At 40.9% G+C, this 68,568-nt stretch overlaps 1 protein-coding gene across 1 annotated transcript; it reads right to left on the bottom strand.

The window, feature by feature from the left end:
• Positions 1-42,874: 42,874 nt before the first annotated feature.
• On the bottom strand, positions 42,875-61,837 carry LOC125878834 (SWI/SNF-related matrix-associated actin-dependent regulator of chromatin subfamily E member 1-like). Its single transcript, XM_049560251.1, has 11 exons — positions 61,747-61,837; positions 61,118-61,175; positions 57,260-57,303; positions 56,487-56,585; positions 54,381-54,473; positions 53,627-53,758; positions 47,682-47,853; positions 47,191-47,363; positions 46,923-47,024; positions 45,609-45,873; positions 42,875-45,107 (listed from the first exon to the last, which is right to left on the bottom strand). Exons 2-11 carry the CDS (start codon positions 61,122-61,124, stop codon positions 44,749-44,751), a joined length of 1,446 nt encoding a protein of 481 aa, XP_049416208.1. The 5' UTR covers positions 61,125-61,175; positions 61,747-61,837; the 3' UTR covers positions 42,875-44,748.
• Positions 61,838-68,568: the final 6,731 nt, after the last annotated feature.

Below are 68,568 nucleotides of genomic sequence, written 5' to 3'. Positions count from 1 at the left end.
TGACTCTTTTCTTCTCTTATTGTGCACTTTTGTCTCTTTAAATACTCTTAATACTCTTAATACTTTAAATACTTTACTCTTACTACATTCCTCACTACATTTGTTACCGTACATTCAGCACACACACATTCACTCTTTCTTTTGCCTGCTTGGTTTCTCTAGCTCACTCCCCCACATTCCACACACACATACACACACTCACTCACTCCCTCCCACATTCACTCTCCATGTTTATCTTTCTAACTTCCACACACACACACACACACACACACACACACACACACACACACTGTGCTGCACTAGATTCAGTTGTCTCCAGCAATATATCAGCTATGTTCCAATGTTGTGTTATTAGTTCGTAATTTTTACATCACATTTTAGGTTCTTTAGGAGAGGAATTTGTCAAATACCTCCGACCTGGGCGGCTCCCAACTGCACTTCAGACGCACCCAGTTTAGGCAGAAAAAAGGCTCTGCTTACCTTATCTGGTGGCCACCTGTACGTCTGATGCGCAGCCAAGGGCTCCCGGTCTCAGGATCCGACCTTCCTTCTCTCCTGGCTGCGCTTGCCAAATAATGTCGAGGCAAAAAAGTCAAGGTCCCGAGCCGTGCCAGAAAGCTCGCGACCTCGCTCTTCTCTTCTCAAACGGACTTTCTTTGTCTTCTATTAGATATCAAAAACTCAAATACTCAGAGGTCAAAAAATCACTGGAGACACGTAGAATCAGATGCAACTGAGTTTAATGTGCTCGCAGGCAACAAACACATCACAACTCAAGGAGTCAAGCTCCGGAGCAAGACTGAAATTTCTTTGTTTGCGCTCGCTCTTTTATCGTAGAATTTCTGCTGAGTCATCTCTTTTCTTTAAACTTTTCCACTGGGCACTGATCATAAAGGTGTCACATTTCTGCTGAGTTTTAGTCCTTCCCACCATATCAGTGTCACATTTCTGCTGACTCAGCACTTTTTAGTCTTTCCCCCTCTAGTGGCAGGCCTTTTTGCCTTTGTTCAGACACATCTGGACATGCCCAGACATGCCCAGGCATGTCCTAATGGTGTAATCTTTTTCTCCCAGCCTACTACTACTGTCTACTATTACACTTCCAGGCAATACATGGTATGGTATGTGTGTGTTTTCAATATATGAATACGCAAACTTGTGTAAAAGTGCTTTGCCATACATGGATACATAAAACATGGTTACATGAACTCCAACCTTAATCAACTTATGCAAAATGAAACATTTACCTGATTAGTGGTTAAATCTTACACTATAGTTACCGAGTTGATATCCAGCGTCGTGATACCGATTATCCTGATTGCCATTGTTATGGGTTAGTCAACCCAGGATAGGTCTGGGTAACCCAGGAAAGGTTGATCTCGCTTCGTGATACAGGCCCCGGGACTTCCTCCTTATTTACACATGGCTTTCTCAGCCCAAACAGCACTGCCATCTTCAACCAAACCCAGGCTCCGTACATGCGAGCTCCAGGTAGAAACAGGGCTGATACTACCTTTCCTAGCACATTCATCATACTCTATTTCACACGCTACACAGCATAACTACAATATAAGCTAAAGTTAATGGAGCTAAATGAACTTACAGGATCAGCAAACACACTCACCTTGCCGCATGGCCTCAAACAAAATGAAATATCTCTTGATGTGAAATTGAAACCTCGTCTAGCAACATTAGATGCTTATTATACCAATCTTGGTTATAATGTTAGAGAAGTCACCATTATGATCCATTTTCTGGCATAGACATCTTTGTCTTACAGTATTGATGCTGCAAATAGTATACAAAAACATGACATTACCTAACATTATGTCCACCAAAGATTTTAGAAATCCAAAAATAACCCTTTCTTTCTGTCACTCAACCACATCCAACATAAAGATGCAAACAAAGTATTAACAATGCATTGGTTAACAATATGTTTGCATTGTGTTGATTTAATAGGCTTCTTTCAATGTTATTATTTTCCATAATTCAACCTAGTCCATTGTGCTCAATTACAGGTTGAATGAGGGCAGAATGTTTTCCACCTATCCATTGAAGCTGATATTTGGTATTAGATGTTAGATATTAGGACGGCACGATATTGGAAAAAACTGACATTGCGATTTATTTATTTTTTTTACAATATATATTGCGATATTAAAAAATACAAGAATTTTCACCAAATGACTTAAACTAAGAAAATGATAAAATAGTGGCGGGGTTTTTACTCACCACAACTGCAGAGGCTACCAGCTTCATTTGAAACAGTCTACATTATAAAGGGGTTTCACATTAAAAGCCCCTTATAACTGCAGCTGAGAGAATCCCTCCATTTTCTAAATAGGCTTTTATTGTGAAACATTTGTAGGAATTTGTTTTGCCAAGGATTCGGTGACTTGTATGTTTGTGCATGGTACTTCAAATGTAGCTCCTGAGCTGGCACTTTTTAGGTGACTAAAAGTGTGTGCATGAGAGGGGGAGGGGCTGCTGAGTGGCGAGTGGAGCGGAGTGAGGATCTTTCTTCAGAGCTGCTTTTCTGAAGCAAAAGAAAAGTTTACATGTTCTAAAAAAGAGAAAACATCGCATGTCCTGAAATGTGACTATCGCACATGCGCACATCGCGATGGCGATGTTCAAACGATATATTATGCAGACCTATTACACATTATATTATATTATATTATATTATATTATATTATATTATATTATAGTAGGCTATATTATAAACAATGCACTGCATTTACTTTGACACACAGATGAATCAAGAGAAGTCAGGGAAGAGAAGGAAGATGATTCACAGCAAGGGGCAGCAGGTTGATTATACAGTAACTTGAATCTATTGTGAGTCAGTCTCATATTTTAAGTCTAAATTTTGCCATTATAATTCCCTTAAAAGTCACCTGAAGCCACCATTTAAGGGGCTGTTTTTTAAATTAAATTTTGGGGGAAGTATGCCCCCAGACCCCCCTAGTTAGACTGGGCTTAAGCCCCGGATGTCTACAATGTCTGGCACCGCCCCTGCATATACAGTAAGTCACCAATTCAATGGATACCCCTTTAGCTCCAAGTATGGAAGGCTCCATTTAGGTTGAAGGGGACAAAGGTGGGGTTTCTGGTAATGGGCAGTACGAGGGATAGTGGTTTAAGATGAACATTAGACCTAATTTACTTCCAGGTACGAATCATATTATATATAATAGGGTTGTAGTTGGGGCTAGTAGGATTGTGCCTATGGAATACGGTTGGCAGTCTTCCTGCTCCAGCTTTTCCCCAATTAGACGGTGGTGTTGAGGTGTCCAGCCAGAGGGTAAAGGTCTGAATCAATGATGCCCAATAACAGAGCAAAAAGTTTGGGAGTGCTAATCCTCCTTCAAGTTTAGACCTACAGAGATATTTTTTACTTATTCTGTGGGCTTTGTATTCCCACAGAAAGAGAACTATTACGAGTGTTACTACCACTGTCCTTTACAGCAGACAATGTGAGGTTGGAGCTCAGGAGACTGTGTACAGGGAAGGCTGCAGGCCCAGATGGAGTGTGTCCAAGGCTCCTGAAAGACTGTGCAGCCCAGCTAGCGGAGCCCCTTCAGTGGATCTTCAACAGGAGTCTTGAAACAGGCAAAGTCCCGGTGCGGTGGAAAACATCTTGTCTCGTACTGGTGCGAAAGTGGGATGCCCGGGCCGCGTTAAATGACTACCAACCAGTGGCCTTAACATCACACATTATGAAGACCCTGGAGCACCTGATCCTCTGTTTCCTGAGATCAGAGGTCACTGATGCTTTGGACCCCTTCCAGTTTGTCTATCAGGAGCACATGGGAGTGGAAGATGCAGTTCTTTACATACTGCATCGTGCCTACACCTACTTGGAGGAGCCGGGATGTTGTGTGAGGATCCATTTCCTTGACTTTTCAAATGCTTTCGATACTATCCAGCCCCCCATACTGAGAGACCAGTTGGAGAGGATGGGAGTAGATCACTTCCTGACCTCCTGGATAACAGACTACCTGACAGAGCGGCCTCAGTATGTCAGGTTTCAAAGCTGTGTCTCCGGGATGGTCAGGACAGCACTGGTGCAGGAAACTGTTTTAGCACCATTCCTGTTCACACTCTACACAGCAGACTTTAAGTCCAACTCAGAGTCCTGCCACATACAAAAATACTCTGACAATACAGCTATTGTGGCTTGTATCAGGAGCGGTCAGGAGCAGGAGCACAGGGACCTTGTGAGTGCCTTCAGGGACTGGTGCAGTAAGTGCTATCTCCACCTGAACACAGCCAAAACCAAGGAGATGGTGGTGGATTTTAGAAGAAAGAGGTCACACCATCAACCAGTCTCCATACAGGGGGAGAACATTGAGATGGTGCACACCTACAAATATCTGGGGGTCCTCTTGGATGATAAGCTGGACTGGTCCTCAAATACTGACGCCCTCTAGAGGAGGGGGCAGAGCCGCCTGTTTTTCCCAAGAGTACCCAGCTGCAGACAAGATGGTGGACAAGGGCACCACCATATATCCAATCCATAACGAAGTCCATACCGGAAGTTAATCTTCTTCGTGTCTACAATACAGGAAGTCCATACTGGAAGTTGCATACATACCGGAAGTCAGTTTTTTGTTTTGTTTTTTCCCCAGAAGTCGTTTTTTAAGTCTGTCTTTTTTATATTATTTATTTTAGCAATACATTTACAAACTTTGAAGCAGTCAATAATTATAAATATATATATAAAATAATTTTAGTTGGATTAATTTTTAACAAAGATTAAATAAGGTGAGCACTTTCATTTATTGGGGTACAGTTGCAACATGCAGATTACTATCAGATCATTCAAAACAACTGAAAACCATGGACACAACAAATGTCATACTTACTGTAGCACTGGTATCACACCACTTACTGCGCCACTGGACCAGTTCTAGGCTCTAAGGAGTGGGGAGCAAAAATAAAAGACCCAGAGACCGTTGCTTTAAATACAAAAGGCCGGCAATTTACTGAATGTAATATAAACATGAAAAACACAGTACACAAAACAAAAAAAAAATTACCCTGCAGGTTCTTACATTGGGGTAAGTATAATAAATGGAAAAGGTATTTCACTCTCTTCTTTTTTGTTCTTTTGTTTGCCTAGGTTATTTTGGTAAAGCTAATTTAAGTTAAGTTAAACTTTTTTCCTAGGTTATACCTATTTTAGAATTCCTATTTTACTTCCTGAGTTAACTCTATTTTTCCCTTTCTTTCACAGGTAAAAGAATAATTTCAGTTTCAGAATCAAATCAAAGTGGACCACAATCATTCAAAATCACATTCAAAATCATGAACCCGAGATACAAACAAAAGTATGAAACTTTAAATCAGTTCAAGTCCAAATGTGAGTTCAATTGTTCAGTTCAATGAAAAGTTTCAGTCCGATTCAGTCCACAAATAATAATTCCATCAGTTCTCCGTTCAGTTCAAATCAAATCCTGATACTCCTACCACTCCGGCAGCGAGTCACCATGCGCAGAAGATTTCCTCACTGATGTGATGGAGAAGATGAGATGAAGGTCTGGGTCTGGCTCGCCATCTTGAATCCCGTCTGTGAATGTGCACGCTCGCACACTGCAGATCAATCTCCGCTCCGACCGAGCTTCCAACCAAGCAAAAAAACCTGACCTGTCACAGTCATCATAAACCCAAAATATTAACTAGTGAACAGTTTAAGACGGAGCATTTCCTTGTAAACAGCTATGTTTTTAGCGTTGGCTCTTCGCCAGAAAAAGAAGGCACAACACGGTAAAAATATATGAAAGTAAACACAAAACTCACTAAAACCGGTGTTGCTTAATTTTCACATAATTCCCGTCAGTTTCCGACCAGGTACGTTATTGTTTTCCAACTGCAAAATCAACTTTTTCACTCTCCTTTCTGCTTATTAACCACCTCTCGTTCTCTCCGATCTCTTCTCTGCTCTCTCCCTCAGGTCTCTGCTGCAGCGTCACTGAGGTGCTGCGCCTAGCGTCACTGGTCCTTAAAGGGACAGTGACACGAATTCTCTATCACCATATTTTGGATCTTCAATATTAAATTATTGTTGCATTAACATTTTTTATTAACTCTGATGAATTAACTTACATTAAATGAATCATTTTTAACCTTCAAACTTATTTATGCATTTTTAAATTACTTATTCCTATTTATGTCATATTTTAACGTGGGTTACATTACTCTTAGTACCTCATCAGTATGGTTAATTGTAACTATTTAACTATTAAATGAACATAATAATTAGATTGTCATATTGTCAGATGTATTCTATTATATTTTAGGAACACACGTAAACACAATATTACACTATTGTACTGGCAACATAAAGAAGTACACTTGGAGTTCTCTTTTTTTTATTCCAGATATCCATATCAATCTCAAAAGTAGAAAAAAATAAAGAATTTTTTTTTTTTTGGAAAAACAGTAAAATAATTTATTTGTTTGGTCTATAAAATGTAAGAAAATTGTATAAAATGTCAACCATTGTTCCACAAATCACAAGATCCCAAGATGCAGCCTAAAATGTCTTGTTTTGTCCCAAACAAATATCATTAAACATTACTGTTAAATGTAGAAGTATATGATCTCAAACAGATACTTCTCATCAACATACCATGGAAATGAACTACATTTTCCGTATGGTTTTTCAGGTGCCTCTGGATCGCGCTCTCATTTTTGTTTTAAATTTGGGGCAGAGGGACACCCAAACTTGGATGGTGAAAGGGTTGTCTGTCCCAGACTGGCTTCGTGACTCAAAATAGAGGGGTGCATCTGAAAAAAGGAGAAGTCAATCAACACTGATAGCTGGAAAACATATTGAACATCAACCATATTTTACCGATCTAAAGGACTCATGGTGGAGGAGGCACTACAGCTATTTATGTATCCACATGTGTATGTGTATTAGTGCTCTGCATTACTAAAACATAATACAAATATATTTTTTGCAGACACCCGGGGCTATGTATATGTTATTTATCTGACCCGGTTAACCCTCCGGGATTGCTCATGTCGGTTTTAGAATACCTCCGGGAAAAAAAAAAGATGTATAGAACTTGATTGAGCAGTGCAGGGTTGAGGTTATACAAGCATTAATACACAAGAAGACCAGGCGAACCAAAAATTGGGGGGAAAAAAATTGCTTGTGTGCAGTGAGTGTGTGCACAGATGTTTTACACTACAACACACCAAAAAGCAGAGGAACACATATTAACCCCGCTGCACACTACATCTACTAAACTAAATCTAAATTAACACATCAAGCGAGGGCAGTAATAGTCTCTGACCAACATTAACACTGTTTACATTGATGAAAGGGAGCTAATGTTAATAGTTAATACCAATCATGCCCTCGTTTTTACACAAGAAATGTAGCTAAACCCACCATCCGGTGGTAGTAATTTGTGCATGCCGAGATTCCCCACATAGACGTCCCCCTAATGATTTGATACATTACGTAGAATTGCATCTTAGAGAACATAACACACGTGTTTAAATATAATGAAGATGATGGCTCGTATAAACGCAGCGGCTTGGTACTCTATGCTAGTGCTAGCTACTAGCTAATACTTAAAGTGCTAAGTGCCGAACAGAATTTCATTGTACAATGTACAATGACAATAAAGTTGTCTAATTCTAATAATTAAAAGACTCGTTCCCTTACCGCTCTTTCTCTTAGTCGTGCGTGTATTGTTTGCATTCTTCTTTTCGTCTTCTCCGTTGTCTTTTTCCTCTTCTTCTTTGGCGAATAATACACCCACAGACCAACTTCCGGTATGTATTGGATATATGGCGGTGCCCATGTCCGCCATGATGTCTGCAGCTGGGTCCCTCTTGTTTTTCTTGCAGACACTGAGGTCCTTTGATGTGTGTGTGGAGATGTTGACCATGTTCTATCACACGGTGGTGGCCAGTGCACCCTTCATTGCTGCAGTGTGCTGGGGAGGCAGCTTGATGGACAAAAACGCCAAGCAATTGCACAACCTAGTTAAAAAAGCTGGCTCAGTGCTTGGCAGGAAACTGGACCCACTAAGAACTGTTGGTGGGGGGGAACTGCCCATTGGTCCGACATCCTATTGTTCTGACCATATTAAACCCATTGTTCCGAAGTCCGTTCCAAAATCGTCATGATGCCCTGTGGTTAAGGTCTGATTAGGCTTAGGCACAAAAACCACTTGGTTAGGGTCAGGAAAAGATCATGGTGTGGGTTAAAATTAAAAAGAAAGTGACAAACACATTTGTGAGCTGAGCCTGCTTTGCCTCAAGCCTTTCCCAGCTGACCCAGAGCCGGTTGCGGCACACCATCAAGGTAGAAATACGCCCGCCGGAAGCCATTCAGCACCACGGACCGTCGGACTAATGGGATGTCGGACCAATGACATGGACCCTGGTGGAGAGGGGCACATTGAACAAACTGAAAGCTATAATGGACAATAGCAGACACCCGAAGCGTTTCAAGAGATCCTTCATCCCCGTGGCAATAAGACTGTTTAACACCTCCTGAATCCAGTCACACACACTCACACACATCACATTAGCCACAGCTGGACTGGACTTTGGACTGAGCAATTTTAATTTTATTTAATTTCTAATTTCTATTTATGCACTTATTTTAACTTATTTTATTTTTTAAGATATTTTTTGGGGGCATTGTTTGCCTTTAATGGACAGGACAGTCAAGTGTGAAAGGGGGGAGAGGGAGGGGATGACATGCAGCAAAGGGCCACAGGCCGCCGTGGCAACAGCCCTGCACACGGGGCGGTTGCTCCACCACCAAGCCACTGACGCCCCTAACTTATTTTATTTTATGTCTATTTTAATACCACTGTGTTGCTGTTGATGAGGGGAAATGTGGTTGTTGTTTTTTATATGCTGCTGGACAGTTGAATTCCCCTTCAGGGATGATTAAAGTTCTTTCTATTCTATTCTATTCTATTCTATTCTATTCTATTCTCCCAATTAAAAGAACTGCCAGTGTCCCAAAATGTTATTCTAGTCCATAATCTGTTGATTAGAGGGGGTAAGTTTGCCTGAAAGAGAGAGGAGTATTGCTGTCACTTCTATCCCCAAGTAGGTAAATTTTTCTTAAAAGATTTAAAATGGGGAAATTATCCATCTGTTCCAAATCATTCATATGAACTGGCATTAGAACACTTTTAGCCCAGCTGATTCTGTAACCTGAAAGGGTTCTGAATAGATTCATTTAGTCTAAAAGCTTTGGAATAGTAATTTGTGGTTGAGTTATATGAAGAAGGATGTCACCTGCGTATAGCGATATTTTATTGATCTGTGTCTTTGGTGTTGTATCCATGTATCTGAGGGTCTAGTCTGATACACTGAGCTAGAGGTTCAATAGCCAAAGCAAAAAATTAAAGGGGATAACAGACAACCCGTCTTGTTCCTCTATGCAAACTGCTTTCACACCTACCTCGTTTGGTCCGGACTTTAGGACCAAATTTACAGGTGTGAAAGCTCCCTCGGACCATGGTCCGGACCAAAGACCCGAAATTTGGTTCGACCAAAATAGGTGCTCTCAGTCCAGACCAAACAAAATCATGGTTCGGACTTTTGCAGTGTGAAAGCTTATTTTTCGATAGTTAGTTTAAAACCTTTAACCCTATGGGCCCGAACGACACATAGTGCGTCCAAATTCACACCTGTTCTTCTCTGTAGATTTTCTCCACCACTGTGTGCCATAGCAAGAAGCCACGCATATGACGTGGAACAGCGGAACAGTAGCTTTCCGACAAGACCAAGCATTTGTTGGCAGCGAAAAAAAAATGATAAAGTTACACTAAAATAATGTATAACACAGCTTTCACACAGCTTTGCACACACATTGCTCTTGGATGGATTACTCGCGAATGCAGGCTCGCACTGAAATGCCACGCATATCACATGAAAGCACAGGATCAGAGCTTTCCAGTGATACCACACACATTGTGCTGTCATCCCATCACGCTATAAATCCAGATTAATTGTCTACAAAATAAAAACCTGACGAATTTCTTTACAATCCATTATACAGATCTTGTTATCAGTCATGTCATATAGTGAGGAATATTGTATCTTACCACATCTAACTGTGCATTCACACCAAAAGTGTCATGAGCGCCAGCGGTCGCTCAGGTCGCTGGCATTGCGCTGCCTGGAAGCAGCTCCAGTAGGCACTTGCAGCAGCCAAAGGGGCGGGGCCGGCTGCTGCAGATGTGTCCATCAAGGCTGACACGGCTGTTCACTTTACAAGGATGAACAAATATATCATTTATGTCTTCACTTTGTATTATCCATGACTTTCATTGCACAATTAAAATAAACACAGTCAATATAGTCTTTATGAGTCCTTTATAATTATGATTTTACTCTCCTGTTGGCACGTAGGACCACTGAGAAATGTAATTGGTGGTAAATAAGCGGGAGCTCATTAATCGCACTTTCAGAAGCCTCCTTTGTACTGCTTCGGCGTATTTGCAGAGGAAACACAGGGCCCGGAGCCGTCGGGCTGTCTGGGTCCACAGAGTCCTGCAAACCCGGCAACTCCACGGTGAATTTCACTGGCTCGTACAGCTCCGGGAGATCCCAGACCTCCGTACCCGAATCCCAGTCTGCAATTGGCTGCTGCTTCGGCAGCGGCGCTGTTCATTTGCATAAAGTTCAGCTTCTCTCAACTTCTCTTTGACGCTCTGGTCACTGGCATCGCGCTGCTCGCTGCAGCTGGCGCCCCTGACGCCCTTCGTTGCAAGCGTACATTGAAAATTAATGGCTGCCGGCCGCTTATGACGCTTATGACGCTTTTGGTGTGAATGCACAGTTAGGCTTGCGTGTGTTTCTCCCTGTCTATCCACATTTCTAGTCCGGCTTTCAAGATGCACATATCTCCATACTGTCTAGTTGACACTCCATCAAACTTTGTATGACAAGACCAGCGTACTTCACCTTTGTGTGCGCGCTCTCTCTTTCTCTCTCACAGTCTCACTCTGTTTCTTTTCTTTTGACTTTTCTAAGATGACAAATGCTGAATATATACTCCCTATCTGGTGCTGTGGCTGTTTGTGGTTGGCTGAGAGGGATGTGAACTCATTTGTTTGCAACTGTGTTAATCAAATCAGGTTGGGTTTCCATGACGCGTGCCAAACATGCCAAACGGTGGCAATCCCCTTTGATCTGACATCAGATGTGACGGGACAGTCGATATAGAGATACATTTATGTGCTGATTGCAGATAGTTGCAATGAATAGTGTTTTTTGGGGTATTTATTGCATTGTTAATGTGCCTGACATTCTGGAGACCTGCCTGTGAGGTTTTGGTGACGTGTGAGCACTGTCCGCTGGTCAGCCAAACTTCCACTTACACCGGCTGTGCTCCACCTGCGCTGACAGTAGACCTGGTTTCAGCTGGCAAGCTTTTAGCGCACCTTCGGCGAAGCCTTTTGGCACGAAACTGTCACTGCGCCAAGCTGGATCTGTCGACACCTCCCCCTGCTGTGCCGCCACACCCATCTCAGTGCACCTCGGTCTGCCAAACTACCAAACTGAGCGCTGCTTGAAACTAGCTCTGCACGGGGTTCACCACCCTGCACCACGCCGGAAAACTAGAGCCCAATATGTCATTTGGTCCAGTCGCCTTAATGCAGTGTGAAACCAAACCAACTGGACCAAATGTATACAATGTAGCAATAACAAGGACCTTGGTCCGGACTTTCAGGTGTGAAAGCCCCTGTTGGGGTGGATATAGTCTGTTTGTTAGGATTTGAGCTGTGGGATTCCTGTAGAAGAGTTTAATTAATCACAGAAATTTATTCCCTAGATTGTATTGAACTTCAAATAGGTAATTCCACTCTATCTGATCAAACGCCTTCTCAGCGCCAAGCACAAGTATGACAAGATTGGTGGTTGGCCCTCTCTTTGTATAAATAATATTAAAAAGACATCTGAGATTGAAAGTAGAGTTCCCATTCGCTATGAAGCCTGTCACCTGTTAAGGTGGGTGGTAAACTACCATTTGCCTGAGCATGCTCATAAACTTTTAATAAATAGGAGGGAAAGATTTTCACGAAATGCTTTGTATAGTTCTCCTGGAAGTCCATCAGGGCTGGGTGTGTTATTACTTTTTAGTGAGGCAATAGCGCTCTGAACCTCTGCAATCGTTAGCTCAGAATTCAACACATCACAGTCTTGCTCGGTCAATTTGGGAAGGTCACAATTTTCTAAAACATACATTAATAACTGTGGGATCTGGAGTAGTCTTGGAGGTGTATAAGCCCATATAGTATTCAAGAGACCTGTCATTTCTATCCTTAGGCTTTTTAAGTACTGTATTATTGTGAGCTTTTATCTTATGTATTGTTCTGTCGTTTTCCATTTTTCTAAGCTGTCAGCTAATAATTTTTGTGACTTGTCACCAAATTCAAAATGCTTTTGCCTGATATAAAGGAATGCTTTGCTTATTTTTGCAGATAGAATTTTGTTGTATTCATACTTATGTGTTGCTATTTTTCTGTGTAAAGTAGTAGAGGGGGATTGTGTATTTTCCTTGTCAAGTAATTTAATTTAATAATAAACCCAAACATAATTGGTGACTCTAAATTGTCCATAGGTGTGAATGTGAGCGCGAATGGTTGTTTGTCTCTATGTGTCAGCCCTGCGATAGACAGGGGTGTACCCTGCCTCTCGCCCGATGTCAGCTGGGATAGGCTCCAGCCCCCCCGCGACCCTCAAGAGGATGAAGCGGTTAGAAGATGAAGATAAACCCAAACAATGTCAACTTGTCATTACAAAAAACGAATGACACTTAATGACAGCAGTCATAAATGTTTATGACATGAACATAATGTTCATGGCACGTTCATGACCCGTGTCATGTCTTAGTTATGAGTGTCATCTCACTCTTATGTAGATACCTTCAAGTAAAGTGTTACCATTTGTTCTTCTAATTCTTTTAATTTGGTCTTATCTTGTTTTTTTCTCAAAGCTTTAAATGAAATAATACAGCCTCTCATGTAAGCTTTTAATTCTTCTGAGAGGATGGAGGGAGAATTCCTAGGAATGTCGTTTGTTTCAAAGTAACAGGAGATCTTGTGCTTGGAAGTATTCACTAAATTTCTTTTCAATGAGTAAGCGTGGATTTAATCTCCAAGAGGTGTGTGGTTTATTTATATGGTCTAAGCATAGCGAAAAGGTAAGGGGGCTGTGGTCTGAGATCACAATGCATTTGCATTTGGTATTTTCTTTTATTTATTGGAGCCTTTTTGGTTCACTTTTATGATTTGAACTGTTATTTCAAAATGTTGGCGGACCCCAGGAAGAATAGCTGCAGCCTTGCTGTAGCTTATGGGGATCCTAATAAACAATAAACAATAAACAATGCTATGATATTTAGCATTCACTGTAAGAGGTATGAGGCTGGCAATGACCAAGAAGTAATCTATCCTACTATAGGAGTTGTGGACAAGCGAATAAAATGAAATAAAATAAAATGCGAGGGTCATAAGGACAGAGGGATGTCGTATGCTGTAAAGCCCTGTGAAGCAAATTGTGATTTGTGATATTGGGCTTTATAAATAAAATTGATTGATTGATTGATTGAATTGATTGAATACTCCCTACCCAAAGGCTTCATTGTTCTCCATATGTCCAGGATATTTGTGTTATTAATGAACATATTCAGAAATTCACTTGAAGCGTTTCTTGGGAGTCTCTTTGTGGAGGATCTATCAACATATGTATCTAGGACGGTATTGATGTCCCCCCCAATTATCAAGTTTGTCTGTGAAATATCTGGTATCAATGCAAAAACCTTCTGAAATTAAAGCTGCGAGCAGCATTGGGCGGGACCTCGGGCTCTCGCTGTCGGTCTCCAGCTCACGTAGCGAATTATTCGTAAGAGTCAAAATGTTGATAAAACAAGCAATGTCAAGAGGACGCAAATCTAGTGTTGTTCCATTTTTTGCATGTGTGTATATGTGGTGTCTGAATGTTCAGGGCGAGATTGTGTGTGTGTGTGTGTGTGTGTGTGTGTGTGTGTGTGTGTGTGTGTGTTGTCAGGAAACTGTGTTTATCAGAGGGGCAAAACTTGTTTTGAAATCTAGTGTTCCGTTTTTTGCATGTGCGTATATGTGGTGTGTGTGAGTGTTCAGGGAGGGTGTGTGTGTGTGTGTGTGTGTGTGTGTGTGTTTGTGTTTGTGTGTGTGTGTGTGTGTGTGTGTGTGTTGTCAGGAAAATATGTTCATCATAGGGGCAAAACTTGTTTTGAAATCTAGTGTTCCGTTTTTTGCATGTGCATATATGTGGTGTGTGTGAGTGTTCAGGGTGTGTGTGTGTGTGTGTGTGTAATTGTGTCGCTAAAAATTGCAAATTATGAGCTGCAGGTTGCTTTAAGGTTACATTATTTTTTTCTCCATGTCTCTCTCTCTCTCTCTCTCTCTCTCTCTCTCCCTCTCTCTCTCTCCCCCTGTCTTTCTCTCTCATACATACACCCACAATGGATATTTGGTATGTATACTCTGAGTAGGAGTTAAAAATAGAAAAAAGTATTAATATTTTTATGGTTGTTTTTCAACAAAGACAAAAAAAAGTCCTGAAGGGGAACAGTGTCTGTGTTTATTGAAAAATTGAAACTGCCCCAAAAAAATGATAATGCATCAAAATTGGTGTTGTTATTTATCATTCACATATCACAGACTGTGATAAATAAAATAAAAAAATCCATCCAACATTTATTATATAGGTAATCTTAATTCATGTTTTTTTCATTAAAGAAACAGTGACTTCATGTAAATAAAATGGCAAATAAATTGTTAAAATCCTCAAAAGGAATGGATATTTGATTTGCATAATCTGAGTAGAAGTTGGTTAAAAGATTTAAGCAAAAAAATGTAAAGAAATATATTAATATTTAATATTTTTATGGTTGTTCACACCGTCCCGAAGGGGACAGGTGTGATTTTTTTATAAGGGGGCCCGCAGGGTTAAAAAGTATAGGGTTCTTATGAAGGTGGTGTGAGCTTATATTTTGAAAGCTGTAGACATAAGCCATGTGACCTAATGAAACTTTGACATGTGTGATGATCAAACAACACATCCATATTCATTTGAAATCATGTGACATAGTGAAAGCTTGAGTGATATGTACTGGCTGCTGTGAGGATAAGAGTGCAGCAAGCAGACACAAATATATACTAGTTAATGTCAGTGGAGAAACTGAGCAGGACTACATGTATTCCAATTCTTAATGAGGTAAAAGAGTTTCACCAGGACATCTTGTATTTACAGGTGTTTGGTATCAGGCATTTCTTTCAAAGTTTTAGGATTGAGCACCATGAGTTGGACAGTTTGGTAAATGTTATACTGTCATGTGTGTGTGACCACACACACACACACACACACACACACACACACACACTGTCAGAATGAAGCTTTTGTTATGCTAATTAACGAGAGCTGCAGCTGACACAGAGAGCAAAATGGGTTGAAAGTTTCTTGAACTGGTCCTTCCAGTTCCCAAACCGTGGGTCCGATCTTCAATCTGAAAGCATCACCAGAAAGATAAACTTGTTCTGAACGCAGAAATATAAAGCTTTTATGTCTACGGACTCAAAAATGTGACCTTAGTCACAAGTTTACGATGTGTTGGCCCTCATCTTTTCTTACAGAGATCATCATGAGGATTTGTGTCCTGCACCTTAGAATGCTTCTAAAATCCAAACCGTTCCAGTAATGACAAAGTCCTTCACAAGTAATGTTCACCAGGGGTGGAGCTGTAATGTGTGCAAGTTTGAAACCGCTAGGACAAATGGTGTAGGAGGAAATATTTTTTGAGAGAGAGAATTTGTGAAAAACGACATCTTAACTTGAAAGAGCAATAGCGCACTTCCTGTTGGACTTAGGCCAGGGGTTGCAGTGTGAGATTTGTAGGTCTTGATGACACGAACAAGCTAATTTTGGTTTGGTATTTCTAAGTGATTCCTACTGGTCACAGCGGGCATTTTAGTGTGTCTAGGTGGCGTGAAAATTGTCAGGAGGTTTTGTAAGACATCACCTGGAAGACGCCATCAAATCCAAACCATTCGAGTAATGGAAAAGTTATACAGAATATCTGATTAGGACAAGTTGAGAGTTATGTTATTGGTGTCAGTGAGTGATTTGTAGGTCTTGATGAGACAAAGAAGCCTGTTTTGATTTGATCTGTCTAAACCATTCTTACGGGCTGCAGCAGCCATTTTACTGTGTCTAGGTGGTGCAAAAATTGTCAAGATGTTTTGTGACATGTCACCTTCCAGAGGCACTAGCTCATTTCCTGTTGGATTTAGGTCAGTGGTGTCAATGAGTGATTTGTAGGTCTCGAGGAGACAAAGAAGGCAGTTTTGGTCTGACATTTCTACAGTATACTTACAGGACGCAATAGCCATTTTAGTGTGTCTAGGTGTTGCAAAAATTGTCAAGAGGTTTTGTGACATGTCACCTTCCAGAGGCATTAACTCATTTCCTGTTGGATTTAGGTCAGTGGTGTAAATGAGTGATTTGTAGGTCTCGAGGAATTGAAGAAGCCAGTTTTGGTTTGATCTTTCTACAGCATTCGTACGAGCCGCAGCACCCATTTTACTGTGTCTATGTGGCACAAAAATTGTCAAGAGGTTTTGTGACATGTCACCTTAAACACAACAAAAAAATCCAAACTGTTCGAGTAATGACAAAGTTGTTCAGAGGAATTGTTTAACAGGGCTTGGTCTGTCATGTGTGCGAGTTTGAAACCGATTGGATAAATGGTGTAGGAGGAAATATTTTTTGAGAGAGAGAATTTGTGAAAAACGACATCTTAACTTGAAAGGGCATAGCGCACTTCCTGTTGGATTTAGGTCAGTGGTTACAGTGCAAGATTTGTAGGTCTTGATGAGATGAAACAAGCCAGTTTTGGTTTTGTCTTTCTACGGGATTCCTACTGGTGGCAGCAGGCTTTTTAGTGTGTCTAGGTGGCACAAAAATCGTCAGGAGCTTTTGTAAGACATCACCTGGAAGACACCAAAAAATCCAAACCATTCGAGTAATGACAAAGTTATACAGAAGATCTGATTAGGACGAGTTGATCTGTCATGTGTGTGAGTTTGAAGCCGATACAATAAACGGTCTAGGACAAGTTGATTTTTTAAGGAATTTTTAAAAAGAGGTGAAATCTTACTTTAAAAGGGAAATAGCTCACTTCCTGTTTAGGTCAGAGGTGCAAGTGCGTGATTTGTAGGTCTCAGTGAGACGAATACGCCAGTTTTGGTTTGATCTTTCTACGTCATTCCTACAAGCCGCAGTGGCCATTTTAGTGTGCCTAAATGGCTACGTGGCGCTAGAGAGGCCATTTTGGCACTTTTGGGATTAATTTTTTCATTTCCTAAAATTTTTCGCCAGCCCTGAAATGCGTGCCATATTTTGGTCAGTTTTGGAGCATGTTTAGGGGGTCAAATTCCAGTTCAAAGGTGCGGGAGAAAGAATAATAATAATAATAATAATAATAATAATAATAATAATAAACACACCAAAAACAAGAGGGACTTCGTCCTTCGGCTGAGGTCCCTAATTAGATGGGGTTATCTATATCAGGGGCATATATATTTAATTGGGTAAGGGAAAAGTGGTGAATTTCTCCAATTACTATGATGTAGCGACCTTCTTCATCAGCAAGTGTTTTTTTTTGTAAGAACGGCATGCCCTTTCTTAGTAGAATGGCTGCACCTCGTGCTTTGGATGAAAAGGTCGAGTGATATACTTTCCATATCCATTTTGCTCTTAACCTACCATGTGAGCTATTGTTCAAATGAGTCTTCTGCAGGAACATAATGTCCGAGGCCAGTGACTTAAGGTGTGTCAAAACCTTCCCTCTCTTGACCGGGTTATTTATTCCACGTGCATTCCAGCTGGAAAATGTGAAACTTTTCACCTCTGTTATATTGTTATTTACACTATTATGCATCAGAAATATCTGACCAGTATGGTGTCCCCAGCACCACAACTGTCAATGCCGAGAACAGGGCATGTTTAGTGAACAATAACACAAACCATCAAGAAACGTTTCTGCCAAAGAGCTAAATGGATAAAGAAAATAATCTGACCTCATATAAAAACGTTGGTCTTGGTCTCACTCCCTCTTGACTTTAGCTCTTTGTTTACTTTCCTTGCTCCTGTTTCTCTTCTTGTGTACTGCTCTGAACTGCCAATCAGAGTAATTTAATTCACAGACGTGCTCTGCTCTGCTGATGCCAATTTATCACGCTGAATTGGTGGAAAAGGGCCAACTAGCGCTGATGAGCGCCAAATGCTACAGGACATACAGCACTGACAAGGGGGGCAAATGCTCACCAATGGCCCAAAATTGACCAACGGCCAACTGTCAGCTTGGTGTGTCACGGCCTTTATGGTCTGCACTGGGAATCTAAACATTGACATATATGGCCACAAACTACAATTGCATTATAACACAGCACATCAATCAATAGTACCTGAAGCTGCCCTTTTTGCCATAAAATTTAAAAATAAAAAAAGTTTATACATTTTGTAGACTGTAGACAAAACAATTCAAAAATGAGAACCGGTTCAGGAATATGCTGTACATAAAAATATACCTACTGCTGCCTAGAAAACAGCATCTATCAATGTAAAATAATAAATATAAACAGATAGCATGTGCAGCTGCATCAAAAGGGTTAACTGTCTGGGTCCTGGAGAGTGACAAGTGTGCGCATTTGTGTGTGTGTGTGTGTGTGTGTGTGTGTGTGTATGTGTGTTTTGGGGGGTTGTCAGTGAGTGCAGTACCATAATGTCAGTCAGCCTTAGAGTGTGAACATGTTGAAGGCAGCAGCGAGGGAGGAGGAGGAGATTGAGAAGGAGGGCAAAGCCACAGAGGAGTGGAGGAGGGGTGTCTGGTAGACAGAATGAGTGAGAAAGGGAGAGAGAGCAGGGGAGGGGGGAGGAGAATAGTGTGCACAATATTCATTCAAACTGACAGAGCCTGTGTGTGTCCTGGTTTGCACTTCCCACTGCTCCTCGGTCTCTTTCGACCTCACTCTCTCTCTCTCTCTCTCTCTCTCTCTCTCTCTCTCTCTCCCTCCACTCTCTTTTTCACCAGACAGTCTGCAGTTTACAGCAGCAGGAAGAAGACACCGGAGAGGCACCAGAGAGGAAAAAAAGAAAGGGAAAGAGTGTGATAAATGGCAGACAAGGAGGAGGGGGAAGAAAAAACAAGGACAAGGAAGGAAGAGTGGGGATTTGGGAAAGAGTACATGAGAGAAAGATGGGTACAGAGGATGAAAGAGACAGTGGTGGCTCATTTTTTTCAATGGGAGGGGTAAATAAGGAGGTGTAGAGACAGAGGGATGCAGAGAAAAGAAGGATGAAGACACTACTGCTCCTGCAGAAGAGGGTGGTGGGTAAGTGAGTTTACACCTTTATTTTTCTATTTTTTTTCCATGTTGATTGTTGTGCATGCAGCAGGGGTCTGAGCCCAGAGCAGCCCTAACATCTACTTTCCATTGTCACCCTGTGGGAGAGGCGGCTTACTGGCAGACATGAATGCGATGTGACAGTGTGTCAGTGGATGTTTGCCGACACTGATGTACATGCATGATGCAATGCCAAGCAGGAACGCCCAGAGAAGCAGGAAACTAGTGCAGAGTTGAGCATATAAGTGTATGTAGTAAAGGACACTAAGGTTGCATGCTAACATAGCAATGAGTACATTCACACAGTAGAGATTTTCATTCATGACTTCTCGTGTGATTGGCTGTCTGTGGGTGTGAAGGATGTGCATGCTTTGTACAAGTGTACATTTGTTTTTTATGGAGTATATTTGTTTGTGTGCATGTGATAGCCCACATAGATATGCATGTTGCATGTGCTGTGTGTGTGTGTGTGTGTGTGTGTGTGTGTGTGCGTGCATGCGTGTGTGTGTGTGTGTGTCCTGCTGGAAATGAATTAGATTTAACTATTGATCCAGTCTGGGAAAGGTAGTAAGATGCAGACATTGGTCACACACCCAGCAGCAAAGGGGGGGGCATCACCATTCTCATTACCTCTGACATTACACACACACACACACATACACACATACATACATAAGCACACACACACTGAAGCCAGCAGTTTCCTCAGTAATGGCGTGTATGGTAGTGCCTCCCTTGAACTCATTCACCGGGGGTCATGGGTTCAAGTCCCAAGTGGGGTTGGGGGGGGGGGATGGAGGGAAAGAGGAAGGAGGACCGCCTCCCACCCCAACATCCACCGCATGTCTCTGTGTCTCCCTTTACCCTCCTCCTTTTATTTACCTCACAATCCAGCCTGCACAGTCTGTCTTCTCATTCAGACACACACACACACACACACACACACACAGGAAGTGGTGTGAATTCAATGATGCGACCTTGACATAATACTCAACACTGTGTGTGTGTGTGTGTGTGTGTGTGTGTGTCTGTTTGTGTGTAAGAGATGCATGCATGCAAATATCCATGTTAACGCCCCATAAATTAGAGTTCAGCCGTACAGGTACATGTCCAGTTTGAGGAGAAGATTGTGTGTGCATGTGTTGTCATCACCATGTCAATGCAATGTAGTTATGTTAACAGCCAAAGTCTGGGTGGAGCTGAATACAAACAGCCAAACAGGCACACACGGGCATACACACACACATGTGGTAGTGTAGGGCAAATGTGTCAGATTTTATTCCAGCAGCAGCTGGGAATATTTTTAGCTTTTCTCCATGTACCCTTTAGCAAGACACCCAACCACCTGCCAGCACAAATTAATGTTAGCTGCTGAATTCAAACTGTTCAGCGGTTCATACACTTCCACTAATAAAAATAAAAATGCAGAGAAAATGGACATCTGATTATGCTGCAGATTTTTCTTCACTTGTTTTCCTAATGGCAAATTCAAATGTTTTTAAACCAAAATGCTTTGCCACTGTGAATAGGAGTATGTTGAATGCAAATAATTAAGTAACATGCAAAGTACAAAATTTAATTACAATTAAACTATAGACCTATCTGTGCAGGCACACACACACACACACACACACACACACACACACACACACACACTCTCTCACTCTGCATATCCCCTGAGAGCAGCTTTCTGAGAGGGATCCTTTCACTTGCATGGGGAGTGAATTGAAAACACGATGTTTTGCATGCATGCATATTTGCCACTGCACATGAGCATGAAAACACACACTCAGACAGACGGACAGACAGACAGACAGACACACACAGACACACAGACACACACACACACACACACACACACACACACACACACACACACACACACACATAGCCTCTCTTTCATAGGAAACAAGAGTGGCCAACCTTTGACCTTTACCATTCTGCCTGTCTGGAAAGTATCGATCAACGCTCCTCTCACCCAGACAACAACCCCCTCACCCGTCACCCTTAGCCAGCGATCCACCCTTCTTATTCTCTCCTCCCACCCTTGACTCGCCTCCCTCCACCTCTCACTCCCCCTCTCACTCCCCCTTGTCTATCATCACAGCTATGCTATGAGCTTAGCAGCATTTATACTCATATAGGCTAACTCAGCTGCCTCAAACACAGATTGAATACACTGGTAAAACAACACTTAATATAAGGAAATGCTGGAGGAAATATGTCATTTCTGGCATTTGTGTCAGATTAATGATTCTTTTACTATAAGTACATGAATGAATATCAGTGTTTTAGTTTGAAAGACACCACAAGAATTTTTACCCTATTCCTTCAGGATGAAACTTTGAATTTGCTCACCAAGTTTAAAACTTTTTTTTAAAATTGTGTTTTTGATTTCATAAAAGTGCTCAAATATGCCAACAATAAGAGCATGTGTGTGAAGTCAGATAATCATTTATTATAATAATATACGAACATAGGGTAAAGGGGGTAAGATTAGCCAAATTTTACTTATGTTGTCCTCTTGGCAAGGAAAAATAACACAGAAGAACAATCTACCCTTATTTCAAGATGTCTCCTATCAATTGAAATTATAATAATGCTTCTAAAACAAAGAGCCCTAAATAATATGACTTCAGCGTGCTCCTGTGCCTCAGCTTGCCCCAAGTTAGGGACAAGACGATCTGAGTTAGCAAGTTAAGTAAGGTAGTAAGGTAAGTTGAGCCATAGACTTTTAGTCTATAATTAGGGTCCTGGCAGCCTAAGCTGCCAGGACCCTATTGTTTTGCTGCATGTTCTTCTTCTTCTTCTTCCAAGGAAATCCTACTTCCCATGCACGAAAAATCACCAAACTTTGCACAAAGGTCCAGTCCCATGTCAGATTGCCTCAGCTGCAAAAACAGGCCAATAGTCCTGATGGTGGCGCTACAGCAAACCTCTAAATTTCAAAATTTTGAAAATTCACAACAAATCAACCATATGTGCTACAGATTTGCAACTTTCACCAAAATGTAGCCCCAATACTGAAGAAACCTTTGTACATTTAAACCTATTGCAAATTATGAAGTCCATCACTCTGTTTTTTTTCAAAAACTGTAAAACATATTAAACCTATCTCCTCCCACAATTTTTGCTCAGTTGACGCCAAACTTGCTACAGAGCATCTTCAGACTGTCCTACACAAAGATCCACACAGATTTTTGATTTATCGAAAATTGAGCCTACAGTGCATCAAAATGTTTGACTGTAAACGGTATTGTAAAAATATACTTGCAAATTCTTGCTAAATATATTTTCAATGTTCATTAAAAAATGACAAAATTTTGGAGTCATGGTAGATGATGTTTGGAAAATATCAGAATTTTATCTCAAAAACTGAATTTTTGACAGCATTTTGAATTTCGCTCTATAATGTGAACAATTGGAGTCAATGCAAAAATGACATTTTTAAACATCAGTTTTTCACTTATGGAGCCAATAAATCATTGTTAAAAACAAATTACCAGCATCTCCATGCTGTCTAGATGCAATTTGTGCATTTTCAGATTTTTGTCTTAATAACTGAATTTTTGACAGCCGTTTGAAATCTGCCTTTACACACTAACAGCTGCTGTCTTGCACACAGGTGACTGGCTTCGTCAATTTGTGAAGCTACAGGTGACATTTTCATTTGCCAATTAGCTCAGTGTGATAGAGGATGGTTCTTGGTGTTGAAGACTGTGAGTTCAAGCCTCAGCTTGTGCAACATTTCCATATGAGAAATCTACCCAAACTTTTCATAAAGGTCCAGTCCCATGCCAGATGTCCTCAACTGGAAACACAAAACAATAGTCCTGATGGTGGCGCTACAGCAAGCCTCTAAATTTCAAAACTTTGAAAATTCATAACAAATGAACCATATGTACTACAGCTTTGGAACTTTCACTTTGAAAGCATCTCCTCTGTGTAGACCCTCTCCCTCTGTTCCACTGTACCTCACTGTTTTTACTTCTTGTACCTCATTTTTGAAAGATACCTCTGCAAGATTGACCTGTCAATACTTTTGTCCTTTGCTAGTGACATGATTCTCCACTCTTGACATCAATGGCTACTCTCTCTGTCTCTACAAGTGATGTTGAGTCCAAACGGGTTCTTCTTGTGTAGGTTCTTGGTATAATAGCTTTTCTATAACGTTAATCATGATGATTAATCCAAGTGGTTCTGTGATACAATATTGAAAAAACATTTTATAATTCAGCTGTATTTACCTTTGGTGCCTTATGGTAGGTTAAGCTGGAGCACTGGCTGAATTTACCCTACAGCATTTGGCTCAATTTGCCCCATAGCCGCCAATGCCCAGTTTGGTAATTCTTGGCTAATCTTAGGTTATATTATTCACATGGTTTTATACAATGACAAATCACCAACATGTATAATACACATTTATAGACCTGGATAAATTTGCTTTGACATAACAGTCATTATACCTGACATGCTGACAATTTACTTCAGCAAGCAAAAAAGTTTTTATGTGTAAATAGGTACTCATAACAATCCCATGTGCTTCTTTCCGTCACAGCCAGATAGACATGATGGGTGCTTCCTGAACTGATGGTCACATGACAACAAATGTGCACAGTTGTCTAAAGAGGGGGTTGGTCAACTTATGTCACTTACCATCACATGTAATAGGATAATAATATACACTATTATTTAGATGCAATGTACTGCTAATAAAGTGTATTTAATGGCAATATCAGTCATTATGTATTTTTGTGTTTCTTTCCAAGTGTTTTGGCATATGTTGAGCAATAATTGAACAATGTTCATATTGTTTATTGGAAGGATTTTCTACCAGTAGTTACCAAATAACTGTCCTTTTTTTGGCACTTCTTTCAGCTGCAACAATATGTGGAGCCCTGTGTTGTCATGATTTCACATGGTTAGTCCAGGTAAGTCCCTCTAACATATAGTCACATAATGTATTGTTAAACAAAAGGACATACAGTGGTAGAGGAAAAAACTAAAACTTACTGTCTGATTACCAGTTGAGACAAACATACACCATCACATTCAAAATCATGCACAGAGAAAACCCAGGATCCTCAACCCAGTCATTCCAGTAAGGCTTTCCAGCACTACATGTCCCCACAATCCACAACACTGCTTGTACAGTATGCATTTTTAACTGTGTAGCTCTGCATAGTTTTTATTACATTTATATAGATACCTGAAGTATAGCATGATTATGCACTATAGGGACATATTTATAAAATGATGCACACAACAGTTTTTATTTCTGATACCTTCCATTGTCGACCAAGCCCTGCAAAGTACCTGCAAAAAAGAATGATACTGGCAAATTTGACCAATCCCCACCCGTTTCCAAGAGAATTCTATTTAGAACCACTATAACAAAATTCATTGTTGAGTTCAAAACCTCACTGATGAGATGGGAGTAATTGCATTAAACAAAAGGGAAAATTGCAATGCATTTTTTGAAAGTTGCTGCAAATGTCAGTATCATCTACTTCATAATGAAAGAAATGCTAGTTTTAGTAGGTTTGCTGTCCACTACATCACTGGCTAAAATATGTGCATGCACCTGCAGAGCTCTTGTCTCTTCTTGTTCAGCACCCCCCTGGGTCCACCCTGTCATGGCTGTCCACTCCTTGTAGCACTGGAAGACGGACTGGTTGTTAGCTCGCTGTCAGCCTTGGTTTTTCAAGTCTTGGGGAACATTCAACGCTGTCGGTGAGTTTGTGACTCCAAGAAACCATCGAGTGTTGAGTGTACCCTTACACTTGAGCTCATATCAAACACACATCGCCGCGTGTCCATATATGAACAATTTATATACATGTACAGCCCACTGCACACAAGCCTCCTCATCTCTGAAACATTCAGATATTTTATGGAGGGCATTTTGACTTGCTAGACACAGGTGTAACTAATAACAATAACAATGGCTGCATTTCATTTAGATGAAACAGTTCAAGGCCTGGTATTACAACCCCTTCTCGTTACCTGGTTGTCAAATACTGATGCTTTGTCACCCCCCCTCGGTATCTGATACCAATGCACAGGGAACCCTTAAGTTTCGCTATGTAACTCACAGCTAAAACATAACACATGGTTAACATTGTGAAACGGTCATGGTTGGATGTAGGCAAGAAAACTATTTGGCTAGGTTTAGAAAAAAGATCATATTTTGGGTTTAAATAAATACGTTTGTTACGTAATGTTATATAACACAAGGTTATGTGAGTGATATCAGTGTAGGATGGCCATAAGTAAATTACATAAAGTTACATTCAAACCAAGTTACATTCAAACCAAGTTACATTCAAACCAAGTGACTTTTGGTTTGACATGGGGCACACAGCAGTCTCTGCTTGGCTTACTTTAAATGCTTGTCCTGCCATGACAAGTCAAAGTGTCTAGTATGAAAACCTTATTACTGCAGGTACTTTGATATTGAAGAGATATTAAATCATTCCAAATTGAAAAATGAGGCATGACCATTAGTCATCAAGCTGAAATTGATTTTCAGGTTGTTACAATATTATATTATATATGTCAGAATTGCCATCATTAACAGAAAGGTATCACATTCATGTAGTAATCTTATTTTAATGAGGCTATAACAAGCTTTGTCATAATTAGTAAATGCTTTATTAAATAAATTATTACAGCCCCTCAAGCAGACAGTGATTTACCAACAAATAACTTTTTTTTTTGTTTGTATCCTCATTTTGTTCTTATTTTTGGTACCCATTGATTTCTGGGATTCATCAGTGTTTTCTTATTTTTGCTTGTTGTTAGGTAAGGGAAAGTTTTACAAGTGGTGGAGAGTACTCTTACCAAGATAAGAAGAACAAAAAAAAATCTCATTTTCACAGTCTACATATTGTTGTCCAACATGAGGAAATATACATTTTAAATTTAAGAAATATGAAAATCATATAATCACATTGAGAACGTGAAATGTTTTAGAGTTATTATAATAATTGGATTATCAAATTTGATGGCTAAACGTTGGTCCATTGAGCCCAATTGATACTATAAAAACGCTTTGATGATATTCAGTGCATTCAGCTTCTGAGTGGCTTACATACTGCTTTTAGATGCTGTGGCCATGCAGGTCTCTTAAAGATCACACAGATTCATTTGATGAGACTGATGAATGGCTGCTTAGCTGTTTCAGGTTGCCCAGCGCTCTGTTTTTAAAACCATTTTTCTTTTCATTTTAGTTACTGTGCACCCCTCTGTTAACCAGAGGTGGAATGTAACTATGTACATTTACAAAAGTACGTAGGCTACTTAAGTACAAATGTAACACAGGTGTTTACCTTAGTATTAAATCTCACACCACTTTTTACTTGTATTTCACCACACTTCAGAGGGAATCAGTGTAAATTATTATTTCCCTACAGTTATTTGATAAGTTAATAGTTACTTTTCGAATTATGTTTTTTGTGCAGAAACCAAATAAAAATATACAAGTGCAGCTTAGATGATAAGTCGATTGATTAGAAAGATAATCGGAAACTATTTTAATAATTATTAAAGTCATTTTTCATGCAAAAACATTTTATGGTACCAGTTTCTCAAATATAAAGATTTGCTCCCTTTTCTTTTATTGTTTTGATTCTTTTGAATTATTGAATGGAGTAAACTTTTTCTACATTGAGTACTTTTAATTTTACTACTTGAAAACATTTTCCTGATTGTAATTACATAAGTACCATGTTTCATGCAGAACTTCTACTTAAAAGTGTATATTTTATAGTGTGGTATTAGTACTGTTACAGAAGTAAAGGATTTGGATACTTTCTTTACCACTGCTGCTGATGCAGCATTTACAGCACTACTCGTGTTTTGTCATTTCCTGTAACACCACTACCAACACAACTGAAATAAAATAGCATTTTTACTTTTTTTTAGGTTGATGTAACAATGCATTGATTTCACTACTGCAGAAATTCTTCTTCCTACAGCTTTATTTGGGTGGCATCTCTCCAAGTCTTTGACATGTGTCAGAGTCTTTGCACACAGCACACCTGCTCCAATATAGTGTTCAGGAGCCGTTACTTATGCTAATAGGTGACTTATGATCAAGTAAGGTCCCATTTATACGACAACGATTTCAACTGAAAACGGTAAACTTTAGTTGTGTTTTGGCTGATTGTTTACATGCGTTTTGGGTGTCTGAAAATGCAACGTTTTGAAAACAGGTTCCAGAGTGCAATTTTTTGGAAATGGCACCGTCTCCGTTGTCATGTAAACTTGCAATATACAGTTCCTCTGAAAACAGAGACTTTTCGCACAAGTGCATTACAGTCACTATGCATGTGGTTCCAGTCATTAGGCATGCGTGAGAAAGTCGACCATCACAACAACAATGCCGAGCTCTGTACTGCTCACCCTGTTGATTTATCAACGCTTCTCCAGCAAAGTGTAGATCTACTATAGCAACTCCACCTTGTTGCGGTCCTCTCCGCTCCTCTCACCCACACTTGAGCACCCGTTCTTGGATACACAGTGTCGGCCCAACCGGCCTGACCTCCGCGGCCCTCCCTGGATGGATGCTTAAGTGTGGGTGAGCGGAGCGGAGAGGACCGCGGAGGTCGGGGCGGGCCGACACTGTGTATCCCAGAACGGGTGTTTAGGTGTGGGTGAGGGGAGCGGAGAGGACCGGCAATGGTAATGTATTGTTACCTGGGCTTCATCAATCAAATTACGCGTTACTGCCCAACACTGATTATAACTGTTCAATAAGAAAGTAGTATTTGGGTATAGCAAAAAAATAAAAATAAACTTCAGGTTGCAGCCTCCGCTCGGAAAATTAAACGGTCCTAAAACTGCGGTCCTAAAACTGCAGCCTCTGGTACTGCAGCTTTATCTTACTCAATTTTGTGGCTCTGTGTGAACGGGGATCGTTTCAATAATGTCGTCATACAAACGTGGAAGTTTTCTAAAACGCAAAGGACAGACTTTTCCGTTTTTAGAGAAACCGTTGTCGTCTAAACAGGGCCTAAGAGTCATCATTTGGCACACCTGGGTAAGAGCACATTTGGATGGGTAAGAAGATTTTGTACAAAGAGTTGACTTTGACTTGACTCTTATTTTTTATTGTAACAAAAATTAGGAGAAAATATAAGAGAAATTTAAGGGAATGTTGCTGCATGAGGCTTATTATATTGCAGCATTGCACATTTCCAACTGCGGTAATTGACTTTCTACACAATATGTATTATAAATGTGCCACATTTTCAGAAATGAAAATTGTACTTTAAAGAAAACCTTCTTTGTTAGCATTTGACTCTAACATATCCCATGCATTTTAAAATCTCCAAGAAAGTGATATTTGTGGAACGCTAAAATGACAAGGTGCTCAAATAATAGACATTAGCTTACATTTTAACATTTGCTTGAAATGTAGACAAAAATCCATGGGAACGTGTTTTAGCTTGTCGGAAAGACTGATCAATAAACTATACAGAGCAATGCAAGCTAATAGAGCAGAAGCTAGCCAGGAAGTTTGACAGGACTTCAGCTCTCTATAGACCAGTGGTTCCCAACTGGTCAAGCCACAGGTTTCAGATTTCTCCTTAGTCATTAGTTGAAGGTCCACAAAGTTTAATATATTCAGCATCATACTTGTGTTTGGTCATGTCATTGAGCTAGTTTGCTGTCTCTGTTAAGTAGCTGTACATTAGTCACTTTCTCTACAGCAAGAAATGGTACTTTAAAATAAAAGCTCTGTGCCAGAGATTCACTGTACTTCAAAGTTAAGTGTGTTTTTTTTTTTTTTTTTTTTTTTTACAAACTTCACGTTTGTGAGTCACTTGCGGTCCATTCAGAATGGGACTGTGACCCACTTTTAGGCTGCAACCCACCAGTTGGAAACCACTGCTAATGCGCATTTTATTACTATTCTGTTGCTAGGGCAACTGCTTTGGTCCTTGCTTACTTCCTGACAGCTGCTGTATTAACACACATCCCAACAGGGAATACACTTGGACCTAGAATTTTTCTGTTGACAAGTTTGAAATTACATAGCTCCGTCTAACAAGTCTAAGAGATGCAATCATACTAAGACTCTAAATATTTTGTTATCTGTGCTATACTATGTTAAGTTCATTTGACTTAAAGGCTTCACATTTTTTCAAATCTTAAAGCAATATTCACATGCTCATATGTACATTGAAAAAGGTTTTGGTGAAAGTGCGTCAGCACAGCTCCAGTGTAAGAGATGGGGGACAAAATCTACATTCAACCAAAACCGTTTTCTGCTTCAGTACAAAACAGATACAGCTGTTCAGTGAACTTTTGACAAAATGCTGAAAGCAGCCACCACCACATAGGTACTGTATGTGGCACTGGCTGCTTTCTACAGATGCGCTTGTAACTCCAATCGGATGCCATACAATAAAATGAAAGTCCTGTTGTTCAAAGAAACATAGTGTTGTATTCCTAAATGAATTAACAAACTTTATCACACATTCACTCCATTTACTGCTCACTCTGAGTGTCCCCGCTTTACTGCTCTGACAGTGTGGTATTCTGAATAACTGAACAGTTCATTCCAACAGCGCTCTAAATTTCCAAACCAGTCCACTTTGAGCCAAATTGAGCTCCGGCCCTCTGAATATTTCCAAACGCACCCTACATTCTGTTAAAAGTTCAGTTGGTCCACTTATCCATGTTATTCATATCTGAATCGCAGTGTCCTCATCTACAGTTACTTACTGTGAAAAGCCCACATGGAATAGCCCTCCACCAGTGCAGGTTCCTGGTTCACATTCATCGCTGTCGGTGGGTTGGTGATGTTGTCAACTCGCCGGTCGATGAATGACAACTGTGTCCTTGCATGGGCACGTTTCCTAAAGCACTGCCTTGATCATCTGTATCAGCTGTTTGCATCTGCCACATTGATGGTTTCTGTGACATAATAGTGCTTTTTTGATAGCAAATGTTGTCAAGGATATCAAGACACTAATAAAGACTCCGGAACAACATGTTGAATTTGTTGCACTTAATGTTACGTCACAACAACTGCAAGGGACATATTTGGTGCTGAACCAATTTAAAATTGGTCATTTCTATATCAAAGCCATTGAAGAGGATAAAAAATAGAGCTGCTTTAAATTAGACAAAAGTGCGTGGGAATGAGAGAATCAGTGCTCAGACAAGCAGTGAAAAAATGTGAGAAATGAAGCCTGGAGAAAAAAACAAGTGTTAAAGCTGACAGAAAATAAGTGATACAGTAGAGGAGGAAGACATGTTTGTGAGAGGAAAACAGAAAAACATATTGTCAGAACATGGAGATGAAGATGACAAAAGGCAAGTTGTGGATATGTATGTAAATGTATTGCGGCAGGCTCTGAAACAACGCTACTGAGCTTGCTGCCTTCACACACTCCATATGAAGACAATCTTCAACAACAAAAAAAGAAGCACCCCCCACCATAGACCTGAGTCAGAATCACTGGACTAAAACATCAGACTTGTTTAGTAACACACTGACATGCTGAAATGTGTAAACTCTTAGGTCCAGTCAGTGATCATCATTAAGATAACAACTAAATCTGTTATATTTCTGTTAAAGTATTAAGTTATGTATGTATGGGCGGCAGTAGCTCAGTCCATGGGGCCTTGGCTAGGGAACCAGAGGGTCGCCGGTTCAAGTCCTCGCCCGGACCAAAATATGGAGTATGGACTGATGGCTGAAGAGGTGCCAGTTCACCTCCTGGGCACTGCAGAGGTGCCCTTGAGCAAGGCACTGAACCCCCCAACTGCTCGGGGCGCCTGTCCATGGGCAGCCCCTCACTTTGACATCTCTCCATTTAATGCATGTAAAAGGTCTTGTTTGTGCATATGTGTGTGTATTTCGGGCCTGTGTGTATACCGTATCTATATGACAACAGAGTGAAAACACTGAATTTCCCCCTTGGGGGTTAATAAAGTATATAAAATTATATAAAAATTTTCACAAGCCAATTTCACTTTGCTGATTGCATCATCATGTTCAGAGGCTCAGAGAATCAATCTCTGTTAAATGCCATCCATTTTTCTTGCCCAGAGAGCTAACAGTCATGCTAATCACAGCTGTGTACATTCCACCCAATGGTAACACTAGCATAGCTCTCTAACTGTTTTCACACACCATAAACAAACTACAGTCTCCGACCAGAGGGAATAACACATTAGATCACGTTTACACAAACATTAAACATCCATACATAGCCATACAGCTGCCACACTTAGGCCAGTTAGAACACCTATCTCTGCTCCTTACCCCCACATACACACCTCTCTGAAGAAGGGCAACTCCAGTGATTAAGACCATCACAACATGGCCTGAGGATGCACTTCTTCAGCTTCAAGACTGTTTCACTCACACTGTGAGGTGTTTCTGAACATCAGGACCTGGCTGTACACACGGAGGCTGTATCATCCTACATCAAGTTCTGTATGGGGAATGTCACGGTGGACAAATGCATCCAGGTGTTCCCCAACCAGAAGCCCTGGATGACCAGCCAGGTTAAGACACTCCTCAAGGACCGTAACGCTGCCTTCAGGTCAGGTAACAAAGATCTGTACAGCACTGCTAGAGCTGACCTGAAGAAAGAAATAAGGAAAGCCAAGTCTGACCAGGAGGAAAATAGAAAACCACTTTAACAACAACAACCCACGGCAGGTGTGGCAGGGTATCCAGCAGATCACCAACTTCAGGGGGCAGACCAACACAGCAGAGGACTCAAGCATTGCACTAGCGGAAGATCTGAGCACCTTCTTTGCACGCTTTGAGGTCCCAACCCAACCGTCTGCAGCCACACCATCCAGCCTCAACCAGCTCCCATGCAGCTCCCAATCACTGACTGTGCAGGTACAGGATGTGAAACAAATGCTAAGCAAGGTGAACCCTAGGAAAGCAGTCAGACCTGACGGCGTTTCTGGGAAGGTGCTCAGAGCCTGTGCCGACCAGCTTTTACATCCCAGCCTGTCTGAAGTCTGCCACTATCATCCCTGTACCCAAAAAATCAGCCTCAGTCAGCCTCAATAACTACTGCCCAGTTGCACTTACACCTGTCATCACCAAGTGCTTGGAACGGCTGGTCCTGATTCACATCAAAGCCTGCCTCCCTCCCTCCTTTGACTCCCACCAGTTTGCTTATAGAGCAAACAGATCAAGGACCGAGGACGCCATAGCCATCACCCCTCACACCGTGCTGAGCCACCTGGAAAACCAGGAGAGCTATGTCAGAATGCTCTTCACTGACTACAGCTCAGCCTTCAACAACCCCCGATATCTTGGTCAGCAAACTGTCTGACCTGGGACTCCCCCAGGTCAGACGGTTTGTAGTTTCAATTAAGGACTGTTGGGAGCAACAATTTTAGGCGTCACACGGAGGCACCATTTATGTTGGGAACAACAATATTAGGCCTCACCAAGGGGCACCATTAATGTTGTAAATTATTCTGGTGATACTACAAAAGAGGGGATACTATGTGTTGTGATCTAGGCACCAGTGGTATGTTTTACACGGCGGCACCATTGGTTGGGTCTTAAGCCTTAACACGGGCCTGACCTTGTAATAGATGTCCAATTAAAGCATCAAATTCGCTATCGGAAATAATTAATAATTATTGATAATATGTTAAATTATGTGACTTAATCACCACAGATCACCTCGTGGGGCACCATTCCCAGAAAGGGAAAATGATAGCCAGTGTCAGTCTCATAAAATTACACTAAACTATTAATTTGGAATTTTTGATTAATAATTAAACCAGAATTAACAGGAAAGCCTGAAGGATTTCGGAGTTCTTGACTCAGCAGAGATTGACTATTTATTCACTCTTGTGCAATACTTAAAGGGAAATTTCGGTTTATTTCAACCCGTCTCCTATCGTCCTAAATTTGTTTCAAGTCACTCGTGACATAGAAATAATAGTTAGCATGTTAGCCATTAGCCTAGATACAGCCGTAGCGTCAGACCTGTTAAAACGTAATTGAACGGGCATCCTTTCAAGTGCAAAGTTAGTCCACTAAACAAGCTTTTTCTCCACAAAGACCGCTTCATATCGTTAGGATAAATGTCAGAGAACATATAGTAAACGACATGTAAACGTGTTGTCTTACCTTACCGGTGTGGTGCCATGTTTGTTGTTTACCATTTAGCTAAGGCTGCAACCGGTCCCATTCCTTGCAACAGAGGTATTCCTCTTCTGTGGGCACTCGGGTACAGCATTCACAGGTAACATTACACCACTGAGCTCCAGAGCTAAATCCTTCCAGCAGCCATTCCTCCTCTGTCGTCCTCTAACGTTACCTGTTGTGCCTCTCTCTCTCTCCTCCTCCATTCTTCAATTTCACAAAGCTCTTCGTCAGTGTATTCTGGCTCAAATAAATAAGGGCGGCCATCGCCTCTCAATGTGGAAAGCCTATATACTAACATTCCACATTTAGGTGGTCTTCAGAGTTGTTGTCTTACCTTACCGTGTGTTTACCGTTTACTTCTGCTTCCCAAAGTGCGGCCAAAATATCGCGAAAACACGCCGCAGCAGCTGCAAGGCAGAACCGGACAGTAGCCTGAAAGGTTCATTCATTTATTTTATGAAAAATTTATAGAATAATGGCTGACTTTTTGCCAGACTTAGACTTTGTGGAGGAGGAATTTGATTTCGCAGAGTTTTATGGCCGCCCTTTAGAGGACGACAGAGGAAGAATGGCCGCTGGAAGGATTTAGCTCTGGAGATCGGTGGTGTAACGTTACCTGTGAATGCTGTACCCCAGTGCCCACAGAAGAAGAATACCTCTGTTGCAAGGAATGGGACCGGTTGCAGCCTTAGCTAAATGGTAAACAACAAACATGGCACCACACCAGTAAGGTAAGACAACACGTTTACATGTCATTTTCTATATGTTCTCTGACATTTATCCTAACGATATGAGGCGGTCTTTGTGGAGAAAAAGCTTGTTTAGTGGACTAACTTTGCACTTGAAAGGATGCCCGTTCAATTACGTTTTAACAGGTCTGATGCTACGGCTGTATCTAGGCTAACGGCTAACATGCTAACTATTATTTCTATGTCACGAGTGACTTGAAGCAAATTTAGGACGATAGGAGATGGGTTGAAATAAACCGAAATTTCCTTTTAAACAGACAGCAGGTATGATTCCAAAAATTATATTTATTCATAAAGTAGCAAAGCAAAACCAAAACACACAAATTCTAATTAACTAACTATACAACCTTGGTGTGTATATGTGTGTGTGTGTGCATGTGTGTGTGTGTGTGTGTGTGTGTGTGAGAGAGAGAGAAAGAGAGAGAGAGAGACAGAGAGAGAGAGAGAAAGACAAAGGCAGGTGTGGTAATCTAAGGTCCGTTTTGCCTACAAAGCAAAATGGCTGACAACAGAGAACTACAAGATGGCCGAATCAAAGCTGGCTTCAGATTGCGGGAGGTGTTTTTCTGACCGTGTGGTCAGGACAAAGACAAAGGAAGAGAAGCTAGAACTTTGAGTTGCTTCTTTTGGTGTAGCTCTGTTGAAAGCCTATTTGTTAATGAGTCTATGGGAATGTAATATGTGTTGCAGATGGTCTGGATCAATGCAGAGGATGTTTAGTTGCATGCAAGACGTTGTCTGTGAACAGCATTAGCAATCTCAACACTTAGCTTTGGCAAAGTCAACTAACCAATGACCTAACTGCAAACAATCACAATTACCCAAGAAACAGCATTAAATCACATACAACAAGTTAAACAGTCTTGCTTAGCCTGTATAGCTGTGATAAATTTTTAATTTTAATTTAATTTAATTTTATATACTTTATTAATCCCCGAGGGGAAATTCAATTTTACACTCTGTTGTCAATTACACACAGGTCCAAACACACACATGCACTAAGTGGAGAGATGTCAGAGTGGGCTGCCCACGACAGGCGCTCCAGGCAGTTGGGGGGTTCGGTGCCTTGCTCAGGGGCACCTTGGCAGTGCCCAGGAGGTGAACTGGCACCTCTTCAGCTACCAGTCCATGCTCCATATTTTGGTCTGGATGGGGACTTGAACAGACAACCCTCCGCTTCCCAACCCAAGTTCCTATGGACTGAGCTACTGCTGCCCCAAAGCTATGCCCAGTTGCTACGTTATCTATCCTTGAATAGATGAGAGAAAGAGTCACTTGGTGGTGTGCTGCTTTTGTTAGGCGGCAGAAGAAGGCTGGAAAGAGCTGCAGTTCCAGAAGCAGTCTTTGTTGTGTCCTTGTTCCAGTGCAGATCTGAGGAAGCTGGTCGCTCAGGGTCTTTGCAGAGTTAGACACTGGGGTGCTAACTCAACTTGTCTCTCCTTTTTGCTGGAAGATTAGTTGCAAACCTTGTGCTTGCAAATCTAACTTCTCTGGTTTGGTTTAAGAGAGTCTGTGAGCAATTGCCCCACCTTTGATGGTTCAGGGCAAGGAATGTTGGGTCGTTTTGCCGGCAAGCTGCGAGCGTTTAGACAGGGCGGCAGTAGACAGTTGATCCGAGGTGCCCAATTTTCTGCCTCATAGGGTAGACATATTGGTGGAACCTTTTTGGTTTAAAAAGAACGAGGCGCCCTTCTGCCACGGGAGGGGCTGTTGATGACTTGTGGGAGGAGCTGTTGATGACGCCGCATGTGTGAGCCACTGGTGGTTGATAAACAGGAAAGAGCTGATAGCAGGAATGAGCAGCTAGTTGCAAGAGGGAAATAGAAACCTGAAAGACACTGTAAAGATGAGCAACTGGGGAGATAAGAAATTGTGCGCCCTCCTTGCCCTCGCAAACGAAGAGGCCATTAACCGTCAAGTGACGGGAACGGTGAAGGACGGGCCAACTTATGAGAGAATCACAGAAGGACTGACCAGTCGCGGCTTCCCTCGGAGTACATCGCTGTTTACATCACACGCTGAGCGACACGTTTTGTTACTTGCTCACGCCCACCATAGCCCCAAAAAAGGCACATTTTGTATGAACAAAAGTAGGCAGGCAGCATTTTGCTTTTTTTTACTTTTAAAAAGGGCTTGTATCTGAAGAACAAAGAGCATGCAAGAGAGGAAAGCCTTCACATGTCCAGTTTGGATTTTAACACATGACAAATCATCTGTGGTCCTGTGAATCCCAACAGGACTTTCTCACAAACTGGCCCCAGACAGTGAAACTTGGACCCCACCTTTTCTCTACCTGGACACTGAGTACGGGCTCCCCACAAGGATGTGTGCTGAGCCCACTACTCTAGACCCTCTACACCTCCGACTGTAGACCTGCCCACACCAGTAACACCATAGTGAAGTTTGCTGACGACAGGACAGTGGTGGGGCTGATCTCAGATGGAAATGGGTCTGCCGACAGGGACGAGGTCCTGAAATTGTCTGCGTGGTGCTCGGCAAACAGCCTGGCTCTGAATATCACAAAGACAAAGGAGATCATCCTGGACTTTAGGAAGCACAGGGCAGATCTGTCCCCCCTCTACATCTATGGTGACTGCATGAATGGGTCCACACCTTCACTTTTCTGGGCACTACGATCTCTGCTGACCTCTCCTGGACTGCAAACACCACAGCTGTCATCAAGAAAGCACAACAGCGCCTGCTCTTCCTGAGAGTGCTCAGGAAGAACAACATCAGTGAGAAGTTTAAGCATTTTAACATACAGCATCTCAGTATGGTTCACGCACTGCACCAAGGCAGATCGAAAGAGGCTCCAGAGAGTGATCAAGATGGTGCAGAAGATCATCGACTGCCCCCCTTCCTCTCTGAAGGACATTTATACATCCTGCTGCCTCAGCAGAGCTGAGGGAATCATTAGAGACAGCACCCATCCTGCTTCACACCTGTTTGTCCTGCTGCCCATTAAACCGTTGGAAAGCCTGTTTATTTCCCTTTTAAATGGTGCCACATTTGTAAGGAATATGCATTTGTGGGTTGTGCCCAAGAAAATTTTCCAAATCTTCTCTGCCAGTGCCAAACAGCTTTTTTTTTGCTGTTGACTCTTGTTTGGTATTGTTTGGTGGATTGGATGATTGAAGTCTGAAGAAACAAGACATGTTGGCAATTTAAAAATGTATTCATTTAACAAACAGGAGCCTCAGTAGTGTTGGAAGAACCATACACAGCCACAAGAGCCTGGCACCACCTCCTCATGCTGACACTGCTGTGGGATGGCATCCCATGCTTCAACCAGCATTTGTCGCAAGTCAGTCAACATGGTTGTGTTGGTCACTCTGGCACGAACAGCACGCCCAGGCTGATCCCACAAGTGTTCAATGCGCATTTTATCATAAATATGAATATAAATATAAATATAAATATAAATATAAATATAAATAAATAAATAAATAAATAAATAAATATTGCCTGGGTTCTATTGTATGTTGCACTTGCATGACATATGGAAAATTTGAATATGTTTGCAGGAAAAGCAGTTACGAAGCTGTTGCTGCAGGCAATCAGGACACTCATACGCACTGGTGAATATTTGGGTTTAGTCAGGTTAATCCATCCCCCACTCAATCATGACAATCATCTTGTTTTACATGGCCCTCACATTGCAATTGGTTTCCCAGAGGTTTTGGGCAGAAATGACAGCTTAGGGGTGTCGGTGGCTTAGTGGTAGAGCAGGTGCCCCATGTACAAGGCTGTTGCTGCAGCGGCCGCGGTTCGAGTCCGGCCTGTGGCCCTTTGCTGCATGTCACTCGCTCTCTCTCTCCCCTTTTCACGCTATGACTGTCCTGTCAATTAAAGGCTAAAATGCCCAGAAAAATATATTTAAAAAAAAGAAATGACAGCTTAAGCCACCACAGTGATGAAATCACTGTATTAGCTCCAAAAAAGCTCAAATTGAGAATCTGCTGTGTGGATACGCGATTTAAAGGCAAGTCAAATCAAAATTTATTGTCTTTCATATCTAAGAAAGATCAGTTCAACTTCAAGATCAACTATCCAGTTTAACATGCTTCTCACATAGAAATTAGTTTCTAAAAAGTCTGGGCAGAAATGATAGCTTGAGCTCTTACGACAGTGAAAATCACTTTTTTTGCACCAAATAAGATCAAATTGAAAATCTGCTGTGGAAACACAAGTTCTTACAGAAAATCAAATCAAACTGTGTTATCCCTTTACATGTTTATCATACAAAAATTGGTTTCTAAGCTGTTCTGGGCAGAAATGACTGCTTAAGCGCTTATAGTAATGAAAATCGCCTTTTTCGTTCCAAATAAGCTTAAACTGAGAATCTGCTGTGTGGAAAGTTCTTACAGAAAACCTAATCAAACTGTGTCGTCACAGCCATTCAGTTTTACATGTTTCTCACATAGAAATCCTTTTTAGGAGGAAATGACAGTTTAAGCTATTGCAGCTATGAATATCCCCTATATTTCCTGCATAGAAGATCACATTAAGAATCAAGAGTGAGTGGATAAGATTCAAAAGAGTGGTTGCATGATTGCTGCATTTGAAAATCCTATTACAACTTTTGGGTAAGAAGAGGAAGGAGACACTCACTTCTGTTAAAGCACAACAAAAAGACAATCAACTGCAGCTAATTGAAAAAGAAATGGGGTTGTTTAAAGACTCTAAGACAGTTCCGACACTCTCAAATGATAATTGGGAAAAGGCAGAAGCAGTAGTGGTATGTTTTTTTTACAAAGACAGTCATTTCCATCCCTCAAAACATTACAAAAGGGAAATCCTATCACAAGGACTAGTGCAGTGTTGAACTTATGTCAAGTGTATGAGAAGGAACTTGAGTTGGAGGAAGACTTAATAAAATGTCAATCTCTGATGAAGCAAAATGCCCAAGTGCTTATCCAAAAACCACCATGTCTCTAAACTCATACTCTGAGATAGTCATCAATAAATTGGCCACTGTGAAAAACACTACATGTTGTCCAGGTTAAGACAAAAATACTGGATACCATATGCAAATGCATTAGCAGTATATCTATGTAGTAATATATATATTCAGTAATATCTGAATGCACTATGTGCATGCACATGCATGGGAATGCAGGAAAGCAAGAAGGTAGAGCGGGTTGGAAGACTGGTGGTTTGATCCCCTGCTCCTCTAGTCCGCATGTCGAAGTATCCTTGGGCGAGATACTAAACATCAAACTGCCATCAATGGTTGTTCCATCGGTGTGTGAATGTGTAAAAACTGAGTAGCAGGTTGCACCTTGTATGGTAGCCTCAGCCACAGTGTTTGCATGTGTGTGTGAATGTGACGCGTAGTGTAAAAACTGCTTTGAGAGGTCTGAAGACTAGAAAGGCGCTACACAAGTGCAGTCCCTTTACCATCCATTTATGTCAGATCTACCAAAAGCCAGAATTACACCGGACCATTTGCGTATGTCAGGTTTGACTACTTTGGTAATCAAAGTAATCAAAGTATGGAGTTAGCCAAACAGTACATTTAGAAATGTTTCGTTCATTAGATACCGATTTCTGTATATGCCCATAGACATTTCATCAGCATAAGAGGTCAAGTAATGGCCTAATGGACTAATTTTATGTGCCACTGGGAAGGAGTTAAACAAGCCCTTCAACTAAATGATGTAAAATGGACTTTCCATCCTCCTTACAGAGCTCATCATGGAGGAGTCTGGAAAGATGAATCCAACAAGTTAAAAAAAACAACAACTCTGCTCTCAATCACAAAACAACAAATTCTTGACGATGTTTTAAAAGTTCTGTGCAAGGTGCAAGGTATTCTCAACAGCCGCCCAATAACTACAGTGTCAAATGATCCAAATGACTTGGAACCTCTCACACCAAACCATTTGCTTGTGCTCAATTTCCAATCCATGTCGCCTCCAGGCCTATTTCATGAACAAGTCACATACTACATACTAAATGCATTGTTTAATATAAAGCAGACTTGTTCTGGACCAGATGGGTCAAAGAATATCTGTCACTTTTGCAAGAAAGACAACGATCGAATTGTGATTAAAGAACTTTCATACCCAGAGACGTTGTACCGATCATAAACCCAAATACACCTCGTGGATCCTGGCTGATGGCAAGAGTTCTGGAAATGCAATTCAGATTGCAAGGACTAATTGGAAGTGATCTTTTTAAGACAAAAACAAATATACTAGAAAGACCAATAAGCAAAATGTGCTCACTGGCACCTGCCTTAGAATAAAGGATAAGGAATAAGAACTGAGGATAGATAATCAAAACCATCTGTCTATCACAATTAAGACGATCTGTTAAAGACATACTTTATTTTTCTTTGTTTTCTTTATCTGGCTCCTGTTAATTTGTTTGTATATTGTTATGAAAAAGGCCCATTACAATAAGGGTGGGTATGTTAGAGCCTGTTTGTTTTGTGAAAATAGTGACAGAATATTCTCAGCTTATGGTGGCCTCTGTAGATCATAGGACTACAATTCCTTCGACAAGCCAGCCAATTCATGGAGCTGGAAGACGCTGACCCAGACAGTTCCCAACTGTTAAAAGTTGTATCTGTAGATAGTTTAAGTTTGCTTATCATATTATTTGGGTTTGCCTCTTTGGATTTGATTAGTTTTAAAATTGTAAAGGCCTGCTTTCTTTGTTGAATATGTGTTTGAATATCATTACCATTCAAGCCATTAGACCTAAAGCCAGCCTGACAAAGCCAAACAAACCATCACAACCGCAAGAAAAACAAGCCAAATAAGTTGACAGATAACGCGTTGGAAATGTCTATAAATATGTGGTGTCTAAAGCAACTTTTTGAGGATATGTATTTGAAACCATGACAGACATGTTTAAGCATGTCAACAGTTCATATTTTCATGAAGACAGAGTGAAAAGGTGAGTATACATTCTGTATTAGGAATCTGATAGTGAATTATCCCAACTGACCCTACTCTCCCCTATATCATGGTTATGTTTAGAATTGTAAAGTTGTTATGAGTTCTATTTAAAAAAATAATAAAAGTTTAAGTTTACGTGAGTTAATGTGAGAAGTCGAAGCAAATTAACAGCTGCTGTAGTATAGCGGGGAAAACCAGTAGTTCATTAGTCATTTACCTCTGCAAAACCAGCAGCAACTTTCAGACCCAAGTTAACAGAATCTAGTCACACAACCTTTTCTCCCAACTCACTGGTGTGAATAAGTGGTGTTTGGAATGTGTGTTACATGTTGGGGGGCCCCCTGGTGGCCAAGCAGAGGCTGTAGTTCCATAACTGTATCCTAACCTTTGACAGTTTGTCACAAGACATTAATGCATAATTCATATGGAAACTCAAAGCGTTCAATATTAAATAAGACATGTAATTACCATACACACAAATACAGCTGGGTGAAATACAATTTAATTAACCTGTTCAGAACCCAATTTTGTTCCAAACACACAAAAAAATCATACTGGAGTGGTGGAATACTACTCTAAATGCACTCACAAATAATAATAATATAAAAAATGGATTAGAACACTTAATTATGTGTTGAATCTTAATGCAGAAACCAAATGGCAAAAGTGACAAAAAATGGTCTTTACAGATTACAAATAAATGAATCCTCAATTTCTAAAGTATGTCCTGAATTCCTGTTGAAAACCTCCTGTGGTGACCATTCTAAAATTCAAATCAGAACAGTATTTCCCCTATTCATTTTCTGGTGACACAGATTCCCTGCCCATTCTAACGGGCAGATATTTTTGAAAACAAAAATCCTATGTAAAAGCTATTTATTTTTCTTGTTTTTTGACATGTATGAGTAATTAAACATCTCATTGACTTCTTTAAATGCAAATAGTGTACTTTCACTATATGATCAACAGACCAAAACGTGCCTTGCACTTCCTCTTTGCATCATGGTAAACTACGCTTGTTTAAAAAGAGGGTATGGCTCTAACACTGATTAGCTCATAGACATCCTATCAAATAAGTTCATGCATTTGGGTGGAGTCAAGTAACAGTAGTTATAGATCTAGGCATCTCAGAAAAGTTATGTCTATTGGAATAGATGGGGGAACTGAATGGGTTATGAGCCCAGCTTTAAAGATGTATTGGATTATTGTAATATCTTGATCACCTTTTAACTTATTATTTAACATTTATGTAGGACTAAACCTTTCAGTGTCCATACATAAGGCACACAGCAGTGTATGCAGCATGCTAATTTTAACCTGTGTTGTGGTGTTTATTGTTTATTCCCCTTTTTATCTGTCGCTGCCTAATTGTGTTAGGGTGCATTTCTATTTCTTTTGAAAATGTATGTTATAGACCAAATACTTAAGTGGTCAGTCATGTTAATACTACCTGTGTAAAAATCCTAGATCAGATCAGTTTGACAAAACACACATTTAATATGAACTAAATACTGATTTATGAGGTAATTGTGAGAATATAGAAATTTAAAAAATGTCAGCTCTAATAGGCTAGTAGTACTACCTGCAGGTGTAGCAGGGAAGCCAACAAAGCCATCGAAAGACTGAGAAATCATCTTTATTTGAATAGACAAATTCAGACAGTAAAAAAGAAAGATGCAAAAAACAGGAAGATTACTATAAACAGTCCAAGTCAAGTAAGAAAACAGTCCTTTAAATGCAAAAATGACTGAGGTTACATTTGGATGAAGGTAGCATGTGCATTTCTCTGCTTGTGATGTTAACAGGAATATGCAGTCTAAAGCTGAAAGTCTCTAAAAAACAGCCTCACCTCGTAAAGAAGCTCTTACAGAGTAAATGCTAAGTAAGTGTGTGTCAGTCCTTTCTACATAAATGTGATAAATACAGGGGAACAAACATTCATGTCAATTGTTAATACTCATCCAAAGATTTTATAAAAGCACCTTGGAGATGTGGCCATCACTTGTGCACTTCATGTGTTTTGTCCTACACTCTTGATTTAAAACAACAATTTTCAATTCTTTGACTTTAGTAAATGTTCAGATGCTTGCAGTATTATGGTTTGTTTTTAACAGAGCATGCAGAATGTAAGTGCACCAGTAACTAAATGCCTTCCTCCATTCCTCTACTAACTTCAGAACTGGAAACAACCCCAATTGTCCCTCATCCGCAGTAAAAATCTGATTCAAGAGTACAGGTTAAATATCAAGGCTGAATTCCGAGTATATTAATCTAAAAGGTTCTACTAGATCTCTAAAAACACAAAGAAGCAATAACAGTAGTAGTTTTCCAAATCACACCATCTGATAAAATACAAAATTCTGAGGTTTTAAAACAGGGGTGGGTGGGTGTGTTAGGTCCTTTCATGCAAGGTTGCTCTTTATCACTGGAACATACTCTGAGCTTCACACAATTCAGACTGAAAGTGAATGTTGTCATTTAACCCTCAAAGTTTGCAGCTGCAGTCTTTTAAGAAAACTATGAGGGCTGATTTAAAGGTTTATAGACGGAGCGATATAAGAGCATGTTTATATCAAACATTTTAGCAATATTCGACAGTACAAAGTCTACACAGTGGAGTGATGGGAGGATTACATTTAAACTATGAATACAGATGAAAAACCAGGCATCGGTATGCCTTTTGCCTACAAGCAAATCCTGACACCCCTTTCTCTTGGCGTCATAGACAAATGTTATGTAACATGTTGCAGCTGTTAAAGAGTGCCTTCACACAGTAGCATGGTGATGTAGAATTGTAGCTTCAATGACATTTTACAAGTTGAACAGAAAAACAATATTGCTACCTCTTTTGATTGCTAGTTGTTCAAATTTCCAAATGAAAATGTCAAACATGCTGTTGTTCCAGCCTCTTCAATGTGACAATTTGCTGCTTGTCTTTGCCAACTGAAAAGTTATTTGCAGATAGATGCTGGGCAATAATACACTCCTCCACCTCCTGCCTATCCTACTTGAATGTTATTATTTTATTTTATTCTTTAAAAAAATCCATCAAATGACATAAGGAAAGAGGAATGGCTTGTAGACAACTGGAGCACAAACTTGGTCAAGCCAATTTTTGTACTATTTGATGATATTTCATTTCATTCAGTCAAATCATCAAACCATGTCTGCTGACTACATTTAAAAAAAAAAAAATGCAGATTTAAGTGAACATTAAATTCCCCCAACATGGGGATGTTTGGCCCAGGTACATGAGGCTGGATGATGAAAAGCCTTTGTCACTCTTGCATGAAATACAACTGTGAGACCCTCAACCATTCAGTACTGCTCATTCACAACATTTTTTTTATGACAGAGCCACTATACAAGTCTCACCTCTTCCACACCTGCTGCACAACTACAGTGCTGCTGCTCCATCCAGAAGAGGAATTAACGAGAGCTGCAGCACAAGGAGGACCTCTAATGTTACCACTGTGTATCTTACAATCAGACTATTACATATCATACTGTTGGCTGCTCTGACTCGGTGGCAGTAGTGGTGGAGCGGCTGGTTCTTCTGAGGCAGGGGTAGGGAGTGGTGCTGCAGCCACATTAGGGTTAGCAGCAGTGGAGTTGGCTTCCTGAGCCACTGGTGGGTCAGGGGCTGCTGCTCCGGAGGTGCTGTCTGAGGGAGGAGGGAGCATGCTGTTGTTGCTGCTGGTGCTGTCATCACTGGGGGCACTACTGCTAGGAGTGCTACTCTCCCTGGGGGGCTCAGGGGGAGCAGTTGCTTTATCAGAGGCAGAGGACGGGGGGTCAGATGAAGGAGGTGGAGCAGGCTGGGGGTCCGAGGAGGGCTCTGGTGTCACCTCATCTGGGGCAGGAGGAAAGTGGGGGAGGGGAGAGGGATGGAGGGAGAGAGAGAATATGCTTAAAAGGTTAAGACCCACCAAACTGACACTAGAGAACTAGCAGTGACAAGCGCCCCCTGCTGGGTCCCCTCTTGTCACAGTGTCTCGGCCAGAAAGGTGCATATCAACACACCAAACCAACTGCCCACAAGCATGTATGTTCTGCACCTGTGTGAGAGGACATACCTCTCCATACCAGAAGGTGGCGGTAGCTATCAAAAAGGGAAAGCGGAGAACTATCTTAAAGGGATAGTGCACCCAAAATGAAAATTCAGCCACTATCTACTCACCCATATGCCATATATATATATATATATATATATATATATATATATATATATATATATATATATATATATATATATATATATATATGGACAGACAGACAACCTGAAAAAATAATGCCTCCAGCATGGCTATTGCAAGCACTGAGGCATAAAAACATTTTCACACACTATAGGTACCTGTCTCCATTGGTGTAGGCTTATCCTCCTCCTTAGTCCCTGAGGTGGGGTTAGCTGTGCTGCTAGCATTGGCACTGCTATGCTCTGCAGCTTTGTTTCCAGCAGCCTCTTGTTGTTGCTGCTGCTGTGCCTGTTGAGCAGCTTTCTCTGCCTGCTCTGCTGCCTCACGCTCCCTCTCCTCTGCCCTGCGCCTGGCCGCCTCTTCAGCAGCAGCCATCTCCGCTGCTAGCTTCTCCATGTCCACCTCAACCTTCTGACTGCACAGCTGAAAATACAGGGAACACTGGTAAAATAAGAGTTTCAACAAATATCAACCCTGAATTTTTACATAAACCTCAAGTTATAACCAGATTTAATGCATAGAAACGAACTGTGTAAATAAAGTAAGGTGAAAACATGCTCCAGTGTAAATGCTCCCTTTGAGTTTTACAAATCAGAATATGTGAGAATTCAAAACACAACATATGAGTACTAGGGCTGTCAAAATTGCTCAAAAATGACGTTTGAATATTCCTTCTAAAAATAACTCCTAAGTTTGAACCATTCAAATTTTTTTTCCCGCATAATGTCTACAAGAGGGCAAACTAATAGAAGGAAACATACTTGTATATGTATTAATACAAGGAAACATAACTACTTGTAGGTATTTTTATTTCAACATAAACGTCTTTGAAAACATTTACATACCTACACATTAAAACACATAAAACAATTATCTATAACATTACATTATAAACGACCGCGGACCTCTCGCTCGCCCCCCCTCTCTGACCCGTCAGGCCACACCGCCCGCGGAAGCGCTGCGAATAGCCTCGAAGCGCCAAGAAGCGAAGCCAGTTTCCTTTTGCCGCCCATGTTGTGCTGCACCGCACCACGCAGCTCCGTGGCCAGCTCGCGCCCTGTAGCGATCGTTTCGGCATCTGGTCTATGTGTGCCCTGCGCTTCGCAGCACTTCCGCGGGCGGTGTGGCCTATGCAGTGCGTTCAGTGTAGCGGCCCAGGCCAACGCCCACTCGCAAAGAGGACAGCTGCGGTGGTGTTTTTTTCCCTCCATAATCGAATCTTACATTCGAGGGTCCTTTTTTTTTTTTTTTCTCCAAATTCGAATTTAAATTCGAATTTAGAATATTCGTTGACAGCCCTAATGAGTACTAGTGCTTTTCCTTGGTTTCAAGTTTAAATTTAGTTCAGATGTAATTGCACAACATGCATCTGTGTTGGCAAATTATTCTTGATGGATGTTTAGCAGTCTGGAATGAAACCTCATCTTTTGCTCATCACTCAGCCGTTTTTAGGTAAATAAGTACTGCTGTACCCGTTTAAGTTCTGTGTTGAATGAGTCAGTGGTCTCCAGGAAGCGTCTTTTCTTGTCTTGGTGGCGATCCTCAATCTGCAAAAGTTCTGCCTCCAGTTTCCTCTGGAACACACAAGAGACAGGTGAAACACTTGCTCACCATGTGCAGAGGACAACATTCTCCATGAACATAATGTTTTCTTGAAAAGCAAAAAGAAGCTACTGAGCTCCTCTCAGCTCACATATTCTCTGTGCCCCTAACAGCAGAGAATATGTCCATTTACCATACCTGGTGCACCATAAGAGACTGGACCTGCCTCTTAAGGACCTGCATGCGGGCTGTGGTGACCACTGAGCGGACGTCTGGCACCACAATCTCACTGAGGATGTCACTGATGAGACGGTGGTTTCTCTGGAAGCGAGCGGCTGCTGTGTGCTTCACTGAAAAACCATCATCGTAGTCTGGAGAGAGGAAAAAGAGGAAACTTAACTGACCACCATGAGGGAGGAGGGGAGCAGGTTAACTGCTTACATTCACACATGCTTTGCAGATGTCCATCCTAAAATTACCTTTAAACCATTACATATGTTTACAGTGCAAAGAATGAAAAAAATCCAGCTAACATCTGTGCTTTCGGTATTTTGATGCACCACACTTTTATCATTGAAAATGCACTGGCTTTTACTATATTCCTTTTTTCAAGCCACTATGAAACATCTCTGATAGCTTGATTAATGCCCTTTCTAAATGATTTTCAAACATCCTTATCGAAAACTTACCATCGGGGTCTTCAGCGGGCTGAATGCTCATGTAAGGCTCTCCTTTGTCCATACGACTCTGCCTCTGTCTACTCTCCTCCTCCATTGCAGCCTCAGCCCGGTTCTTAGCATTGACATAGGCCAAGTAAGCTGGCGAGTTGTGGTAGGCCTTCAAGGAATCATTATACTCAATCTGAGATGGGGAGAGGAATAAAGCAATTAAGCTCTGCAGGTAGGTAAGGGCAATAAAATGTCATTGATATGGGGATTGTGATGAAATTTATGTTGAGAACAATTATAAACTTTGTGTTGACAAAAAAAGCTAACACTACATCAGTTATATGGAAGTGGTTCAGATATCTCAAAAGCGATGATGGCCAGATTAAGACAGACTGCAAAATATGCGGTCAGCAGGTGCCAATCAAGACAGGAAACAACAAATACATCTTCTGAAGAGGTACCATCCCAGTGACAACTATAATTCTTTAAAAAGTTGCAAGACAAACTACATTGTATTGTTTTGTTAAGGCAGACATAATATGGTGCAAAGTTAAAATTTTTAAAGTCTGATATTCCAATATATTCTTTTAATGTATATTCTAAACAGAGCCATATTTGCACAGTTAAATGTTTCTTTTATTCTATTTCATATGTTTAATAATGCTGCAAGCAGAGATGAATGGGCCTTTGCACCTTTGTGCATGTTGGGAGTACCGACGGGATGGCAGTCACCGCAGCCAGACATTTCCATGAAAACTGGACAGTGTGTGCAGGAATTAGATGGTATATCATGCATACAGTGCGCAGTGCTAGAAATGACCTATCACAATTTTTTTTTTTTACTCCTTCATGTGTCCACTATGTGGGGCTAGAGAACTGAACAATAATCAGACATTATATTGCTGTGTATAACTTGTAGACCACACCTTCTAATTCTATGTATATTAAATGAAGATTGTCACACAAGGCTGGCTTCCTAATGTCAATAGGCGGTGCAGTGAGTATGAAATTTGATTAGCAAGCTGATGTCCACATGCCTGAAGTCTATGAGACATGATAAATTTGGAGCAAACTGGACAACAAACAGTTACAACTATTTCTTGCGTCATGGCTAGTAACGCATCACCATGGCAATGGTAACAAACAAAAACTCAAGTCTTCACAACACAGCATCTTCAAAATCTGGGCCCTATTTCAGAAAGCAGGATTAGTGAAAACTCTGAATATGTTAAGCCTGAGATGAGGGAAACTCGAGTCAGTTACTACGGCAACATACTACGTGAAGCAAACCTGCTGGCTCGCAGGTTTGCTTCATCTAAGCCTGAGGTTGCTCGCCTGCCGAGGGTGTGGCAGGAAGGAGAGACATGGCATGTGCTTTCGTGAATGAAGTCATGGACGTTGGGGCACAGTTTATTCAGAGGCTGTTGCGTAAAGAGATGGTGATTAGACCCCGTCTGGATGTCTCCCCAGAGGGGTGTCTGTATGAAAGACACAATTTCACCTCACACTCTTATCATTCATTGTAACAGTCTGTTCCACTGTTATATCAAATATTAGCAAATATTATACATTAGGGTTGGGCCAGTTCTCGGTAATACCAATTCAGTTCGGCACTCCGTCTTGGACCGTTTTTTTTTTTTTTTTTTGGAGACCGACCGGACCGCCTATGTCATTCTACAGCCTGTACTTGGGCGGAAGGTACGCAGAGCGGACTCCGCGGAGGTCCGCCTGGACTAAAAGCGGACATCCGCAAGCCCTGTGCGCGCAAAGCTCAACTTTTACGGTCGCGTGGACTCCGCTCCGCGCACCCAAGACTGCTCGACATGTTTTTTTCACATTGCGGAGATTTTTCACAGACATTTTAGGAAACTACAACGCACAAGTGTGCTCGACTATGGAAGCCCGAATGACTGCGGACATTCCTCGCGGAGTCCGCTCCGCTTATAGTACGGCCGAGTCTGTGAGCACCTGTGTCTGCCTCTTCACCAAGCGCACAGCAAGCAGGAGAGAGAGGGGGGTGGGGCGGGGACTGAGCTAGGGGGCGCGAGTGTGCATGTGCCGAGGCCTCCACTGTAGCCTGGAGTTTGTTTAACAGTGATGGGGAGTCAATAATGGCGGACAACTTAGTCTCAAAGAAATCAAAGAATGCGCCAATATGGCAACACTTTGGCTTTGAGCCAAAGGAGGCAAGGAGGCAACCCTTGTTTGCACTTATTGAGTAAGCTAAACTAACTCTATTACACATTGTGGTAGGGCTGGTCGATATGGCCTAAAAAAAAAAAAAAAAAAAAACTCCGATTTTTTCACAACAAATCCGATTCACAATTTAAATCGATTTTCCCCCTCTACTTAAAATAAATTTTCAGGAAAATATTTGCGGCCTGGTCGCATGTACCTGGGCTCCAAAACTTTCAGCATGTGAATAAACCCCGGCTTTTCCACGGTATATATGGGCACCATCTCTTACAAGATACATCACAACTGCATCCGTGATCGCTTTCCACCGGGCCCGTTTCTCATCATACGGCAGTGTTTCCCCTACCATTATAGTGCAGTAAATTGGTAGTTCTGCCACCTCGGGTAGCAACAGCCTTCAAACACACTTTGCAGCGGGGTGCTGTTTGTTCTGTGTCTGACGCCACAAAACCGAACTCGTTGCCTTATTGGAGTTATGCTATGTAGCATGTGAAATATGTATGGTGAATGTGCTAGGAAAGGTAGTATCAGCATTGCTTCTACCTGGAGCTCGCATGTACGGAGCCTGGCTTTGGTTGAAGGTGGTGGTGCTGTTTGGGCTGAGAAAGCCATGTGTAAGCAAGGTAAAGGAGGTTATTGGGTTGGTGTGGGGAGCAGTGAGACCTGGCATTAGGGGAGTGTCTCTGGGACGCCAGAGATCACTGTCTAGCCTCCTGGAGGTGTCGTGGGACCAACTAGACGAAACACCGGTGAAAGGAGGTTCCCACCCGATGACCCCAAAGACATGTTAGTTATCACTGCTCACTGGTCTGTATACTTAAGCCTTGCCATAATAGCTTATCATAGGGCTTAGGAGGTTATTCACTGAGTGCTGATCCTTTTCTAGAGTACAAACTTCTTGTGTTTATTTGAACTGGGGAACGAGTTCTTCCCTGCTCGCTGCCATGATGTTTGTGTATCAAGCGTGTGGGGGGGAGGGATGAGCCCACTCTGAACTATGTGGGGAGCGTTGGTGGCGGATGTTAATGAGAAACTTGATTTTCATTAAAACACATCGACCTCAACTAAAATTTCAAATTAATCGATAAAATTGATTTATCGCCCAGCCCTACATCATGGATTTACATTATCATTGGAGCAAATTTTATGCATTGCCCTTTGATTCTTCAGCAGCGGCAGTTTTCGTTATAACATAAGAGACACTGAACACATCAGCAAGGCAACGGTTTGTGCATAAATGAGAAGCGATTATCAAACTAACTGTTACCGATCATTGGTGGCTTAGTGGATAAAGTGGGCATCTGTCGCTGCGTGTCGTTCCCTCTCTAACCCCTTAACGCTATGCTGTTTTGCCATTAAAGGCAACAAAAGCCCAAAAAATTATCTTTAAAAAAAGAGTAATTCCACAAAGGTTTGTCATTGTTAATATGAAATTAATCTACATGGATACATTATGCAATGATTTATGAATACTTTTCATATATTCAAAGATACAGCAGTCTAACAGTCTCATTTATGGGACTCAACATCCCATCATAGCTCCATCTGAGAATTAAAGAGATTACGTAAATGGTAAGTTCAATACAGCAATTCAATTAACATAAGCCTGATGTTGACAGACTGAAGTAAGTATAAGCAAAATTTCTCACCAGTCTGCACAATATCTTTGTATTTGATTCTGAGTTGCTGCCCGTTCATTACATTTTAAAACTATCAGTTTGGCACTGGTATCGGAAAAAACCCAAACGATACCCAACCCTACTGATCACACCTCAAGCTGTTTAGCTGCAGCTGACGTAATTGATTCAGCTGGGATGAAATCAGTGGCCCTGCTTTTAACTCAACTTTCTGCCACTGAGAATTACGTTATCTGCACCCCATTGATGATGGCTTTTGGTGCTCGCCGTGAACACGCTTCTCTCGGGCTGAACGTACTCAGAGTTGATTGAACTAATTCTAATCAGCTGTTCTGGAACCAAAAACTTTCCCAGCTCAGGCTCAGTTCACCCAGAGATTGGGAGTTTGTTGAACCTGTTTCGGAAATAGGGTCCTGGTCAACCAACTAGAGGGGTACATCTAAGTACAACATATGTAATTTCCTGTTGTCAGCAGTGGCAATGTGAGTGCATTAACATGGTTATGTATAACCTGTTTATTATCAGGTTGGTGTATCCTGTTCATGTGTTTGAGCATGTAAACACCAGATCACATTCATATGCAGTTTATGAGAGACCTGAATATGCTACCCAGAGCGCTCCAAAAGAAACCAGGATACTGTTGCATGATTATACCTTATCCCAGTTATTAAGAACTGCCGACTACCTACACAGCCATGGCTTCAGCCAACTTACATAGCAGAATTACAAACTGCCAGCAGTTATCTTCAACCACTGCTCCCCTGTCCTATATGTCATGACAATGAAAGGGTGGCACCAGTGTTAAAGGGAAATTTTGGTTTATTTCAACCCGTCTCCTATCGTCCTAAATTTGTTTCAAGTGACTCGTGACATAGAAATAATAGTTAGCATGTTAGCCGTTAGCCTAGATACAGCCGTAGCATCAGCCCTTATTTATTTGAGCGAGAATACACTGACGAAGAGCTTCGTGAAATTGAATAATGGAAGAGGAGAGAGAGAGGCACAACAGGTAACGTTAGAGGACGACAAAGGAGGAATGGCTGCTGGAAGGATTTAGCTCTGGAGATCGGTAGTGTAACGTTACCTGTGAATGCTATACCCCAGTGCCCACAGAAGAGGAATACCTCTGTTGCAAGGAATGGGACCGGTTGCAGCCTTAGCTAAATGGTAAACAACAAACATGGCACCACACTGGTAAGGTAAGACAACACGTTTACATGTCGTTTTCTATATGTTCTCTGACATTTATCCTAACGATATGAGGCGGTCTTTGTGGAGAAAAAGCTTGTTTAGTGGACTAACTTTGCACTTGAAAGGATGCCCGTTCAATTACGTTTTAACAGGTCTGACGCTACGGCTGTATCTAGGCTAACGGCTAACATGCTAACTATTATTTCTATGTCACTAGTGACTTGAAACAAATTTAGGACGATAGGAGACGGGTTGAAATAAACCGAAATTTCCCTTTAAGGGCAGTGTGATAGGAGTAGCATAGCTGCTTTAGGGTATAACTTTAGAAATAATATTTAAGGCATAAAATGTGCAGTATTTATTAAAAGATAAATACATTAATGCTATAATCTGACAACAATTACTTTTATTGTATTTGTCATTGGCTGAGAACGGCAAAATGACTGTAGTAAACGTTAACTGTAAAAGAAAGTGAGAAAGCACAGATAGTACTGGCCGAAAATGAGTACTGAAAGCGTATTAAATATTTGGAATTGACAAGTATTGATAAACTGATATTTTTTACAAGTCAGGACTAAACAATGAAATGAAAATTTTTGATAATTTATCATTCTGATAGTCAAGAAAAAATCCCAGAAATTTCCTGGTTACCACTCTTAATTTCTCAAACGGATTGGTTGACACTGTATTGAAAACCTACATCTCTTTGCGTTTCACTTGTGGCAAACATTTCATTTTTCAAACTTTTTACTTACGCTAACAGTATTCGAGATTCCACAGTATCTAAGATTTACAGAATTTTCCTTTCAACCAACACACATTGCTTAGACTCATGGATATAAGAACTGTGCAAATTGCATGCAGATAAAAAATGATGCAAAGTAAACACAGCACTGTGCAGACCTGAACCTCAGCTGTACTAAGGACACTTTGGCAGCTCACCTTCTCAGCTTCGTACTCATTCAGGTAGTCCTGTTTCTCCTCATCAGTCAGGTCTCTCCACATCCCTCCAATAATCTTCCCAATCTCCCACAGCTTCAGGTCTGGGTTGGATGCCTTCACTTGGTCCCATACCTTGTATTTGCACACAATCGCAGAAAACAAACACACATGCGCCATTGGGAGCATTGCCCCCCCCAACACACAAAGACAATACATGGTTACAACAAGACAACTGCAGTTAATGGTTAGTTAAGTTACTATAAGGCATTGAAGGAAATAAAGGCGGAAAAGTACAAAGTAAAGAAGAAACTGGCTCTATTGGATCTACTGGACAGAATTAATAACTACCATACTGGATGGAATGAAAATGAAATATACCAAAGACAGAATCACCAGTTTAATGTCATTGTGACTTTTCTTAGCAGATTTTGTCTTTTGTCTTTCAGTCGTATTCTGTGCTAAAATTTCAGCTCTAAAACTAAAGAAGCTGTGAAGGGACAAGCACAAAGGGGAAAATGGAGGCAGAAGCAGATCATGCTTGCAAAAGGAAACAAGGAGATAAAATTTCTCTTTATGACAAACACAGGAGACTACTGTAGGCCAGCGAGATAACAGAGTGGAGAGTCTCGACTAGATGGTTGAGGTGGTGGTGAAGGCGTCATGGCTTGGCTGTTTCCCACCCTAAAACCCCTGCAACTTTTCAGGGGATGGGAGGACAAGCAGTAAAAGCAGACACCGTGGATGGGTGTCTTACCTTCCTGCTTACCTTCCGGCTGTACCGCATGTAAGGCATCAGTGGCTTGTCTGGAGGTTTGGGAGGCTTTGGGACAGTAATGCCTGAGGAGTTCTGTGGACAAGAGAGAAAGAATAGGGGGAAAGAGGGGCAGAGAAGTGTGAAGGAGGAGATGGAAGATGTGTCAATGAAGGGAAAACAAAAAAGGGACAAAAGATTAGAGAAAGAGGACAGAAAAGCACAAAAAAAACATCATAAACACCAGCTGATTATGGTCTGATTATGCTGAGGCTTGTGTGAAAGCAAAATAAGAGGTGTACATGTAAACGTGACAATACAGATCTCTTTAATTAGGGTTCAAACTACCACATGCACCGGCACAGTATTGCATGTAAAATTTTAGCTGTGCACATGAGTCTTGGTTCTACATGTGCTGGTACATGTACTGTGGTACACCTGCAAATCTCACGCATTGAAGACGCTGCTGAGTCTGGAGTGAATGTCTGTCAAAAATCTAACTTTAAACTTAGTTCTCCATGGTGTGGCGCCCACAACTGGCTTGACAGCAATGATTTATGATGCTGCTGTTTCTCTGTGCTTGTCTATCTGTATGTTTGTGTGCTGTCAGTGTCCTGTTTTGTTGAGATTATTATGTAGGCTTTTTTGCCTTCATTATAATGCCTCGAGATTATACGACAGAGCAAAGGGCCGTAGGTTGGAATCAAACCTGAGGCAACGCAAAGGACTCAACCTATTTGGGGTGCACATTCTACCAGATGAGCTAGAGGTCACCCCATCAGTGTCCTCTTTTTGGCTTGTAAAGTTAAAATTTCTATATAAAGACAATGAATATGTTTTTCACTGCATGAGAAAAAAGAGGTGTGGCCATAGACTGTTCAAATAATGGACACAGCTCTGTGACATCACCCATGTTTGTTGAGTGCTGTTTTGATGCCTTGAGTTCAGCATTACGGCTGTCGCCATCTTAGTTTTTTAGAGCCAGAAGTAACAATATCTAGATAGGCTGGAGCTGTGGAGGAGCCTGAATCTGACTCACGGACTGTAGTGATGCCTCACAGACAGACTGTCACTCAAACAGCTCTGCCCTCAAATATGCGCAACTTTAAGCCTTAATAAAATTTACACCTCCCTGTACAGTTGTCATAAATATTGAAATTACCTGTAGAGAACAAAACCATTTTTGCACCAGGCTGTAATTATGGTTATTTCTGCTGTAAAGTTGGGTATTTTAACATGGGGGGTCTATGGGGAATCATTCTGTTTTGGAGACAGTCTTAAGTGGCAGATGAAAAGAACTGACCTTAGATATGTTGAGTTTTGAATATTAATTACCAACAAATCTATTTATACACCAAAGCCATACAGAGTGTGCCTCTTCACAACATACGCTTCACCCACGGTGTGCTTGGTGTAGTTAGGTGACAGCAGCACAGAACATGTTCTCAAGACCTCCAATACACCACGGGTCTCCTGGTATAAGACTCCACCAAAGCGAGCCAGGTGTGGTGAAAGTGGCCCCACTTCCTTTCAGCGCTCATGTTGAGCAATGGGACTAGTCAGCCCTACCAAGAACTTAGCAATCTAATGAAATTTTGGGTACTACACACACAACTGTGGCATATTGCACTGTATGACTGGGGACATTAAGATGAATGTTTCGAAAGGAACTGTGGGAGCTGTAAATGTGAGGCTTATAAAAGTGAACAGGACTCTTTTCTCATCTGACCCCAATTTCGTGACCAGTAACCTTAATCTCTCTGTTGCTGCTACTAACCCGCAACCTGTATTACTACCAATACAGCTTAACTCTACTTCCTCTGTTTAGATGTTTCACTGATTATCTATTTATCTCTTATGTCCCTCCTATCTAAACTGCTTCCCCCATTACTTTGCCACTACTCATTTCCGTGTTACTATCACATCTTCATGTTCATCATAATCCCAAAAGATGTGCATTAGCTCCACCTTTTAAACATTTTGATGCTCCTTTTTTCTACATTTAGCCCTAATTTAGCCCGAGACGATTTCCTACTACCCTCCCTCGCATCTTACACCCAACCCCTTTTCTGCTTTGTTTTTTTCCAAATTCCTCAATCAATTCATTACCCTGCTGGAGCCTCCGGAGCTCCCTCCCAGCCGGAGGTTGTTGTAGGCCAGATGGCTGTAAGGGTTGTAGCCCACAAACCCTGGGGTTGAAGGCATTTGCTGATGGAAGACAAGTGAGACAAAACACGAATGAGAAATGGCTTACAAACAAGAGGAGGAAGAGGGATAAACATAAATAGTGAAAAGAGGGAAACATGAAAATATATGTATACTGTTTTGCTTGTCTGTTTTCCATGATGTCATAATGCAAGGCAAAAAAGCAAATGGCTGCCAGGCTGGCATTCAAAATAAGTCCACAATATGTAATTGTTGCATGTGAATCACCCCCTTGATCTTTAAACAGTGCCATGCCCAGCTCCTGAATGTAAGGACATGAAAAGCATCAAAACAAGCACGTTGACTCTGTAACTTTACACATGTGCTAAACTCTCACATCTGATTTCGAAAAGGCTCAAGCTCTTAAGTAAGATTTACTTCAAAAAAGTGCAACAGACACATTGACCCCTTTTGCACAAGACCTTAAATAAGTGGTGGTATGACAGGAAAAAGCAGGAGTGAGAGCAATGGCTGAGTGAGAGCTGAACAACTTTATTGCAGCCTCTGTGTGCTCAGACAGAGAGAAAGAAATTAAATGAGAGCAATATAAAACATGGAGGGAGAGGGAGTGAGACAGCAAGAAAGAAAGAGAACACAAATGTGTGTACGGAGCTAACATGGCCCTTCCGTCACTATGCAGTAAATGCTGAGACTTGAACTGAGAGTCGAACACTTACTGTTGTTGGTGCAGGGGGAGGAGGAGGGGCATAGGATGGCCGTTCTATGCGAGAGAGAAAAAAAAGAAATGTTAGTTGGCAAATACCACAGTCTATTATATTTGTCCCACCACAAGACCTTAATGAAGAAAAGTTATTCGAAGCTTGAGTTTTAATCAAACCGTGTGACCGTGACAAGGCGTCAAACTTAGGGGTCTCGCCACAAAACAGGAAGTAGTTTATAACTCCAGCATTCATGGTCCAATATGCCCCCAAACTTAACAGGTTTGATGACAGTCCTGCCCTGACGACATCTACATCAATAATTACTGATAAATATAGCACCCCCTACTGGTAACAGTAGATGTCATGTTTTAGACTTTGATGTACAAAGTTGACCAGATCCACTTCAAACTTGGTCAAATAAGCGATAAGACCTTGATGATGCATTATTGTGGAAACTGTGAGTTTTCATCAGAGGGAGTGGTGTTGTGGTGAATTTCAATGTTTCGCCGTGATGATAAACATTGCTGTAACTTGACTCCATGTTGGCATATCTTTCCAAAATTACACACATATGATGAAAGTCCCACCCTGAAAACATCCAAAGAGGAATTTTGAATCACCGTCATCACGCCACCTACTGGCAACAGAAAGTTACTTTGTTCATTCTTTGAAGTCCCTCTTCTCAAATTTGCTGATAAAAAGACCTGAGACCATGGCCCCCTTTCCACCAACATTTCCAGGAACTTTAATTACCAGTAATTTATTTACCTGGGTAAAAAAATTCCTGGTAATCTGTGTGGTTTGCGTTTCCACCGCACCTCAAAGTTCCGGAAAAGTATTCAAATTAGCGTGATGACATAGATGATTCGATGTGTGCCCTGTATTTGGCTCTGCCAGCTTGTTTACTGCTAACATAGTGCTGGTAGAAAGAGAAGGGGCTGTTTGTCTCAGCCAGCAGCTAAGTTCAAAAGTATTTTAAGATAAGTGTCAAACTAAGTTAGTCTACATACAGACAGCCGTCATTTGAGCTCATTAGTAACAATTCGCTATCGACCAAACTAGCATGCTGTCCTTGTGATGACATAACGCTAGTATGGTGGATGAGAGACTGTGGACGTAGCATACTGAATATCACTGTCTACATGTTAACATGCTCATGCTTGCTGTACACATGTATTGATAAATTATTGGCTTCTTACCCGCAAAGGTTTAAAGTCACTTACAGTGACAAATGTAGCTGCCATCAACTCGAGTCAGTTTTGAGTTATCTTCACTTTGTTTCCACCGCGGCTGCTCGGCTGTTCACCGGTTACCATGTCACGTCAGTGTATGAGTATGAGTGTGTGTGTGTGTGTGTGTGTGTGTGTGTGGAGGAGTTCAGCACCAGCACAGAGAGCAGAGAACCAATACCATCAGCTCTTAATCAATACTATGGTCTTTGATAATTCAGCCCCGGGATTAATTTGGTTAAGGGTTTCAGTATCCATCCTTAAAGGGATAGTGCACCCAAAAATGAAAATTTAGCCATTATCTACTCATCCATATGCCAAGCGAGGCTCAGGTGAAGTTTTAGAGTCCTCACATCCCTTGCGGAGATCCCAGGGGAGAGGGGACAGCAGCTAGGGATGGGCATCAATTTTCGATCATCGATGATTGATTGTTAAGGATTTTGATTGATCACAAATCATTTTGCTCAATAGTCGCAGTGTTTCCCCTATAATGCTACAGGCCTGGCGAGCCGCCGTGCCTACGAGACCCCCCACCAGCCCTATGTCAGGCAAAAAAAAAAAAAATCATACACAGACAGAGGCTCTCATCACTTTCCAAAGCCTCGGCGGCTTCCCTTGAGGCCTCTGAAAACACTACGCCATTGAAAGACAGAGGTTTCGCTGAAAACTGAAGCCTGTAACCCCTGGCTGGCAACAGTTGTAAACACCCAGGGGTGAACTACGCATGCGCGCCATTCTTCCTCTTTGGCCTGAGGGGTTGAAGCTCAAAACTAGGGCAGCTGCACTCTCTTGCGGTGACAGTCTGCACTGCACTCTTGTTTTCTCTCTTTTGAAATACTCGCTTATTAATTAATCGATAATTGATTGTTGATTTTTTTGATGATCGAATAATGAATTTTGATTGTTTGCCCATGCCTAGTAGCAACACAACTCCACCTAATGGAGGCTTACAGCACCCCAGATTCAAACGTCCAAAAACACTTGATTGAAACCACAAAATATCTCCATACTGCTCGTCCATTGTGATCCAAGTGTCCTGAAGCCCCAACGTAAAAAGTTGTTTGGAAAAACGTCATTTGAACTCTGTTTTTAGCCTCATTGTAGCCAGTAGCTCTAACTGCCACTCTGTGCACCGCGCTCACATGTGCGCGCTTACGCCAAGACCAGCAAAAGCACATGAACACACATGAAAACGGTGCCCATGTCTCACAGTCTCGATCAAGCGCGCAGCCATGAACGCGGAGCCCAGAGAGGCAGTTAGAGCTGCAGGCTACAATGAGGCTAAAAGCAGAGTTTTAGGGCTTCAGGACACTTGGATCACTATGGACGAGCAGTATGGAGAAATTTCGTGGTTTCAATTATGTGCTTTTGGATGTTTGAATCTGGGGCGCTTTTAGCCTCCAGTAGGTGGAGTTGTGTTGCTACCCCCTCTCCCCTGGGATCTCCGCAAGGGATGTGAGGACTCTAAAACTTCACCTGAGCCTCCCTCGGCATATTGGTGAGTAGATAATAGCTGAATTGTCATTTTTGGGTGCACTATCCCTTTAATCGAAACACAAATGAAGTGGAGCTTGTAGAAATGAAATAAAGATTGCAGTGGGTGCCCGTGCCAGGAAGTGCGGAACGCTGCAAGTGTGTATTCCACCATCAGTATCAGTGTTCTTGAGCACACAACCCCACCCCTCAAGAATTCCGGGTAATCTGGAAAGTCCTACCCCCCTACTAGGTACTTTTTTCAGGGAAAGTTTGGGGTTGAGGGAAAGTTTTTTTTACCCAGGTCATTTCGGTGGAAACTCAGAGGTTTTTTGAAATCCTGGGTAATTGATAAAAGTTCCTGCGGTTGAAAAGGGGCTTTTGTTTACAATTCTCACTTCCACTAATTCTCTGATGTTGGTTTGGTGTGTCTGGGCCTTCAGAGCTGAATCCTAGCAGAGTGAGCTACACTGCATGTGAACCAGACACTGGCACACTTCCTCTGTTGCCTTTCAGTGTGACCCTCACCTCAGCTAACAGAGCTGTATGAGGGTCACAGCAGATATGCACAATACATTTTTAACTTAGTGCGAATTGGCTGTCTTCACATCACAGATGTTTTTCAAAGGCCTTAAAACTGGACTCTCGTTATGTGCTATTATTACAACTTTAGACTTTTATCACTGCTTTGCAAGAATACTTGACTGTGTAACTGGACCAAGGTAATAAATACTATTGTATTTCTTACAATTCTACATAACAAACACTAGTAATTACATTGACTTTTAAAAAAAAAATAAATAAATAAATAAAACGTTGATACATTAACCAAATAAATCTAAATAAAACCAAGTCCATTTAAATGCATTTTAAATATTGGGGAGGTGCGTCCCATTTTGATGATACCACTGATGCCATCTTCCTTCTAGAAATATTGTTATAGTTGTTACTATTGTTATTATTATTATTAATATCAGTATTACTATTGTTATTATAATCATTAGTATTAGTTAGTCAGGGTCAGTTTATATTACAAGCCCACACCTTGAGTAAGGGCTATGATAGAAAGCAAACGAGAAGTGTTCGCTATTCACCGGTGATCAATATCTAATCATCATCTCAATAAAGTGAACTTTCGCTTGTACTATCAATAACATGTTTGTTTACTTACTCGACATCGTGGCTGTAGACTGAGTTAAGTAGAGCAGACTGTTTCCATATTGGTTAACCTGGGTAAAATAAAAAAAAAAACACGAGGTAAAATCAGACAGACAATTTACATGCATTTCAAGCGCTCCGCAATTATTCGTTTAGCAGAAAATGTAACAAAAAATACACCGGCAAATGATAAAATTACAGACAATTACAGTAACGATGACGAGAACAATGGCCGACTGGATTTAACAAGCTAACGCTGGTTTCACGTTGACCGGCTTGGCCTCCTCGCCAAACCAGCTAACACAAGAGACCATTTGCCCCACTCTAATATTAAAGATTGCATCAATTTCGATCGATTTCGAAGCAGGTTAGTTCCCCCAGAAAATACACAAAACATGAGGTCATAAAGGCAGGCGAACAAAATGTTTGAATAAAGGTTCTGGTTGAAGCTAGGCTAGGCTAACGAACAATACAAGCTATCTCTACCGCTGAAGTTACATGGGGGGTAATTAGTCACTTACTCTCTGTAACGAAGTTGGCTAACGAAACCCAATACATTTACGTTGTTTCCACACCAACTTACAAAATGACAAAATGTAATATTTTCAGTAATTATGTTGGAAACTACGTAAAATTACTCACGCAATGGTTCTTTGCTTCCTCGATAAAGCCGCTAGTTGTTCCGCCTTTTTGCACATACACCGGAAGTCTTAGATTTGTTCTAGAAGGTGGAAAGGATATTTTCAGAATAAAAGCATAGTTACTTCAATGATAGAGCTGCTGCAGGCTGTTATGAAATTTCTATTTATAAATAGGCCCTACCTTTATAGAATAACACAAGGTTGTTAAATCAGTTAAGCTCAAAAACAAGTAACATTTTCCATACTGTTTCATCGTTACTCCCCCTTAGAATGCTACGTGAATTTTACTATACACACACACACACACACACACATATATATATATATATATATATATATTTTTTTTTTTTTTTTTTTTTTTTTTTTTTGTACCAAAAATTATGCTCAGTTGATCACTTTTAGTTTTAGGGGTGACAGAAATAAGAGCGCAGAGACACTCCTTGCTTTCCTGAGCTTGGGCTTGTTCAAAGAATTTGTGTCGATCTCTGCTAATTTGGATGATATGATATGCAAAACCTCATCTTTTCTTATACATTTGTGAAAATAAGGAAGTGCACTACATTAAAATGCAGAATTCTTTAACCCAAACTTAAAATAGGCTGTTATAGCATTAATGTACCTAATAATGCACCTAATTTGTAGCACTTCATTAACTCACTGTCATTCAGTGTTTGGAGAATTTCTCCATATTTTGAATTTCTCCACTACTTAAGAAAACCTTAAGCACCTTAAAAGTCCTCCTCCCTACTCCTAGCATTTTTTCACCTTAGAAGCTCTGTTAAGGGCTAAGATGCTTTGTGGATAGCATTTATCTTTAACTTTAAGGGGAAATTCTAAGAAAACATAATAATTTGAAAGATTTTCTTGGAATTTTGTCACTACGAGCAACTCTTTGTACAAGGAAGCTTTGTGAATACAGCCTTAGGTCAAGGTGCATTTAGTCACTATGATGCTGTTCTCTGGAGCAAACCACCTGACACCTGAGTGTAACACCTGTAGCGAGTGTGACACCTGTTCAGTCTTACAGAAATTTCAGAAATGATCTCACACAAAAGATTATATGTCATTTTGCTGCAGGAAACACTCAGTGACAGGAACAATGAGACAGACTGGGGTTTGTGGTGGAGGGGCCAGTTTTTTCGGTCTCATGGGACTAATTTCTCTGCAGGTGTAGTAACTTTATTTTCTTCAGGGCTTCATGTAGACATCATCTCCACAACTGAGATCCAGGCAGGCAGGGGTTTAGTGGTTAGGGCTAAAATTCTTTCTGTTGCATTAACTTCTATGCTTTTTCACAAACTGCATGATTTCCTAAAACAGTGTGATCAGGGCGAGTGTGTAGTGATGGGTGGGGACTGGAACTGGACCATAAACTTCACCTTAGACAAGACAGGAGAGGAATCTCATTTACATCCATCCACTTCCTTATCACAGGTCATCTCAGAATCAGCTGTAGTATATGTGTGTATGGCCGATTGGACATCACATCTCGTATTGCAGCCTTCTGACTGCAGACAGCTCAAAAACTGTTGTACAGCTTTGGCCTGCCTTGGATGGACACTGCCTATCTGCTGCTGAGGAGAGCTGGACACTTATGACTGGACAACACCTCTTCCCGCACCAGCCCCAGTCCATAGAATCAACTGGTTTGACACCTTTTTACCAGTCTGTTTACAGGTATGGCGGGTCTTCTCATTCCACCAAAAGAAGGACACCCTGCTGTCTTTTAGGACCCCAGAGCTGAGGGACTTTGAGTCAGTGGGGAAAAAAAGCCATCTATCATGTCACTGTGAAGGTTTCAAACTTACGCTCGCTGGCAGGGGTGAAGGTGTTGAGGTGGACTGAGTTTTTTGGCGAGGGAATGTTGGCGGTCCCTGTACAAAGCCCCCATTGACAAACTAACAGTTGACCTCCAGTGGAAGATCGTATAGGGGGCCATAGCTACAAACAGATATCTGGTGCACCTTGATCCCGGTACAGGGAAAAGTTGTCCTTTCTGCTCGGAGACAGAACATCTGTTCATTCAGTGCCCCAGGCTCAGCAGGGTGTTCAGACAGCTTAAGGACTGATATCAGGGTTGAGGGCAGGGGTGTCAAACATATGGCTTGGGGACCAGAACCGGCCCGCCAAAGGGTCCAATCCGGCCCTCTAGATGACTTTGCACACCTAATGTTGATGTACACATAAAGGCTGAGAGGTTTCAGGAGCAATTTAAACAGTGAGTAGATATTTCATGTAAAATGCTGCCTTAGAGGGTTTTCCACTCTGACCAGATCCCAGCTCTCTGAATAATTAGTACTTTGTATGGTCATATTTAAAGATATTGAACATTGTGCAAAATATGGTCAACCAACAGCTTCAGTCCAAAAGAATCTGTATCAGACAGGGGCGGAAATCCTGTGGGGGACAGGGGGGACATGACTCCCCCTTCAATAAAGCTGTACCCCCCTAGAATAATTTGAGACACAATTACAATGCAGTAGTATTTATTAAAAGCACAATGTAAGCGGTGCTCATTATAAAAGCGCAATAATGTGCTATTTAAATCTTAAAAGATTTAGTCCCCCCCTCCCATTCCTAGTAGTGGTATATCCCACACTCTTTCCAACAGGAGAGGCTAGCAGGCGTTAGTACTTGGCAGCAGTTGCAGCGTGTGGCTGGACCCCGCTTCCCACATCGCGCATCGCCGGGATGTACACTCGCAGATACAGTTTAACTTACACAAGTTACAACACATCCCATTTACTGTTATAACAAGCCCCAGGCCCAGGCTGATAATATAAACTGTCTGCAACATTTCTCCTGCATTGTTCAAAAGCCAGAGTTTAGTGATAGTCAGAGAGGACAGGAGAGAAAGAAGAGGGAGAGGACAGGACAAGAGCAGTCAGTGACGGAGCGGCTCGTAGTTAATATCTGTCAGGTCTCCACCTGTCAGTGAGACAAACATGACAGACGTGCAGTTTAACTGATGAGGAGCGGTCATTACGCGCGATTATTACGCATGGTTTTGAGGTGCGCAGCAGCAGATCTCACAGCACACTGTTTATAAACCAGTTCACCAGTTTAATTGCAGGAAATGTTTATCTCACTGCCGGTAAAAAAAAAACAACAAAAAAACAAACAAAACAGTTTGCTGCTGCAGCCAGCCAGAGAGAAGGATCCATTCCACACACCTGAGCCAGATGAAAAAGAGGGAGAGAAGGAGAGAGAATGAGTTTCGGTCTTTGATGAATGAAGACTTATTGTTTTGCTGCTATTAAACAATGAGAGACATGTTTTCTCCTTTTACTTAATAGCATAAATATTCACACTACCGAAGCTAAGCTAACAACTGTTAGCTCTTAGCACCGTTAGCAATGTCTGTAATGATTCATTAACTCTTAAACGGTCCGTGAAAAAAATATTTTTTACCAGTGGATGTCTTAGTTACAACATGATTGATCTAGCAAAGCAGTTTTGTGTTGTGATGTGTGGTATTTATTCAGTTTTGGGAAATCACAATGTCTGGAAAGCATAAGTAGCTGCAGCAGCAGCAAAGCTAACATCAGGACGTCATCTGTTAAAAGCCTCTCGTTGTTGGATACGACATGAAACTACTCCAGTTAGCTCAATCATGTTGTAACTAAGACATCCACTGGAAAAAAATATTTTTTTTCACGGACCGTTTAGAGTTACTGAGTCATTACAGACACCGCTAACAGGGCTAACAGTTAACGGTTAGCCCCACTAATCTACGATAACCATGTTATTTATTTCAGAACGTGATAGTAATGTCTGTTCAGTCATAGTGTTTATAGACTTTACAAACACCAAGATTAGTCTAAACGGTGATACAGTGACGTGAAAAATGTGAGATATGCATATATATATGAAGCTAATCTCTGCTGGTTTTCTACTCGGAGGTATTTGTAAACAACAAGGCAATTCCCTCCGAAGGGACACTAACAAGTCAAAGTACACATCAAATAAAATTTCTCCAAACACATTTCTTGTTATTTTAGGTAGTTATTATCACGCTAATGTATGTTCAAGTGTCCATTTCCCCCGATAAGTTGGTTTTAATTCGTTATTTGATTCTATAAACACAGTCTGACCATCTCGAGTTTTTATTTTGGTACTTCCGGTGACCGGCAGTGTGAATTTGCATATTAGCTAAATATTTAGTTTCACCCAGAACATTTAGATTTAACATTTAACATTTAGATTTATATTTAGCATTTAGATTTAACATTTAGATTTAGATTTATATTTAGCATTTAGATTTAACATTTAGATTTAGATTTATATTTAGCATTTAGATTTAACATTTATATTTATATTTATATTTAGCATTTTAGATGACCCCAAAGACATGCTAGTTATCACTGCTCACTGGTTTGTATAGTTAAGCCTTGCCATATTAGCTTATCATAGGGCTTAGGTTATTCATCTAATCCTGTTGATCCTTTCTCTACTGCACAAACTTCTTGTGTTTATTTGAACATTTATATTTATATTTAATATTGAGATTTAACATGTAGATTTAGATTTATTATTTAGATTTAGATTTAATATTTAGATTTAACATTTAACATTTAGGTGCCACATTTAATATTTAGATTTAACTATTTAATATATTTCTAAGTTTACAAATATTGCTGTAAATGTGGTAAAAGGTTACGTTAAAAAATTCACAACACTTTTTTCAACATTGTTTGAAGCTAAATGTGGCAAAATGTTGATGTTATTTTCAGCGTGAGCCACTTTACAAATGGCACCCCATAGACAGAGACCTGCTCTGCTCCAGACACACTCAGCACTTTGGACAGCACGGCGCACCTGACTGTTGTTGTTGTGTACATGTTAATTTGATTTCAGTCATTTTATTTAAAATCTGGACATGTGCAGGTGGACTCAGCCAGTGCTAAGAAAGGTCCTATGCCTGCCTGTTGGAGAGATAGAGAAAAGATTAAAGCGTCAAATTGCGGTAAAAGATGCTGTATAAAAGACAGGCTACAACTTTTTTGCCTTGTCCCCCCCTGGAATTATTTTCTAAAATTTTACTGTTTATTGTCCCCCCCAACTATGAAATGGGATTTTCGCCCCTGGTATCAGACTTGTGTCTTAAAACAATATTAGTGGAACCCTGCTGCTGAGGCACTGACAAAACTTCAGATTGTAAGGCAGGGGATGACTTAACCTGCTTCTTCAACAGCGTCCACTTTAATGGAAAATTATGAAAAAAAAGTCACATGTAATAAAAAGTGAGTAGTAGTCTGACTGAATGTGGAAAAGCTAAGACTGTTGAATTTGCACATATAGGGGAACATTTCTCATTTCCACTTTTCATTTATGGTCTGCAGTACGCAGCAAAGAAGAGATACACACACAAACACTGATTAATTGCCTTTCATGGTTGACCAAGCACGCTATCTGGAAAACTAGGAATAACTGTGTGAGGGGGTCACAGGATGTAGTCAGGGTGTTAAAGGGGATGCTGGCAGCTCACCTGAGGGTGGAGTTTGGTTTTTACAACCTGACCAAAGGACGGACACTTTTATCAACATTTGGGGGGTGCAGGAGATGTTTTGTTCTGTGTCGGAGAACTCCTTGGTTCTCAATTTCTGAATCAGTCGTCTTGTAGTTTTGTAGTTTTTTCTGATGTTTCTTCTGTGTTTTTTTTCCCCGCGCTATTATAGTTTTTAAAAAAATCTATTTTGTAGTTTGTAGTTTTTGTAAAATGGCTGTGTAAACAGAGGTAACCTTGGAAGAAAGGTCCATTTTAAAATCAAATCAACTCTCTCTCTCTCTCTCTCTCTCTCTCTCTCTCTCTCTCTCTCTCTCTCTCTCAAATTCAAATTTAAATTTGCCTTATTGGCATGCATGTTACGAGAACTATGTTGCCAAAGCATCAAGACTCAATTAAACAAAACAAAAATTACAATTCATAGGTTAAAATACATATAAATGAAATGAAACTTAAAAAAAATTGTGTGTGTGTGTGTGTGTGTGTGTGTGTGTGTGTGTTTGTGTGTGTGTGTGTGTGTGTGTGGAAGGATTAATAAGACTGGGTATTATTATGCAATTACAAGTTGTCATATACAATGAAAAACATATATTGTTCATATTAAATGATAATAACAATAATAATAAAATAAAAAACAACAATATTATATCAATAATGGTTCTGATCAGCATTCATGTGTTTCTCTAGTATCATGGCAGAGTGTTACATATTGTGCAGCTAATTTTATAAATTGTGGATCTTCTCCCAGACATACTTTTAACAGTTCATCACATTTTTCCCTCTGATATGATGGATCTGTTGCAGTTATCTGCTGTAGGAAAGCCTCTCCCTCAGTTTGGTACAGGGGGCAGGAGAGGAGAAAATGGGCCTGAGTTTCTATACTGTGCTAGAGAGTATTCTCTATCCAGTAAGCAATAGTATTCTAATTTACTGATGGATTTAATTTCATTCTTCCAATTGTCAATGTAAGTAATTTTGTTGTCTTTATCTATAGACGCCAGGTGGGGTCTGTCTCTGGACAGAGGCTGTTACTGAGAAAGGCTCTGTGGTGATAGTAATCAGGCTCTCTCTCTCTCTCTCTCTCTCTCTCTCTCTCTCCAATTTGCTACTAATTACACAAATGACAATAGTCAGCAGAGCAAAACAGGTAATTAAATTGGTGAGCAAAATAGAAAAAATATATCCAGTACATATGTATATATATACTGTATATACATACGTACATATCTCATAAGTGTCACATTTACCTATAAACACATTTTTTATGTATATTTGTGCAAAAACAAAAAACAAAAATTCAGTAGTGGAGTAAATAAA

Source organism: Epinephelus fuscoguttatus, linkage group LG19 (genome assembly GCF_011397635.1).
Source record: "Epinephelus fuscoguttatus linkage group LG19, E.fuscoguttatus.final_Chr_v1".
NCBI lineage: Eukaryota > Metazoa > Chordata > Actinopteri > Perciformes > Serranidae > Epinephelus > Epinephelus fuscoguttatus.
This window is presented reverse-complemented; position numbering and strand designations above follow the sequence as displayed.

Excerpts from the sequence above, each read along its gene's own strand:
- LOC125878834 (XM_049560251.1), bottom strand. Across the intron at positions 47,854-53,626 it reads ATGAGTACGAAGCTGAGAAG|ATTGAGTATAATGATTCCTT; the intron begins GTGAGCTGCCAA and ends TCCCCATCTCAG. Across the intron at positions 47,364-47,681 it reads GCCCGCTGAAGACCCCGATG|ACTACGATGATGGTTTTTCA; the intron begins GTAAGTTTTCGA and ends TCCTCTCTCCAG.